Source organism: Oryctolagus cuniculus, chromosome 12 (assembly GCF_051225735.1).
Source record: "Oryctolagus cuniculus isolate XC-2025 breed Fujian yellow rabbit chromosome 12, ASM5122573v1, whole genome shotgun sequence".
In the NCBI taxonomy this organism is placed as follows: domain Eukaryota; kingdom Metazoa; phylum Chordata; class Mammalia; order Lagomorpha; family Leporidae; genus Oryctolagus; species Oryctolagus cuniculus.
The window spans coordinates 54,711,686-54,783,370 of NC_142878.1; the positions used below are offsets into that span (position 1 = coordinate 54,711,686).

General features: G+C 41.2%; 5 protein-coding genes and 2 pseudogenes across 5 annotated transcripts; 3 read left to right on the forward strand and 4 right to left on the reverse strand.

The window, feature by feature from the left end:
- Positions 1 to 11,689: 11,689 nt before the first annotated feature.
- On the forward strand, positions 11,690 to 12,622 carry LOC100350189 (olfactory receptor 11H4-like). Its single transcript, XM_008269604.3, has one exon. It carries the CDS (start codon positions 11,696 to 11,698, stop codon positions 12,620 to 12,622), a length of 927 nt encoding a protein of 308 aa, XP_008267826.2. The 5' UTR covers positions 11,690 to 11,695.
- A 6,851-nt stretch (positions 12,623 to 19,473) lies between these two features.
- LOC127483848 (small ribosomal subunit protein eS17 pseudogene) lies at positions 19,474 to 24,826 on the reverse strand (annotated as a pseudogene).
- A 1,548-nt stretch (positions 24,827 to 26,374) lies between these two features.
- On the forward strand, positions 26,375 to 27,355 carry LOC108178337 (olfactory receptor 11H6). The gene has a single exon (XM_070053448.2). It carries the CDS (start codon positions 26,432 to 26,434, stop codon positions 27,353 to 27,355), a length of 924 nt encoding a protein of 307 aa, XP_069909549.2. The 5' UTR covers positions 26,375 to 26,431.
- A 6,104-nt stretch (positions 27,356 to 33,459) lies between these two features.
- On the forward strand, positions 33,460 to 34,117 carry LOC149123058 (olfactory receptor 11H7-like; annotated as a pseudogene).
- A 15,021-nt stretch (positions 34,118 to 49,138) lies between these two features.
- On the reverse strand, positions 49,139 to 50,095 carry LOC100349430 (olfactory receptor 11G2-like). Its single transcript, XM_017348383.4, has one exon. It carries the CDS (start codon positions 50,093 to 50,095, stop codon positions 49,139 to 49,141), a length of 957 nt encoding a protein of 318 aa, XP_017203872.4.
- Positions 50,096 to 60,299: 10,204 nt separating this feature from the next.
- Positions 60,300 to 61,292, reverse strand: LOC100349174 (olfactory receptor 11G2). Its single transcript, XM_089310017.1, has one exon. The coding sequence runs from the start codon at positions 61,290 to 61,292 to the stop codon at positions 60,339 to 60,341; it is 954 nt and encodes a 317-aa protein (XP_089166143.1). The 3' UTR covers positions 60,300 to 60,338.
- An 8,057-nt stretch (positions 61,293 to 69,349) lies between these two features.
- LOC108178369 (olfactory receptor 11H6) lies at positions 69,350 to 70,291 on the reverse strand. The gene has a single exon (XM_017348403.4). The coding sequence runs from the start codon at positions 70,289 to 70,291 to the stop codon at positions 69,350 to 69,352; it is 942 nt and encodes a 313-aa protein (XP_017203892.3).
- Positions 70,292 to 71,685: the final 1,394 nt, after the last annotated feature.

Genomic DNA, 71,685 nt, shown 5'->3' on the forward strand with positions numbered 1-71,685 from the left:
AATAAAAGTTTAAAAAAAGAAATCATAAGGAGGAATCAAAATGAAATGAAGCAACTTGTAGAACATGAAGCTGTGGTAGTGAAGAGAAATCATAATGACATGAAGAATTCAATAGATCAAATGACAAACCCATTAGAGAGCCTTAAAAACAGAGTCAGTGAAACAGAAGGGAGAATATTGGACTTAGAAGAAAGAGAACAGGAAAGTATAGAGTCAAACCAAAGAAAAGAAGAGGAAATTAGAAATCCAAAAAATATTGTTGGGAATCTACAGGATACTATTAAAAAATCCAACATTCGGATTCTAGGAGTTCCTGAAGGCATGGAGAGAGAGAAAGGATTAGAAGACCTTTTTAGCGAGATACTAGCAGAAAATTTCTCGGGTTTGGAGAAGGACAGAGACATCCTAGTATAGGAAGCTCATAGAACCCCTAATAAACATGACCAAAAGAGATCTTCACCACGACATGTCATAATCAAACTCACCACAGTGAAACATAAAGAAAAGATCCTAAAATGTGCAAGAGAGAAGCGTCAGATTACTCTCAGAGGATCTCTAAATAGACTTACAGCAGACTTCTTATCAGAAACTCTACAGGCTAGAGGGAATGGCGAGATATAGCCCAGGTACTAAGAGAGAACAACTGCCAGCCCAGAATATTATATCCTGCAAAGCTATCATTTGTGAATGAAGGTGAAATAAAGACTTTTCATAACAAACAGAAATTGAAAGAATTTGTTGCCACTTGTCCAGCCCTGCAAAACATGCTTAAAGATGTGCTACACACAGAAACATAGCCATCAATATGAAAGACAGTAAAGGAAGGAAACCTCACAGCAAAAGAGCACAGCAAGTTCAAAGCATATACTAGAAAATATCTTTGAGAAAATGGCAGGGTATAGTTACTACTTATCAATAGTCACATTGAATGTTAATGGCCTCAACTCTCCAGTTAAAAGACACAGACTGGCTGAATAGATTAAGGAACAAAACCCATCTATTTGCTGCTTACATGAAACATATCTTTCCAACAAATATGCATGTAGACTGAAAGTGAAAGGTTGGAAAAAGATATTACATGCCAACAGAAACCAAAAAAGAGCAGGTGTAGCCATATTAACATCAGACAAAATAAACTTTAACACAAAAACTGTTAAGAGAGACAAAGAAGGGCACTATATAATGATTAAGGGAGCAATTAAACAGGAAGATGTAACTATTATCAATGTATATGCACCTAATTACAGGGCACCTGTTTATTTAAAAGATATGCTAAGGGACTTAAAAGGAGATGTAGACGCCATTACAATAGTATTGGGGGACTTCAATACTCCACTCTCAGAAATAGACAGATCAACCAGACAGAAGATCAACAACCAAACAGATTTAAATGACACTATAGCCCAAATGGATCTAATAGATATCTACAGAACTTTCAATCCTACACTTAAAGAATTTACATTCTTCTCAGCAGTGCATGGAACCTAATCTAGGATTGACCACATTTAGGCCTTAAAGCAAGTCTCAGCAAATTAAAAAGAATTAGATCATACAAAGCAGCTTCTCAGACCACAGTGGAATGAAGTTGGAAATTAGCAACTCAGGAAACCCTAGAGTGTATGCAAACACATGGAGACCGAACAACATGCTCCTGAATGAACACTAGGTCATAGAAGAAATCAAAAGAGAAATCAAAAACTTTCTGGAAGTAAATGAGGATAATAGCACAACATATCAAAACTTTGGGAGTTGGCGCCACGAATCAATAGGCTAATCCTCCACCTGTGGCGCCGGCACACAGGGTTCTAGTCCCAGTCGGGGTGCCGGATTCTGTCCTGGTTGCCCCTCTTCCAGGCCAGCTCTCTGCTATGGCCTAGGAGTGCAGTGGAGGATGGCCCAAGTGCTTGGGCCCTGCACCCACATGGGACACCAGGAGAAGCACCTGGCTCCTGGCTTCGGATCAGTGTAATGTGCTGGCCACAGCGCGCCGGCTGTGGCGGCCATTGAAGGGTGAACCAATGGCAAAGGAAGAGCTTTCTCTCTGTCTCTCTGTCTCTCTCTCTCTCACTGTCCACTCTGCCTGTGGAAAAAAAAAGGAAAAAAACCTTATGGGATACAGGAAAGGCAGTGTTAAGAAGAAAGTTTATAGCAATAGGTGCCTACATCAAGAAATTGGAAAGACACCAAAAAAATGAGCTTTCAATTCATCTGAAGGATCTAGAAAAACTGCAGCAGACCAGACCCAAATCTAGTAGGAGAAGAGAAATAATTAAAATCAGAGAAGAAATCAACAGGATTGAATAAAAAAAATTACAAAAAATCAGCGAAATGAAGAGCTGGTTTTTTGATAAAATAAACAAAATTGACACAACATTGGCCCATCAACTAAAAAAAGAAAAGACACAAATCAATAAAATCAAAGATGAAAAAGGAAACGTAACAACAGACACCACAGAAATAAAATGAATCATCAGAAATTACTACAAGGACTTGTATGCCAACAAACAGGGAAACCTATCAGATATGGATAGATTCCTGGACACATGCAACCTACCTAAATTGAACCAGGAAGACATAGAAAACCTAAACAGACCCATAACTGAGAAAGAAATTGAAACATAATAAAGGCCCTCCCAACAAAGAAAAGCTCAGGACTGGATATTCACTGAGGAACTCTACCAGACATTTAAAGAAGAACTAACTCCAATTCTTCTCAAACTATTCTGAACAATTGAAAAAGAGGGAATCCTCCCAAATTCTTTCTGTGAAGCCAGCATCACCTTAATCCCCAAGTCAGAAAAAGATGCAGCATTGAAAGAAAATTACAGGCCGGCGCCACAGATCAATAGGCTAATCCTCCGCCTGCAGAGCCGGCACACCAGTTTCTAGTCTCAGTTGGGGCACCGGATTCTGTCCTGGTTGCCCCTCTTCCAGGCCAGCTCTTTGTTGTGGCCCGGGAGTGCAGTGGAGGATGGCCCAAGTGCTTGGGCCCTGCACCCCATGGGAGACCAGGAGAAGCACCTGGTTTCTGCCTTCGAATCTGCGTGGGGCGCTGGCTGCAGCATGCCAGCTGTGGTGGCCATTAGAGGGTTAACCCATGGCAAAGGAAGACCTTTCTCTCTGTCTCTCTCTCTCTCACTGTCTGCTCTGCCTGTCAAAAAAAAAAAAAAAAGAAAGAAAGAAAGAAAGAAAGAAAGAAAGAAAGAAAGAAAATTACAGACCAATAGCCCTAATGAACATAGATGCAAAAATCTTCAGTAAAATTCTGGCCAATAGAATGCAACAACACATCAGAAAGATCATCCACCCAGACCAAGTGGGATTTACCCCTGGTATGCAGGGATGGTTCAATGTGCGCAAAACAATCAATGTGATACACCACATTAACAAACTGCAAAAGAAAAACCATATGATTATCTCAATAGATGCAGAGAAAGCATTTGATAAAATACAACACACTTTCATGATGAAAATTCTAAGAAAATTGGGTATAGAAGGAACATTCCTCAATACAATTAAAGCAATTTATGAAAAACCCATGCCCGGCATCCTATTGAATGAGGAAAAGTTGGAAGCATTTCCACTGAGATCTGGTTCCAGACAGGGATGCCCACTCTCACCACTGCTATTCAATATAGTTCTGGAAGTTTTAGCCAGAGCTATTAGGCAAGAAAAGAAATTAAAGGGATACAAATGGGGAAGGAAGAAGTCAAACTATCCCTCTTTGCAGATGATATGATTCTTTATTTAGGGGATCCAAAGAACTCTACTAAGAGACTATTGGAACTCATAGAAGAATTTGGCCAAGTAGCAGGATATAAAATCAATGCACAAAAAATCAACAGCCTTTGTATACACAGGCAATGCCATGGCTGAGGAAGAACTTCTAAGATCAATCCCATTCACAATAGCTACAAAAACAATCAAATACCTTGGAATAAACTTAACCAAGGATGTTAAAGATCTCTACAATGAGAATTACAAAACCTTCAAGAAAGAAATAGAAGAGGATACCAAAAAATGGAAAAATCTTCCATGCTCATGGATTGGAAGAATCAATATCATCAAAATGTCCATTCTCCCAAAAGCAATTTACAGATTCAATGCAATACCGATCAAGATACTGAAGACCTTCTTCTCAGATCTGGAAAAAATGATGCTGAAATTTGTATGGAGGCACAGAAGACCTCGAATAGCTAAAGCAATCTTGTACACCAAAAACAAAGCCGGAGGCATGTCAATACCAGATTTCAAGACAACTACAGGGCCATTATAATCAAAACAGCATGGTATTGGTACAGAAACAGATGGATAGACCAATGGAACAGGATAGAAACACCAGAAATCAACCCAAACATCTACAGCCAACTTAAATTTGATCAAGGATCTAAACCAATTCCTGGAGCAAGGATAGTCTATTCAATAAATGGTGCTGGGAAAACTGGATTTCCACATGCAGAAGCATGAAGCAAGACCCCTACCTTACACCTTACACAAAAATCCACTCAACATGGATTAAAGACCTAAATCTACGACCTGACACCATCAAGTTATTAGAGAACATTGGAGAAACCCTTCAAGATATTGGCACAGGCAAAGAGTTTCTGGAAAAGACCTGGGAGGCACAGGCAGTCAAAGCCAAAATCAACTATTGGGATTGCATCAAATTGAGAAGTTTCTGCACTGCAAAAGAAACAGTCAGGAGAGTGAGGAGACAACCGACAGAATGGGAAAAAATATTTGCAAACTATGCAACAGATAAAGGGTTAATAACCAGAATCTACAAAGAGATCAAGAAACTCCACAACAACAAAACAAACAACCCACTTAACAGATGGGCCAAGGACCTTAATAGACATTTTTCAAGAGGAAATCCAAATGGCCAACAGGCACATGAAAAAATGTTCAAGATCACTAGCAATCAGGGAAATTAAAATGAAAACCACAATGAGGTTTCACCTCACCCCGGTTAGAATGGCTCACATACAGAAATCTACCAACAACAGATGCTGGTGAGGATGTGGGGAAAAAGGGACACTAACCCACTGTTGGTGGGAATGCAAATTGGTTAAGCCACTATGGAAGTCAGTCTGGAGATTCCTCAGAAATCTGAATATAACCCTAACATACCACCCAGCCATCCCACTCCTTGGAATTTATCGAAAGGAAATTAAATTGACAAATGAAAAAACGGTCTGGACCTTAATGTTTATTGCAGCTCAATTCACAATAGCTAAGACCTGGAATCAACCTAAATGCACAACAGTAGACTGGTGAAAGAAGTTATGGGACATGTACTCTATAGAATAGTATACGGCAGTAAAAAACAACGAAATCCAGTCATTTGCAACAAAATGGAGGAATCTGGAAAACACCAAGCTGAGTGAAATAAGCCAGTCTCAAATGTACATATATCATATGTTCTCCCTGATTGGTAACAATTAACTGAGCACCAAAAAGGAAACCTTTTGAAGTGAAATGGATACTATGAAAAACAATGACTTGATCAGCCCTTGTCCTGACTGTTGATGAAAAACTTAATACTTTACCCCTTTTAGTATTTTTTTTGTTCTACTTAATACTATTAGTTGAGCTCTGTGATTAACACACAATTATTCTTAGGTGTTTAAATTTTAACTGAAAAGTGATCCTGTTAAATATAAGAGTGGGAATAAGAGAGGGAGGAGATGTACAATTTGGGACATGCTCAATCAGACTTTCCCCAAATGGTGGAGTTAGAAATGTCCCAGGGAATTCCAATTCAATCCCATCAAGGTGGCATGTACCAATGCCATCTCACTAGTCAAAGTGGTCAATTTCAGTTCACAATTGATCACACTGATAGGTCTAAGAGTCAAAGGGATCACACAAACAAGGGTAGTGTCTGACAATACTAACTGATAGAATAAAAAAGGGAGAGAACGATCCAACATGGGAAACGGGATACACATCAGACTCATAGAATGGCAGATGTTCTAAACAGCACTCTGGCCTCAGAATCAGCCCTTAAGGCATTCGGATCTGGCCGAAGAACCCATGAGAGTATTTTAGGCATGGAAAGCCAAGACACTCTGGGGAAAAAAAAAAGAGGACCTAAATGAAAGATCTCTGTGAGTCAGATCTCAGTAGAAAGAATGGGGCCATCAAAGAAGGAGGTACCTTTCTCTGAAGGGAGGAGAGAACTTCCACTTTGACTACGGCGTTGTCTAAATAAGATCGGAGTCAGTGAACTCAAAAGGCTTCCATAGCCTTGGCAACTCATGATAAGAGCCTAAGGAGATTACTGACTCCATAAACAAGAGTGCCCAATTGTTAAATCAACAACAGGAGTCACTGTGTACTTACTCCTCATGTGGGATCTCTGTCCTTAATGTGTTGTTCAATGTGAATTAATGTTATAACTAGTACTGAAACAGTATTTTTACACTTTGTGTTTCTGTGTGGGTGCAAACTGTTGAAATCTCTACTTAATATATACTAAATTGATCTTCTGTATATAAAGAAAATTGAAAATGAATCTTGATGTGAATGGAATGGGAGAGGGAGCGGGAGTTGGGAGGGTTGCGGGTGAGAGGGAAGTTGTGGGGGCGAGAAAGCCGTTGTAATTCATAAGCTATACTTTGGAAATTCATATTTATTAAATAAAAGTGAAAAAAATTAAAAAAAGAAAGATCATCCACCTGGACCATGTAGGATTTATCAAATTTGTGTAGGAATATATCAATAAATGTGGTACTGTAAAATCAGAATCAAAATGGAGTGAGTGTGGCTAAAAACTAATTGCAGATCTCTTGCTTCTGTACATATTAGCTTTGCTTGCTAATGGCTAAGGGTGTATCTTGTGAAACTATACGGGCCCAAATTCCCAGGAACTAGGTTGACCGAAATATGTCCTTCACTGTTATCCTACAACCATATTTTGGATCTATTATGGCATTTGTTGTTGTTAACTGTTATCTTACAACCATATTCTGGTTTTCCTCTTTATTGTTACTGCATACCAGGGGTCCAGTTCAAAATTGTGAGCCCTAGTGGACTGAACACTATAAAAAGCTTTGTAACCCGCTGTTGGGGGCCACACTCTGGTAAGGAGTGTTGGTCCTGATCGGTGGCCAGTCCCAGTTAGCTTGCCTCTCATTTGTGTCTCATTTGCTTCTCATTTTCAATGAAATTCATGTGTGACTTCACTAGTTTTTGTAATATTTTGTTTTAGCTGACGAGTGGATGCAACAATACATCACATTAATAAATTGAAGAATAAGCTGGCGCCACTGCTCACTGGGCTAATCCTCCACCTAGCGGCGCCGGCACACCGGGTTCTAGTCCCGGTTGGGGCACCAGATTCTGTCCCGGTTGCCCCTCTTCCAGGCCAGCTCTCTGCTGTGGCCAGCGAGTGCAGTGGAGGATGGCCCAAGTGTTTGGGCCCTGCACCCCATGGGAGACCAGGATAAGTACCTGGCTCCTGCCATTGGATCAGTGCGGTGCGTTGGCCGCAGCGCACAGGCCGCGGGAGCCATTGGAGGGTGAACCAACGGCAAAGGAAGACCTTTCTCTCTCTCTCTCTCACTGTCCACTCTGCCTGTCAAAAAAAAAAAAAAGATTTATTAAAAAAAACAAATTGAAGAATAAAAACCATGATTATCTCAATGGATTCAGAGAAAGCATTTGATAAAATATAACACCATTTCATGATAAAATCCTTAAACAAACTGAGTGGAGAAGGAACAATCCTCAACATAATCAAGGCAATAGAAATAGAAAAAAATCCGTCCTAAAATTGTCATGAAACTTCAAGGGATCCCAAATATCCAAAACAACATTTAAAACTGAATAAAGTTGGCTGTCCAGTATTTCCTGAGTTTAAAACTTATGACAAAGCTACAGTAATCAAAACTGTGTGGTACTGGCATAAAGACAGACACATAAACAAATGGAAAATTACAGAAATACCAAATAAACACTCCCATGGTTGGTCAAATGATTTTGAGCAAGAGTGGCAATACTATTTATTATAGGAAAGGATAGTCTTTTCACTTGATGGTGATGGAAAAACTGGATACCCATATGTAAAATGCTGAAGTTGAACCTCAAGCTTATGCTGTATACTTAGGCTTTAATTCCAAATGAATCAAAACCGAAACATAAGACCTAAAAATATAAACCTTTTAGAAAAAAACATAGGAGACAGGGTTTTAAAATATTTAATTTGGCAATAATTTCTTGGATATGGATATGACACCAAAATCCTGGTAACCACAACAAAACAGCAGACAAATAGAACCACATCACAATTAGAAACTTTTGTTCCTCAAAGGACGCTATCAACAGAATAAGAAGACAATCCATGGAATAAGAGAAAATATTTTCAAATTATAGATCAGAATATCCAGAATATATGAACTCTTATGGCTCAACAAAAATAGCAAAACCTAATTTGAAAGTAGGCAAAAGTTTTGAACAGGCATTTCTCCAAAGAAGATGTACAATAAGCACATGAAGAAATGCTCAACGTTACTAATCATTAATGAAATACAAATCAAAACCACAATGAGAGACCAACTCACACCCATTAGGATGGTTATTACTAGAAGAAGGGGGAGTGTGGTAGAAGAAGAAGGAAGAAGAAAAGGAAGGAGAAAGACAAGAAGAAATAAGGTTATATATGCTACAACATGGATAAACCTTGAACACATTATGCCAAGTGAAATAAGCCAGTCACAAAAGGACAAATGTGTGATTTTGTTTATATGAGATACCTAGAGTAGTCAAGTTTGTAGACAGAAAAGTTGAAAGGTGGTTTCCAGGCAATGGAACTGGCCTGGAAATTGTTTAAAGGGTAGAGCATTTCAGTTTGAGACGGCGAAAAAATTCTGCAGATAGATAGTAGTTGTGATTGTTTGACAATGTGAATGTGCTTGATGTCACAGAAAAATATAGCTAATTAAAATTGTAATTTTTATAATTATCACACATTTATATATGGTTATATTTTACCGCAATGAAAGACATTTAAACCATCATGAAAAGCTTAAGAAGAAAATAAAGTAATAAAAGTACTTGAATAATCCAAAAGAAAAAAGAAGGAATAAAGGAACAAAGAACAGGTAGGGCAAACAGAAAACAAATGAGGTATCAGTACAGACTGGAAGTAAAAATTTACAGATGCCAAGTATGTAAACAGCATACAAACAATGTACACTGTGAACACAAAGTTTTCTGGAAATCAACAGACATCTCACCTTTGCCGTTTAAGGCATTCTCCCTGCCTGTGCTCTGGGGTCCAATTTACCCTAAACTGTGTTGAAACAGGGGATGGGAGGAAGGATGCTCTAGCAAGGGTCCTGAGGGAGTCCTAAGCCGCCCAAGGGGAGACAGAAGCCATGGCAGTCATCTCCAGGAGAAAACTGTAATTGCAGCCCTGGCGGGCGTCAATGACACGCCCTTCCTCGGTCACCTGTTCCTTCTTTCTGAGATCTCTCCTGAGATTCGTAGTCCCCTGCTTCCAGCTACTCTGCAGAAAAGCAAGTAATATATAAAACTGCTCAACTCTCTCTGATGGGCAAATCAGCTGAAAGAACTGGGTGTCGGAGGTAAGAAGTTCTTTTACTCAGAAGTTCCTTAACTTGCCACTGAGACACGGACTGACAAATTCATCAAATGCTGAAAATGCATTCTAAATTCTTAAGCTAACACTCATCATAACTTAGCAACACAGCGCACTGTGGGGGATCAGCTGTTTACCCTCGTGAATGCCTGGCTGACTGGGAGCTGTGACCCGCTGCTGCCACCCAGCATCCTGAGGGTGTATCACGTCCCACCACCCTTGGAGAGGAAAAAGTTCAAAATTTGAAGCCCAGATTCTACTGAATGCATACTGCTCCCATGCCATTTTGAAGTCAAAAATCATTAAGTTGAAGTGTCCTGGATCAGGGACCGTCTGTACAGCCCTTGATGAACATATCAACCTGTTTGTTGAAGCCAACTTCAAGGGCTGACTGTAGACAGTGCTGCTTGCCACTGGCTACGCTGTTGCCCCAAACAAGGGCGCTGATGCTGTAACTGTTTCTCTGGAGCACTTGGGGAAGGAGAGAAAGAAGTTCCCTCAGTTACCTTGGCTCATCGGGGTCAGCCCCGGGTTCTGATTCCATGTAAAGAGAGGAGAGGCAGCAGGAAGACACAGTGTTTGTGCCCAGGTCTGTCTGCACTTAGCCCTGTCAGGAAGGCTAAGTGACTGTTCTCTGACTGAGCTTCCCCGAACTTTTTCCTTAGGTATCTAAGGGTGCTAGTTCTGGTGGAGTCCCTTGATAATACTGGCATGTTTTTGCAAACTTGTGTGGGGTTCTGGATGCATGACTTCGTTCACAATATCTCCAGTACATAACAATATGTTGTGTCTTAATGAACTGTTGATTCCAGTGCCCAGCTACTCAGATCCCCCTCAGTTTAACATTTCCTTTAAACTTCTTTGCCTGACGATTCACCTGAGGAACACCTCATTATTCAGAAATTTGATGCATAAATGACTTTAGGAAACTGATGCTGTGCTTGATTGTCACCTTCTACAATGTGCCTTTACCTTATTCCCGTTACTTAGATGCACACCACAGGTGAGACAATGCCTTTCCTTTAATCGTTTACTTTCTTTTTTAAATCATTTACTTTCTATATTTATATTTCATATAAAAGTATGAAACAAACTCTGTTCAAAGACTTTTGTGAAGGAATTTTAAATTCCTTACTCTCCAGAGGAAAAAAAATCATTATGACCTTCCCTCTTGGTTTCTCTGTTGAGATTTATAAATCATTATTATGGTATGAAAGAAAATTATTATGATGTAAAGAACTCAGAATGCCTAGCAGATATGCACAGTTCTAGAGCACCTGAGAAGTATGTCAAGTACTTTTCACTTGGGCAGAGATGTCCCACAAAAGTAGTTATTCTACTCCTAATTCTGGGTTTAAAAATTAACTCGAAGTAAAAACTTCATTAGAAATAATTAAGCATAAGTGGGGGGAAAATCCAAACTGGCAGTCACTGTGCTTACCTTTTTTTTTTTTAATTTATTTGAGATGTAGAGTTACAGACAGTGAGAAACAGAGACAGAGAGAAAGGTCTTCCCTCCATTGGTTCACTCCCCAAATGGCCGCCACGGCCGGCGTTGTGCCGATCCGAAGCCAGGAGCCAGGTGCTTCCTCCTGGTCTCCTACGTGGGGGCAAGGGCCCAAGGACTTGGGCCATCCTCCACTGCTTCCCCAGGCCACACAGCAGAGAGCTGGACTGGAAGAGGAGCAACCGGGACAGAACCGGCACCCATATGGGATGCTGGCATCGCAGGTGGAGGATTAACCTATTGTGCCACGGTGCCAACCCCCTGTTCTTACCTTTCAAAGAGGCTAATGCACCCAAACTTTCAAAACTTCAAAAGGAAAAGAGGATTTTTTAAAAAAATCTAATACACTGATAAAGAAACCCCAGATTCTGTTGTTATGACTCTAGTTTTGTTAAAATTTGAGATCATTATGACCGGTGATTTAGTGGTTTTAAAATAAAGGGCCAGAAGTCAATGGATTGCTTATTGCAAATTAATTGCTAAATCAGCGAAGTATGCACCTCATGTAGCTTTGCTCCGAGTCTCTCGGGAAATAAAACAACTTGCATAATGATGTTCTCTATGTTCCCTGCAGTTCTGGATTCATGAACAAATCAGAGACAGGAACTGTGACACAATTTGTCCTCCTTGGATTCCCAGGCTGTAAAGAGATGCAAATATTTCTCTTCTCATTGTTCTTTGGCGTCTATATTTTCACCACAATGGGGAACGGGGCCATTGTCTGTGCTGTGATGTTGGACAAACGGCTCCATACCCCAATGTATGTTCTCCTGGGGAATTTTGCTTTCCTTGAAATCTGGTATGTCACTTCTACCGTACCCAGAATGCTAGTCAATTTCCTCTCAGAAGCAAAAACCATCTCTTTCGTTGGCTGTTTCCTCCAGTTCTATTTTTTCACTTCCCTGGGTACAACTGAGACGTATTTCCTCTGCATCATGGCATATGACAGGTACCTCGCCATCTGCCGACCATTGCATTACCCAGTCATCATGACCCCCCGACTCTGCTGTATCTTAATGTCTACTTGCTGGGTGTTTGGGTTTCTTAGTTACTTGGGCTCTACTGTGCAACTCTCTCAGTTGCCTTTTTGTGGACCCAACATCGTCGATCACTTTTTGTGTGACTTGGACCCCCTGATGGCTCTGTCCTGTGCCCCAGCTCCCGCTACAGAGATGGTCTTCTATACCCTGAGCAGCCTCATTATCATTCTCACTCTTCTGTACATCCTTGGCTCTTATTCCCTTTTACTGAGAGCTGTGCTAAAAGTTCCATCAGCAGCTGGCCGGCAGAAGGCTTTTTCAACCTGCGGATCACATCTGACACTGGTCTGTTTGTTCTTTGGGGCCCTCTTGGTGATGTATGTGAGCCCCACAGCTGAAAACCCAGCTGAAATTCAGAAGATTACAACTTTGTTCTATTCTGTGGTGACTCCCTTCTTAAACCCCCTGATTTACAGCTTACGAAACAAGGACATGAAGGTTGCACTGAAGAAAGTTCTGTGGATAGAATGAGCAAAACGGAATCCATGTGAGACCAAGCAAACCATTGTTCAGACAGAAAGATCAATTAAGAAAGGCTTGATGTCCTGCCACCACACCTCCAAAACACTTTAAAGAAGATATATTCTTCGGGAGACCACTCATTATTTTGATCTTCAACTAACAGGGCAAAGCTAAACCTAATTGAATCATGTTACAGTCCAATTGTAACAGCCATATTTTTGATGTGAGTGATTTCATCAGATGCAGATGCTGTATGAGAGTATTTTTTTCTGTGATATTTCAGGCTGTGGTGGTTCTGATTTTTGGAGGCTTGAAGTAGAAGGTAGAGGTAGAGCACTTATCCTAAGCGAATCATCATTGGTACACTTAAGAAAAAATAGTATTTTTGAAAGTCAATAAAGATTCAAATGTAAATGGCTACCGGATACAGAACTAAAGGATTGAATACAGAATGATTTTCTTATCAGCTTGGTTTCTTGATGACTGAAATCTTTCAGGAGACAGAGATTGAAAATGCCAGGCTTACATAAGTGGCATTTATTTTACCCATAAACCTTTAATTTAAGTATTACAAGCTTCATGCCTTTCATAAACCAATGTTAGGAACATAGTGATTTTCCCACCCTACCTGCCCTCACACCCACACTCCAGCCCTTCTTCCTTCTCCCTCTTCTATTCCCATTCTTATTTTTTATGAAAATCTATTTTCAATTAAATTTATATACCATAAGATTTATACACCATAAGATTTATAAACTCTATACTAAGTAAAAAGTTCAACAAATAGTATAAAAAAATTGTTCCTCAACAGTGAAGACAAAGTCATCACATCTCAAAGTGTCAATTTCACTTCTATAGATTACATTTTAGGTGCTCTATTAGTTACCACAGATGAAGGAGAACATATGGTATTTGTGCTTTGGGGACTGGCTTATTTCACTAAGCATGATGTTTTCCAGTTTCATCCATTTTGTTATAAACAACAGGATTTCTTTTTTTTTAACTGCTGTGTAGTATTCTATGGTGTACATAACCCATAATTTATTTATTTATTTGAGAAGTAGGGTTATAGATAGTGAGAGGGAGAGAGAGAGAGAGAGAGAGAGAGAGAGAGAGAGAGGTCTTCCTTCCATTGGTTCACTCTCCAGATAGCTACAACAGCCAGAACTGTGCCAATCTGAAGCCAGGAGCCAGGAGCTTCTTCCCAATCTCTCATGTGGGTGCAGGGGCCCAAGGACTTGGGCCATCCTCCACTGTTTTCCCAGGCCATAGCAGAGAGCTGGATTGGAAGAGGGGCAGCTGGGACTAGAACCAGACCCATATGGAATGCCGGTGCCACAGGCGGAGGATTAACCTACTGCGCCACAGAGCCGGTCCCCCATAATTTCTTTATCCAGTCTTCAGTTGATGGATACCTGTGTTGATGCCATAACTTAGCTATTGTTAACTGAACTGCAATGAATATTGGGGTACAGATAACTATTTCACATATGTTTTAACATCACATAAAATTAGTTAACACTTTTATTCAATAAATATTTTTTAAAGATTTATTTACTTGAAAGTCAGAGTTACACAGAGAAAGAAGGAGAGGCAGAGAGAGAGAGGTCTTCCATCTGCCAGTTCACTCCCCAGATGGCTGCAATGGCCGGAGCTGCGCTGATCTGAAGCCAGGAGCTTCTTTCGGGTCTCACACATGGGTGCAGGGGCCAATCTCTTGGGCCATCTTCTACTGCCTTCCCAGGCCATTAACAGAGAGCTGGATTGGAAGTGGAGCAGCTGGGATTCGAACCGGTGCCCATATGGGATGCTGTTACTGCAGGCGGCAGCTTTACCTGCTATATCACAGTGTCGGCCCCTTCAATAAATATTAATAACACTGTGTTTCTTCTAAGTACTGAAGATATGCTGTGACCAAAATAGAGTGCCTAGGTTTGAGTCCCATCTCCACCCCCAACTCCAATTTCCTGCTAATAGGCACTCTAGGAAACATCAGCTCATGGAGTAGGGTCCCTGCCAGTCATGTGGGAGGCCCAGGCTAAGCTCCTGTCCTGGCTTTCAGTGTCATCCTAACTCAGCTCCAGTCATTGAGGCATTTGGGAATTGGCCAGGAAAATGGAAGTGATTCTCTCTCTCTCTCTCTCTCTCTCTCTCTCTCACTCCCTCCCTAACTCCCTCCCTCTATCTTGCTTTCTCTGTCTCTGATAAATGAATGAGGGGCTGGCGCTGTGGCATTGTGTGTAAAGCCCCACAGGCATATAGCTGGCCTGTGGCACCAGCATCCCATAGAAGCACCAATTCAGGTCCTGGCTGTTCCATTTCTGATCCAGCTCTCTGTTAATATGCCTGGGAAAGCAGCAAAGGCTGGCCAAAGTGCATGGGCCCCTGTCGGACTGGCCCATATCCTGCTCTGTTTGGCCATTTGTGGAGTGAACCAATGGATGGAAGACCTCTTTCTCTCTATCTCTCTGTAATTCTGCCTTTCAAGTAAAATAAATAAATGAAAAATTAAAAAATAAACCTCTAGCCACAGGAAGGTTACATTCTAGTAGGAGACAGTTTTGGAATGGGAAGCCCTCCTAGACTCTAGAAGGAAATTCTGATTCTGGAATAGATCTATGAACATCTTAAGTCAAATGGGAAAGTGCAGAATCCACCCCCGAGGCTCTGTATAGTCATAGACATTTACAAAATATTTTCACATCCATTATCTCATTTCATCCACGTATCAGCTCTATGGAGTACTCAGGGAAGAAGAACACATATCAAGTGTTTGAACAAGCAAGATCTCACCAAGCTTTTAACCTATCAGTTGAAAACACTAAGCAAGGACACAGGTTTTCTGTGTCATGGTTTGATTTCCATTACCCTACCAGTTTCTCTCTCTTTTTTTTGACAGGCAGAGTTAGACAGTGAGAGAAAGAGACAGAGAGAAAGATCTTCCTTCCGTTGGTTCACCCCCAAAATGGCCGCCATGGCTGCTGTGCCGATCCAAAGCCAAGAGCCAGGTGCTTCCTCATGGTCTCCCATGCAGGTGCAGGGCCCAGGCACTTGGGCCATCCTCCACTGCCTTCCCGGGCCACAGCAGAGAGCTGGACTGGAAGAGGAGCAACCGGGACAGAATCCAGCACCCCAACTGGGACTAGAACCCAGGGTGCCGGCGCCACAGGCGTAGGATTAGCCTAGTGAGCCACAGTGCTCACTAGGCTAACCTACCAGTTTCTCATAAAGTTCAGTTTCGCTTACATTCACTTCCCATTTTTTTAAAATCTAGATCTCCCCATTTCATATGGTGCCTGAATAATCTTCTCCACCATTCCCTACCTAGGCCAGGCTTTTTTTTTCTTTTTCTTTTTCTTTAGTAAATATAAATTTCCAAAGTACAGTTTATGGATTACAATGGCTTCCCCCCCAATAATTTCCCTCCCACTCGCACCCCTCCCATCTCCTGCTCCCTCTCCCATTCCATTCACATCAAGATTCATTTTTTTTTTGACAGGCAGAGTGGACAGTGAGAGAGAGAGACAGAGAGAAAGGTCTTCCTTTGCCGTTGGTTCACCCCCAAAATGGTCGCCGCAGCCGGCGTGCTGCTGCCGGCGCACCGCGCTGATCCAATGGCAGGAACCAGGTACTTCTCCTGGTCTCCATGGGGTGCAGGGCCCAAGCACTTGGGCCATCCTCCACTGCCTTCCCATGCCACAGCAGAGAGATGGCCTGGAAGAGGGGCAACCGGGAAAGAATCCGGTGCCCTGACCGGGACTAGAACCCGGTGTGCCAGCGGAGGATTAGCCTGGTGAGCCGCGGCGGCAGCCAAGATTCATTTTTCAATTCTCTTTATATACAGAAGATCGATTTAGTATATATTAAGTAAAGATTTCATCAGTTTGCACCCACACAGAGACACAAAGTGTAAAAATACTGTTTCAGTACTAGTTATAGCATTACTTCACATTGGACAACACATTAAGGACAGATCCCACATGAGAAGTAAGTACACAGTGACTCCTGTTGTTGACTTAACAAATTGGCACTCTTATTTATGGCCTCAGTAATCTCCCTAGGCTCTAGTCATGAGTTGCCAAGGCTATGGAAGCATTTTCAGTTCACCGACTTCAATCTTATTCCGACAGGGTCATAGTCAAAGTGGAAGTTCTCTCCTCCCTTCAGAGAAAGGTACCTCCTTCTTTGATGCCCGTTCTTTCCACTGGGATCTCACTCACAGAGATCTTTCATTTAGATCCTCATTTTTTTCCCCCCAGAGTGTCTTGGCTTTCCATGCCTAAAATACTCTCATAGGCTTTTCGGCCAGATCCAAATGCCTTAAGGGCTGATTCTGAGGCCAGAGTGCTGTTTAGGACATCTGCCATTCTATGAGTCTGATGTGTATCCCGTTTCCCATGTTGGATCGTTCTCTTCCTTTTTTATTCTATCAGTTAGTATTCGCAGACACTAGTCTTGTTTGTGTGATCCCTTTGACTCTTAGACCTATCAGTGTGATCAATTGTGAACTGAAGTTGATCATTTTCACTAGTGAGATGGCATTGGTACATGCCACCTTGATGGGATTGAATTGGAATTCCCTGGGACATTTCTAACTCCACCATTTGGGGAAAGTCTGATTGAGCATGTCCCAAATTGTACATGTCCTCCCTCTCTTATTCCCACTCTTATATTTAACAGGATCACTTTTCAGTTAAAATTTAAACACCTAAGAATAATTGTGTGTTAATTACAGAGTTCAACCAATAGTACTAGAACAAAAAAAAATACTAAAGTGGATAAAGTATTACATTGTACATCAACAGTAAGGACAAGAGCTGATCCAGTCATTGTTTCTCATAGTGTACATTTCGCTTCAACAGGTTTCCTTTTTGGTGCTTGGTGAGTTGTTACCAATCAGGGAGAACATATGATATTTGTCCCTTTGGGACTGGCTTAATTCACTCAGCTTGATGTTTTCCAGATTCCTCCATCTTGTTGCATATGACCGGATTTCATTGTTTTTGACTGCTGTACACTGTTCTATAGAGTGCATGTCCCATAATTTCTTTATCCAGTCTACTGTTGATGGGCATTTGGGTTGGTTCCAGGTCTTAGCTATTGTGAATTGAGCTGCAATAAACATTAATGTGCAGACAGCTTGTTTGTTTGTCAATTTAATTTCCTTTGGGTAAATTCCAAGGAGTAGTATGGCTAGGTTGAATGGTAGAGTTATATTCAGGTTTCTGAGGAATCTCTAGACTGACTTCCATAGTGGCTTTACCAGTTTGCATTCCACCAACAGTGGGTTAGTGTCCCTTTTTCCCCACATCCTCACCAGCATCTGTTGTTGGTAGATTTCTGTATATGAGCCATTCTAACCGGGGTGAGGTGAAACCTCATTGTGGTTTTGATTTGCATTTCCCTGATTGCTTATGATCCTGAATATTTTTCATGTGTCTGTTGGCCCTATGGGTTTCCTCTTTTGAAAAATGTCTATTGAGATCCTTGGCTCATCTCTTAAGTGGGTTGTTTGTTTTGATGTTGTGGAGTTTCTTGATTTCTTTGTAGATTCTGGTTGTCAACCCTTTATCTGTTGCATAGTTTGCAAATATTTTTTCCCATTCTGTCAGTTGTCTCTTCACTTTCCTGACTGTATCTTTTGAAGTACAGAAACTTCTCAATTTGATGCAATCCCAAATGTTAATTTTGGCTTTGACTGCCTGTGCTTCTGGGGTCTTTTCCAAGAAGTCTTTTAGGCCAGGCTTTTTTAAAAAGCCCCTCCAGGCAGGCAGTTAAGATAAGAATTAAGGTGTCCGCATACCTGAGTTTGAGATCCAGTTCCAGCTCTAAACCGCAACTTCATGCTAGTGCAGAATCTGGGAGGCAAAGGGGAGATGTAGATGGAGTTCTTGACTCCTGACTGTACGGGCTCAATCTTGGCCATATAAGCATCTAGGGAGTAAACCAGTGGATTAGAGTGCACACACACACACACCCTCTCTTAAATAAATAAACAAATATGTAAATAAATAAATAAAAGGTGGTGGAATTGTGGCATTAGTGGGTAAAGCCACCACCTGCAATGCCCACATACCATATGGGTACTGGTTCAAGACCTGGTTGCTCCATTTCCAAACCAGCTCCCTTCTAATGCACCTGGGAAAACAGCAGAAGATGGTCCAAGTGCAGTGGCCCCTTGCACCTGTGTGGGAGATCTGGAAGAAGCTCCTAACATCAGACTGAGCCGAGCCTGAGTGACTTAATACTTGCAACTCGGAACCATTTATAGTGCCAAACTGTCACTTACGCTAATGTTGTATCATGTTAGACAATAACCTTAAAGATGGGGTTTTGTTGTTGTTTTGGCTGTTATCCCATTTACTAAAAATATTATTTTAATTAATATTTATTAAATTATTAAATTTATTTTTTATAATAATATGTATTCAATTATTAAATGATATTTATTAAAAATATTAAAAATAGGATAGCAGGGGCCGGCACTGTGGCATAGCAGGTAAAGCTGCCCCCTGCAGTGCCAGCATCCCATAGGTGCACCAGTTTGAGACCCAGCTGCTCCATTTCTGATTCAGCTCTCTGCTATGAACTGGAAAAGCAGCAGAAGATGGCCCAAGTCCTTGGGCCCCTGTGCCCTCGTGGGAAGACCCGGAGGAAGCCCCTGGCTCCTGGCTTCAGATTGGTGCAGCTTTGGCCATTGTGGCCAATTGGGGAGTGAACCAGTGTGTGGAAGACCTCTCTCTCTCTCTCTCTCTCTCTGCTTCTCTGCCTCTCTGCCTCTCTTTCTCTCTGTGTGTAACTCTGACTTTCAGATAAATACAGAAATCTTTAAAAAAAATAGGACGGCATAGCATAAAGATTCAAATGGCTCCATGTGGCATTTTTAAATTTATCCCAACTGTAGACTGAGTGATTTGCAGCTTGGACAGACTGCCAACGTCCAAAAGCTGCAGCATTGCATTGTTGTCAGGATCTACTTCAATGGTCTCCGTATCCAGAACTGAGACCTCAGGAACAAAATTCTCTCTCCTTTCTCTCTCCTCCTCCTGAATCCACCCCATCAGGGCTGTGACAGACCCTGCTATCTTGCAGTAGAGCTTCTTGGTGAGGATGAGCGTGATCTCCCCACACACCCACTTGTTGATGTGGAAGTCGTTGCCCAGGCAGGTGCGGTACTTCTCGGTGAAGACCCAGGCTGCTTTGTTCACAGTTGAGGTGTTGGCTGTCCTGAGTAAAAGAGCCTGATAGGCTTTTATGGAACTCTAAGCTCTTTCAAACAGATATGTTCAAGTTATACTTAACGTTGAAAGAGGGGGAGCTAGCACTGTGGTGCAGCAGGTTAAGCTGCTGCCTGCAATGACAAAATCCCATACTGGAGTGTTGGTTTGAATCCGGCTGCTCCACTTCCAGTCCAGCTCCCTGCTCATGTGCCAAGGAAGGCAGTGGAAGATGGCCCAAGTGCTTGGGTCCCTGCCACCTACATGGAGGCACAGATGGAGTTCCTGGCTTCTGGCTTCAACTTTATCCAGCTCTGGCCATTGTGGCCATTTGGGGAGTAAACCAGTTGACAGAAGGGGTCTCTCTTTCTCTCTCTCTCTCTCTCTCTTTCAAATAAATAAATAAATCTTTGTAAAAAGATAACTGTGTTTGGGGCTGGTGCTGTGGCGTAGTGGGTGGGGCTGCCACCTGCAGTGCCCACATCCCATACGGGCACCAGTTCAAGTCCTGGCAGCTCTACTTTTGATCCAGCTCTCTGCTGTGTCCTGAGAAAGATGTCCTGGAAGATGGCCCAAATCCTCAGGCCCCTTCACCCATGTGGGAGACCCAGAGGAAGCTCCTGGCTCCTGGCTTTAGATCAGCGCAGCTCTGGCTACTGTGGCCAGTTGGGGAGTGAACCAGCACATGGAGGACTTCTCTCTCTATGTAACTCTTTCAAGTAAAATAAATAAATCTTTTTTTTAAAAAAGATAACTGTGTTTTAAAAATTGATTATAAAAACTATTTATACACAAAGAATTTTCTTAATTTAAGTGCCTATGGGTTATGCACCAAGAATGAAACAAGACTAGTTCATCTTATACAAAAGAGATTTGCTTCATTTCTTTATTTTTTAACCCAAAACAAACATGTGATCTTCATGAAATTTTGACCTTTATTGGTTCCAAACACCTGTGTGTACTCAGAATTTAACAAGTCTGACACATAGTAAGCCCATAATAAATGTTTGTTAATTACATGGATTTAAGAAAAAGAATAAAGCAATTCTATTTTGGAGAGACCACAGATACACACTGATATGCACATTTTCTTTCTCTCTCACTTCTCCTGTATTAACCACCCTTTTCCCTGAAGTTCAGTTCCTGGGAAGGAAGAGATCAGATATCTCCACAAAGAGGAAGCTTTCTTGGGCTCTCTTAAATATTTATCTAACTTCTGTGTCTCATTACTCAAATCACAGGAGAAAACAGAAACAGATACAGGTAGAATTAGATGTAGCAAAATAGGTGCCTCCCAAGTAACACACTGGGGAACTATGAATTCTATTCAGGAGAGACTTGTAAACGCTTAATGATCATTGATATAAATAGCACATTTCATTTGGAAGGAAGTTTCTGGAGCTACATAGAATCCTATCTCTGAGTGACTGAGTTTTTGGATTGCGTTAGTGAGGTTGTTGAGTCTGGAGTTTCTCTCACATACTCCTCCAGGAGCCCGATCCCAGCAAGAAGGTGAGGAAAGACAAGTCTGCCGGCCACGGCGTATCGCCACCCCTGTGCATTCCCACTGGCGGATGCTAAGAGCGTGGGGTCCTCCTGCAAATCCTCGAATCCTTTGTTCTGGTGTTCTTGGCAGGAAACACGTGTTGGACCCTTTACATCTCTTTCCCCAGCACATTCTCAAAGAGTGCCCATGTGACACAGTCACATTCAGGAATCACCCAAGAATCACAGAAGCCTGACTGTACAGTTCACTTTGGGAGAATGGTGTTCAGATGTCTTGGATATTGGGGGGAAGACATTAAATGTTCTCCACTTAGAATACATTGAGAGCCTCACACCACTTTGTAAATTTAGTCAGTGAAGTTTTGACAGATTAATTTCTAACAAGAGCAATTAAAGCAGACAGTCATATTTTCAGAGTTGTTGAGAAGTAAAAATAACAAGTGAAAACTGAGAAAGAAATGCATAGGAGTCTTTTCCTTTGGGTTTACATACATGTTAACTTTAAAACTTAAAAATATAAAGAAGAAGAAGTCCTGTATTCATGATGTTAAAATAGTCTTCCCTGGGCGAGTGGTTCAAATTTCTGCAGGTGGTTGGGGTTGTGGAGAGGGGTCTGGCTCCCTCCTCATTCACACAGGATTTCCCAGCTCTTTGTTTCTCCTCTTTGCCAGCTGCCCATATCTCTTGAGGTGGATAGCAAGAAGAAGGAAGGGACTTTACATCTGCATTTGAGCAACCAATGAATGTACTTCAGCGCCAGAGGCAATGGCAATGGATGCAGCGAGTTTTCAGATTATCAGTGAAGTCTGGCATCCGCCTTGCTCTAACCCAGGTAATGAATGTTTCAGTGCAACACAAATAATGTCAACAAGGTCTTGGACATGATGAAGTCAAATGCTGATCAGATGGAATTAAAGACTCAGGAAGTCTGCTTCCAGGCCATGCACCATGGATTAGACTTGTATTTCTCTTCTGAGTGCCACAACTTCCTGGTCTGTGAGGAGGGTACGCTCATTCTTCTCAAGTCTGCCTACTGCCTTCAAATATCCCAAAATAATTTTTACCAAGTAGTATTTATCATGCCGTCTGTACTACATAGATTTAAGTTATTCCTAACTGCAGTAAAGATCTTTTGTGTCCCATGCATAGAGCTAACATGCTGCAAAACGCATAGCTCATGGGGCCCCAGTCTATGCACATGACTATAAAGATGTAGGTCACGGTCTTGATTGCTTTTGTAAGTTCCTAGGGATGGCGTTGTGGCACAGTGGGTTAAGCCACCACTTGAAATCCAGCATCCCACATTTGAAATCAGCACAGCAATCTCTCTGCCTTTTACTTGTTTAGAGAAGCATCGAGCCTGTGACTATAAAGTGAATTGAAAGGATGTTATCACAAAAAATTAAAAGAAAAAAAGGAAGGGGGGAGGGTGGGCTGAGGAAAGTATCATTGGATTCTTGGAACAATATCTATGAAATTTGTTCTCTATATAACAATACATTTAAAAATGTAACAGTCATAAAAAAAGAATAAAGGTAAGTACCTTTAAAAAAAAAAAGAAAAAGCCTGGTTTACACACCAGCTATTCCACTTCCAATTCAGTTTCTTGCTAATGTATCCTGGAGACATCAGACAATGGCTCAAGTGCTTGGGCCTCTGACACCCACAAGGGAGACCCAGTTGGAGTTCCAGGCTCTGGGCTTCAGTCTGGCATAGCCTTGATTATTGCAGGCATAAGTAGAAGATCTCTCTCCCTCTCTGTTGCTGTACACTTACATTTTTTATAAAAAATCTTGATTGTTAAATAATTTTTCATTATTCAAAATATTTTAATACAAGTATACAAAGTTTTGCTGCCAATAAAACATTTATTATTCTGGATTTGCTACAGGTGTAATCAAATATTGAGAAGCAGGCCTCTTGAACTCTGTAGATTGTATAAATGGCATAAGGATGGAATTTTGTAAGTATCTTAATGGTGACATAAATAAATAATATGGTATCCTATTCTGCTTTTAAAGTCAATAATTGCTAAGTATGTAATATTGACATTGGCTTACCCAATGAGACATCTGAAATTTAACCAGAAAAATTTAGTATATACAAACCACCCTGGACCAATGGTTTAAGAAGATTGCTGGGAAAATATCCAAGTTTTTGGTCTTGTCTCAACTCCTGATTCAGCCAATATCAGAAAGGCAGCCATTCTAGTCATTATTTAATTTAGGTAACAACAATATGACAAAGGAACAAATTATAGAGCTCAGGGATTAATTCTAACAAAAATGAAGGCATATAGTTTTATATGCTCCAGAAATTGATTACCAAGGAGTATTATGTCTCAAGAACCAAGCTATGATGTAGGACACTACAGTTTGGCCAAGATGGGGTGGCAGTGGGAAATGGGGAAAATAGGGCTAATGGACTACACAAGAAATGGGCAGAAGACTCCAACCTCAGAATCAGCCCTTAAGGCTTCCTGTTCTGGCTGAAAAGTCCATGAGAGCATTTCAGGCATGGGAAACCAGGACTCTGTGGCAAAATATGTCCTCCACAAAGGATGTCTGTGAATGAGACCCCAGTGGAAAGAGGTGGTCATCAAAGGAGGATGTACTTTTCCCTGAAGGGAGGAGAGAATGTCCACTTTGCTTATGGCCTTGTCTAAATACTGAAGGAGTTTGTGGATTCAAAAAGGCTTCCATAGCCTAGGCAGCTCATGAAAAGAGCCTTGGGTGATCACTGACACCATACATAAGAGTGTTACTTGTTAAATTAACAACAGGAGTCACTGTGCACTTACTTCCCATGCAGGACCCCTGTCCTCAATGAGTTGTATTGTGAGAATTAACTATAAAACTTGTTCTCAGTTTTGTGTGTGTGTGCGTGTGTGTGCAAATTGTTGAAATCTTTAGTCTAGAGTTGATCTTCTGTGTGCAAAGTTAATTGAAAATTAATCTTACTGGAGAATGGGACTGGGAATGGGAGTGGGAGGAGTTGGTGCAGTGGGAGTGGGGGTTGGGGACAGGTTGGTGGGAAGAATAGCTATATTCCTAAAGTTGTTTATGAAATTTGTACTCCTTAAATAAAAGATTTCTTTGGGAGAAAAAAAAGAAATGAGCAAAAGACGTAAGAGCTGCCTTGAGTTATTTGAGACCTGCCACCACCATCAGGAAAGAAAAATTAGATTTAAAATTATCTTGTTCAGCTTCAAGAAAGTTGAAGTTTACCCATGGACCTGGAAAGTCCCAGGAACTATGGGTAGAAGTACTAAAGGAGGCAAATGTTGCTCCAAGTAAGAACCTGAGCTCCTCAGGAAGAAATGAGCTGAGTGGTTCAGTAAATAAGATTCCACCTGGGACATGCGACCCACCGTAAACTAAAGTGGTTTTCAAACCATTTCACAGATTCCTACCTGTGCTACAGCTAAGAGAGGCAAAACAAGAGTGCTCAGGATTCCTACCCCACAAGCCCATTCTTCTCTGGCTACCATTGGACTTTTATCTCTAAGAATGCAATGTAGGAGTGTGGGGAGCAACTCTGACTAGACTGTTACTGGAATTAAGACTTATTCTATGCATCTGCTCTCCCACAATATGGTGCTGGGAGAGGAGAAAACAGCTTCTACACAGCTGCCTCCAGTTCAACCAATAAGTAGCAGGACCTGCTCCTGATTGGAGGAGAGCAGCGTACTCGGCGTGTGGGTAGCAGAGTTGGGATTGGTGGAAGAGGACTATAAAGGAGGAGAGAGACAACATGCACTGGGAACATCTATGAGGAACATCTGAGCAGCCCCCGAGAGAGCCGGCCGGTGGTGTGCTGCTCCCCTGCGGAAGTGGGGAAAGTGGCAGGGGGAACCGCCCTTCCACGGAGGTGGAAGGGTCGGTAGCCAACCCGGGAAGAACCAGCAGCAAACCCGGGGAGGGCCGAGCAGACAAAAGAACAACGCAGGGTCCTGTGTCGTTCCTCCACGAAGACGGGGAGCGACATAGGAGCTGTTTTTGACTAGATTTATATTCCATTTTGCTTCAAAGTCAAAGTACGTGTTCAAAGTTGACACTTCTATGTAGGCTATCACAGGGGAAATGCTACCAAAAGATGAAACATTTCTAAGGCACAGGGTTACAGGAACACTTGAAATGAAGTGAAGCTTGTTCCAAACCAATCTCCAGATGCGCCAGTGTATCAAGGAGTTACTGGCCTTGCAAATACAATTACGTGAACCCCTTAAATCTCTCTGAACTTCAATTTCCTTGTCTGTAGGAGAGGAAATACCACAATTTACCTATTGTTCAAAAGCAATTACATGGGTAGGTGTTGTGGCCCAGTGAGTTAAGCTGTACCTTAGGATACCCACATCGCATGTCTCTCTGCCTTCGAATTCAGCTTCTCGCTAATGTACTTGTAAGGCAGCAGATTAAAGCCCAAATGCTTCTGTTCCTGACACCCCTGTGGGAGACCTAGATGGAGTTCCTGGCTCCTGGCTTTAGAGTGGGCCAGCCCTGGGTATTGCAGGTATTGAGGGGTGAACCAGCAAATGGAAAATCTCTGTTTCTCTCTGTCACTCTGCCTTTCAAATAAATAAATGAGACCACTAGGAAGACCACAAGAGGGCTGGTGCTGTGGCATAGTAAACTAAGCTTCTGCCTGTAGCCCTAGCCACCCGTATGGGTGAGGGTTCGTTTCCCGGCTGCTCCTCTTCCAATCTAGCTCTCTGCCTACTGCCTGGGGAAGCAGCGGAAGATAGCCCAAGTGCTTGGTACCCTTCATGGTACCCTGGTACCCTTCATGGGAGTCCTAGAAAAAACTCCTGTGTCTTGGCTTTGGATCAGCCTGGCTCTAGCCATTGCGGCCATTTGGGGAGTGAACCAGCAAATAGAAGCCCTTCCTGTCCGCCTCCACCTCTCTCTGTATCTCTACATCTCAAATAAGTAAATAAATAATCTTTAAGAAAAAAAGGAAAACCATATGAGATAATGTATATTAAAAAGTCCTTACTGCAATTTTTAGCGAATCATTAGCAAAACCTACAAATGTCCATTATTTGTCATGGGTTCCTCCTGTTTTTCCAACAGCTTTGGGTTCCCAGAACAGAACAATGTATTCCGTGACTGAGTTTGTCCTCCTGGGTTTCCCTGGTTCGAGAGATCTGCAGAGTTGCTTCTTCTCGTTGTTCCTGCTTCTCTACCTCCTGACTCTGCTGGGAAATGGGGCTATTGCATGTGCAGTGAAGTGGGACAGTCGGCTCCACACACCCATGTACATCCTCCTGGGAAACTTTGCCTTCCTGGAGATCTGGTACGTTTCCTCCACCGTCCCTAACATGCTGGCCAACATCCTCTCTGAAACAAAGACCATCTCCTTCTCTGGCTGCTTCCTCCAATTCTATTTGTTCTTTTCACTGGGCACAACAGAATGTTTCTTCTTATCTGTTATGGCTTATGACCGGTACCTGGCCATCTGTCGCCCACTGCATTACCCCTCCATCATGACTGGAAAGTTCTGTAAAACCCTGGTCTGTGTGTGCTGGGTGAGTGGATTTCTCTGCTATCCAGTTCCCATTGCGCTTATCTCCCATCTTCCCTTCTGTGGACCGAACATCATTGACCACTTTGTGTGTGACCCAGGACCATTGTTGGCGCTCGCCTGCATCCGTTCCCCTTCTGCTGAGCTTGTCTGTTACACCTTCAACTCAGTGATCATCTTCGGGCCCTTCCTCTCCATCTTGGGATCTTACACTCTTGTACTCAGAGCTGTACTTCGTGTTCCCTCTGCTGCTGGTCGAATGAAAGCTTTCTCCACATGTGGGTCCCATCTGATGGTGGTGTCTCTATTCTACGGAACCCTGATGGTGATGTATGTGAGCCCGACCTCGGGAAATCCAGCAGGAATGCACAAGATCGTCACTTTGGTATACTCAGCAGTGACTCCGCTCTTAAATCCCCTGATCTATAGTCTCCGAAACAAAGACATGAAAGACGCCCTAAAGAGAGTCTTGAAGTTACCAGTTAGTCACAGCTGAGACATCTTTGAGAGAGATGCAGAAGTAGTCCCTTCTCATCTTAGTTATTTATAACAAAATCAGAGAATAGCTTGAGTGTGTTCTGTTCACAATTAAGTAGAGAAAAAAATTTATTGTTCACAGTTCCTTAGCAGTCCCAATTCAGGTCATCATTGATAGCTGCTCGATAAGACATTTTAAACACTCAGGACCTCACTAATTACATACTTAAAAAAATACACGTAAATGTGTTATTTTCTATAGTTTGCCTTGATTTGTGTTAACCTTAAAATCAATTTCATGTTACCTGAGAGCATTTCATGCATAGAAAGCCAAGACACTGTGACAAAAAATGGCCTACATGAACGATCTCTGTAAATGAGATACCAGTGGAAAGAAGGGACCATCAAAGAAGGAGGTACCTTTCTCTGAAGGGAGGAGAGAACGTCCACTTAAAATATGGCCCTGTCTAAATAATGCAGAGTTTGTGGACTTAAAAGTCTTCCATAGCCTTGGAAGCTCATAACAAGACCCTCAGGTGATCACTGATGTCATGAATAAGTGTCAATTGTTAAATCAACAACAGGAGTCACTGTGCACTTGCTCCCCATGTAGGACCTCTGTCCTTAATGAGTTTTACTATGAGAAATAAAACTAGTCTTCAAACAGTACTTTATACTTTGTGTGTCTGTGTGGGTGTAAAGTGTTGAAATTTTTTACTTAGTATAGAGTTGATCTTCTATATATAAAGATAATTAAAAATGAATCTTGGGGCCAGCACTGTGGCATAGGGGGTAGGACTGCTGCCTGCAGTGCTGGCATCCCATATGGGCGCCTGTTCAAATCCCGCAGCTCCACTTCTGATCCAGCTCTCTGCTGTGGCCTGGGAAAGCGGTAGAAGAGGCCCAAGTCCTTGGGCCTCTGCGACCACAAGGGAGACCCAGAAGAAGCTCCTGGCTCTTGGCTCTTGGCTCCAGCCTTTGCAGTCATCTGGGGAGTGAATCAGCAGATGGAAGACCTCTCTCTCTCTCTCTCTGTCTCTCTCTGTCTCTCCTTCTCTCCTTCTTTGCCTAACTCTTTCGAGTAAATAAACACAATCTTTAAAAAAGTTTCTTAAAAATGGATCTTAATGAAGAATGGGATAGGAGAGGGAGTAGGAGGTGGGATGGGAGTGGGGGTGGAAGAGCAGGTATGGGGGGAAGAACCACTATATTCCATAAAGCTCTACCTATGACATTTATATTTATTAAATAATAGCTTTCAAAAAATTTCACATTATTTGAAGCCTTTCAAGAGAGCATTATCTTTGAAATTCAGAGTTAATGGGTCAAGGGGCCACCAAAAAAAAAAGACCCTAATAATGGGCATCTTCCATCATTTGAGGCTGTCTTTGACACCAAAACCACAGTAGGCTTCATACCTCTGTGATTCTACCTCTATCATGCAGAAACAAAGTACAAACCTTGCCTTTTCCCATCTGAAATCCTCACTCAAACTGTTCCCTTGGGTCTTCTTCCCACTGATCCTCTGTGCAAACCCTGTACTTCAGATGATCAATCTCCTTGTTTACCTCAAACACATTTACTCCCAATTGAGTATCTCCACTGCTAGTGCTTACTCCCCAAATCTGTGTAACAACTCTAATATCATGTGTAACATGTAATAACTGTGTCTTAAACATACTTATTTATATACTGCAGTTTACATGATGTGGCTCTCAAAGGTTATTTTGGACAGAGTCTCTGTTAGAAAAATATTCAGAGAAAATTATGCCAAGGACAAATTCCACTTTTTGTCAGGCCGGCGCCGCGGCTCACTAGGCTAATCCTCCGCCTAGCGGCGCCGGCACACCGGGTTCTAGTCCCGGTCGGGGCGCCGGATTCTGTCCCGGTTGCCCCTCTTCCAGGCCAGCCCTCTGCTGTGGCCAGGGAGTGCAGTGGAGGATGGCCCAGGTGCTTGGGCCCTGCACCCCATGGGAGACCAGGAAAAGCACCTGGCTCCTGGCTCCTGCCATCGGATCAGCGCGGTGCGCCGGCCGCAGCGCGCCGGCCGCGGCGGCCATTGGAGGGTGAACCAACGGCAAAGGAAGACCTTTCTCTCTGTCTCTCTCTTTCACTGTCCACTCTGCCTGTCAAAAAAAAAAAAAAAAAAAAAATTCCACTTTTTGTACCCAAATCCTATGCTGAAGCAGAGACCATCAACTGAGAGACCAATCTGGCTCAAAGGAGAGAATGCCCTTCAGTGATGCGCACTTCAGGACAGTTAGGAGTGGGGTGGGGGAGCCGCTCAGAGCCGGGGATGAAGTGTTCTAGTGCCCTGTTTCCCAAATCCTCCTGCCACAGCATGTTTGGCAACTGTGCTCAAGACAACAGTGGCATTTGTGACACCATTTCTTTGACATTCAACGTTTTATCTTAAAAATTGTCACAACTTGTACTTCCCAATCCATGCGCATATGTATTTGTTACAATCCAAAATGAACTAAGCAAAACATCCCTTCAAGAAGACATTTAATCAGATGCTATATGCCATGGCACAAAATCACATACCCCGCTTGGAAAATAAACTTAAAGAGACCACAGGGTCTCGCCAGACTTAGTGTAGCACATTATATTTGATCATCCCTATAGATCAATTTGTCAAAAACATCAATAAAATCCCCAGGCAAGAAACGGTCCCCCAGCCGGCCCAGCAGCTCACTAGGCTAATCCTCCGCCTTGTGGCACCGGCACACAGGGTTCTAGTCCCATTCGGGGCGCCGGATTCTGTCCCGGTTGCCCCTCTTCCAGGCCAGCTCTCTGCTGTGGCCAGGGAGTGCAGTGGAGGATGGCCCAAGTATTCGGGCCTTGCATCCTATGGGAGACAAGGATAAGCACCTGGCTCCTGCCATCGTATCAGCGCATTGGCTGCGGCGGCCATTGGAGGGTGAACCAACGGCAAAGGAAGACCTTTCTCTCTGTCTCTCTCTCTCACTGTCCACTCTGCCTGTGAAAAAAAAAAAAAAAAAAAAAAAAAAAAAAAAAAAAAAAAGGAATGGCTAAAATGAGGCATTAATCAGGACCAATACAAGGTTTTTACACATTCCGTGAGAAATGGGTCATTGGAACCATGAGGTGCAACAGAAGTGAAAAATGCCAGGAATGAAGTTCTCACACAAGACTCCATGTTAGAGCCACTGAAGAAGAGAATCTTTGTGTAGGAGACACCTCCTAGGACAGACACTGCTGCTGTAAGTCATAAGTGGGTCTGCTCACCTATATGTTTGTTCATCCAATATACCCTAAGAGGCTAAGTCTCAAAGAGTATTGGTTTCCACTTAAGCACAAGAACTAAAAGAAAAAATTCCATCAGAGTGTTTAGATCACAGTGGAATTGACATGTTCCAAAATAAATGCTATAAAAGTCATCCACAGGTTCTTCCCTTCTCAGAAATGTTTAAAGGACCAGGAATGCTGTGATTTTGTGGAAATTTGGGTCAAAATAGTAGGGAACCAGCTTTATTCAGCTGAGCTGAAACCAAAATAAATTGGGATTTATTTTTTTGGTCTCTTCCCTGACTTCTTTTTTGTCCAGTCTGTTGCTCATCTGCACATGCAGGAGAAGGAGCGTTTTAAAAAGAAGGAAGATGGAATGCGTGTCTAATGCAGTAGTTAGGATGCTGTGTGGGATGCCCTCATGCCATACCGGAGTACCTGGTTTGAGTCCCAGCTCCTCTGTTTCTGATTCTAGCTTCCTGCTAATGCACACCCTGGGGTGCAGCAGGTGATGGCGCATCTCCTTGGGCCCCCGTTACCCAGGTAGGAAATCTGGATCAAGTCCTGGGCTCCCCGGTTTGGCATGCTCCAGCTCTATCAGTAGCAGGTTCTGAGGAATGAACCAGAGGATGGAAGATCTGTCTCACTCTCTGTCTCCCTCTTCCTTTCAAATCATTAATGTTCTAAAGGTTCTACAGAAGAAAGGATAAAATCAAATCATTATTTATAAAGACTAATATCTCACATAGAACTTAGCAGGGAAGCTGTTAGCAATCTTTATCTTCATGAAACCACAGCAAATTATCTGTAAAATCCATTTACCATGATTTCTCTGCAGTTAAAGTTTCTCTGCAAGAATTTTTGTTGGCTTGCTTGTTTTTAATGCCAGCAAGGGTGTTCTCAAATGCAAAAATGAATCTTGGCCTTGTGCTGTTGATTCAGAGTCAAAGTCTGTGAATCTGACTTCCCACTCATCGTTGCTGCTGCTGTACTCCAAGGGTAAGTGGCTGCTCTCTGAGCTCCACTTTATTGTGCTGGTGAGGAGAGAGGTTTCTTGTTTGGAAAGACAGAGAATGTGTAGCATTCCCACAGTGAGGAAACATCCTTTTAGAACGTCTCACCAAAATGACCATCAATGCAAGTTAGTTTGGCTCTTCATAATCATCCTAGTTTAAAAATGAAAATCACTGGGGCCGGTGCTGTGGCACAGCAGGTTAAGCATCCACCTGTGGCACTGGCATCCCATATGAGCACCAGTTTGAGTCCCTGCTGCTCCATTTCCAATCCAGTCCCCTGCTGATGGCCTGGGAAGGTAGTGGAAGATGGTTTAGGTACTTGGGCCCCTGCACTCATGTGGGAGACCTAGAGGAAGCTCTTAGCTCCTGACTTCAGATCGGCCCAGTTCTGACTATAGCAGCCAGTTGGGGAATGAACCAGCAGATGGAAGACCTCTCTCTCTCTCTCTCTCTCTCTCTCTCTCTCTCACTATGCCTCTGAAGTAAATAAATAAATCTTTAAAAAATAAAATAAAATCATTAACCTTCATTATTCCACTTCTTTCTCTTCTTGATTTTTTCCCCATCAAATTACAATCTGCTTTGACATAAGCAGATCAGTAGGAAGATTCTGTTGCATCTAGATAGGTAGAACCATAGTTCACTTTGTGCCTTACTAATTATTTGAACCTTCAGCAGCTGCCAAATCATAATTTATCTACCAATTTAATGTAACTCACTAAACAGAGGGATTTTTCTATTTCATTCTGTTCAATGAATGCTATAAAGATACCACTTCTATCAGAAAAACTAAGACTAATTCACCTCTTAATCAAAAAGTTTAAAGGTATCTTAAAAAGAATTTTCTGCATACTCCAATATGTTACAGCTGTCACTGCACTCTTTTCACTGAGGGGGTCTGGGTGGATGTGTCTGTGCATGTTTGTGTGTGTGCACATGTGTATACATTTACATCTTCTTTGGTAACAGTGTTCTACCAGGAAAAAGGAGGGATTGAGTCTCTTGTATCTCATCATCTTGAATATTGAGTGAAATTTTTTAAATGGACCAAAGTAAAATCTTTCAAACTATGAATTTAAGAAAAAGTTCTGGGTCCAGTAATAAGAGCTTTAAGAGAGAATCTCTACAATTTTAATTTTAATCTTCTGTATACAGTGTATGTTATATTCATCTTTCATGAAATATCACCTTTAAAATATATACAAAGTGTGATAATTGACATACAAAAGTAATCATGAAAGAATGAGTAACAGTGGCTTTTATTGTCATAAATATATTTAGTTATACATGAGCAGTGATACCAAATAAATGTCTTTAAATACCAAAATGCACAAATGTAAACAATTTCATAATCTGAATATCCTTGTCTCATAAAAAATTAATAGAAAATAAATTTTTCTAATTGAAACTACTCCAGAAAGAATCCAAAATACTGGCAAGGCATCAACCATTAAAATTTGAAAAAAGTCTGAGATCCAAATCTATTAATAATAATGGCACGTATGTCTGCATTTTGAGGTGAATAGCACTAACTAATTGCTATTTATGAACAGTTTTCACAAAAACAAATTAGATATAAAGCAGACCATTTTGTCCTATTTCAAGATTTCTTGATCCCAAAAGAAGATAAAATCTGACTAACTTTTGCTCATGGCCACAGAAAGCTCAACCCAGAATGTACAGCTATAGATCAATGACTCATTCAGAATAGTGCAGGATTTGGCCAAAACTTGTTTTAGAGCATTCATTCATTTGCTTCCATGAGTCAAACTGTCCCCCAAGAAAAGATTCAAGAAGCTTCAGCAGCCAAGCGTATTGTTACTATCTCCTGTCTTCTCTCCACAGTGTGGGTATCATGAATAAATCAGGGATGTCTACTGTGACATACTTTGTCATGCTGGGCTTTCCTGGTCCCTGGGAAACGCAGATCATCTTTTTCTCAGTGATTTTGTTGATCTACATCCTAACTCTGACTGGGAACACGGCCATCATTTGTGCTGTGAGGTGGGACCACCAACTCCATACCCCTATGTACATGCTCCTGGCTAACTTCTCCTTCCTAGAGATCTGGTATGTGACCTGCACAGTTCCCACCATGCTGGTCAATTTTGTCTCCAACACTAAGACCATCTCCTTCTCTGGATGCTTCACCCAGTTTTACTTCTTTTTTTCCTTGGGCACAACTGAATGCTTCTTCCTCTGCGTCATGGCTTATGATCGGTACCTGGCCATCTGCCGCCCCCTGCACTACCCCACCATCATGACCGGCCAGCGCTGCGGCCTTTTGATAGCTCTTTGTTGGTTCATGGGTTTCGTTGCACATTCAGTTCCTATTTTCTAAACTACCCTTCTGTGGTCCTAATGTCATTGATTACTCTCTCTGTCTCCACTTCAAACAAATAAAAAAAATTAAGACTAAATTGATCCTTAAATTTGAACTGGTTCCAAATTTGCCATTTTTAGAAAGTAAAATCAGAGTAGAAACAGACCATTTGATTTATTTGATAAAATGACTTCTTTTTTTTAAGATTTAAGATTTATTCATTTATGTGAAAGGGAGCATTACAGAAAGGCAGAGAGAGAGAGAGAGAGAGAGAGGTCTTCCATTGCTGGTTCACTCCCCCAGATGACCATAATGATAGGAGCTCTACCAATACGAAGCCAGGAACCAGGAACTTCTTCAGGATTTCCCACATCAGTGCAGGGCCTCAAGGACTTGGGCCATCCTCCACTGCTTTCCCAGGCTGTAGCAGAGAGCTGGATCAGAAGTGGAGCAGCCAGGACTCAAACTGATGCCCATATGAGATGCTGGCACTGCAGGCTGTGGCTTTTCCTACTTCGCCACAGTGCCAGCCCTGATAAAATGACTTCTGTATATAGACAGTCTTGAAATTCCTCCCACAGAAGTTGATTATTGATTATCAGCTCACTCAAGGCAACTCTTAGCCAGAAACAACCACCTGGTCATTACAGTGAAAGACTCCAAGAAAGTGTAGTTGATTTGATTTTTAAATGAAAAATACACGTTGCTGTTTCTCCCTATTGGCGTATTTCATTTAAGCTAAAGAAGAAAGCTTTGTTCATAAATATTTCTCCACTTCGGAATTAAAGTCCTAGGTAAAAATATAATTCATTTCACCCATACCCACAGAGAGTAATTTCTTGATAGAGGGCAATCTCTTTGCAATGGGAAACTTGAAATTTGTATGGTATTTGCCCTTAATTCCTCTGTTTCCTTAACAATGGCCAGTATACTAGAGTGAATATATTTAATGCTAACACACTAAACTCTGGTAGAGTCTCAAGGGCAGGAAAGAAAATGCACTCCAGGGCAAACTCAAGGAAGCCACTAATTTTACTTGGAGAGAGAGAGAGGGTTTTACAGTAATCCCCATGTGGAAACAGATTCATATCCATTCGCATGTTCAAGGTCTCAGCAAACACCTAGGAAACAAGTCCCTGGGGTCTTTGGAAATGAAAAAGTGCAAGAGCCCACATATAACGCCCTTGCCTGGAATCCTCTTCCGGCCAGTGAGGAGGAGCTGCTCGGTGCTAAGGATATGTTCAACTCCACTGTGCCCATCACCCTCTCCAAGCTGAGCTAGGAAACCATCAACATAAGAGAAAAGGACTGGCGGTCCACGTGACAGCCACTTCTGTGTTATATTAAGAGAGTGTCTTTTAGAAATTGATTAGTCACTGTATCTCTGGGAAGACTCAAATAGCCAGTATAGCACAAAGATAATTGAAAAAGTACAAATATAATGGAATTAAGTTTATTTTGGTGTGAAAAAATGTTTTTAAATCTATGTACATAAAAGATCTTCAAAAACTTCATGGAAATGCATATTATGACAGAGCTTTGTGTGAATTTCAAAATGTTTCCATGACAATGAACATCTTTTTTAAAGATTTTGAAGGTCAGAGTTACAGAGAGACAGAGGGAATCTTGCATTCACTTGTTCACTCTCCAAATGGCCACAATGGCCATGCTTGGGGAAGGCGAAAGCCAGGAGCCAGGAACTTCACCCAGATCTCCCACTTGGGTGGCAGGAGCTCAAACACTTGGGCCACCTCCCACTGCTTTTCCCAAGCCATCAGCAAGGAGCTGGATTGGAAATGGAGAACCAGGACACGAACCAGCACCCACATAGGATGCTGGTGTCACAGGAGTGCCAAAACTACAACCCCTGAACTTCTCTTTTAATTCCATTAAAAAGTACCTTTGAAGTTTGGTGTGAAAGTCCCACATGTGAATACAGGACATATAGCCAATGGATGAAAAGTCATGCCCCCCTCTCTAAGCCACTTGTAAAATACCAGTTATTATAGATTATCTGTACTACTGCTTCCAACTTTATGATCTTATGATTATCACAGATGATTTCTTTTAAAAACAGTCGATTTCTTTTAAAAACAGTCTCACTTTCCAGGAGTAGTAGGGTGAGAGGGTCCACGTCTCAGGTTACCTGAAAAGATAATATACTGAGGGAGGGACATTTGTTGAAGGCCATTTAATCGAGCTGTCACACCTTGGCTGATGGATAGGTGGGCTTATTGGTTGACTGGTTGGTTAGTTGGCCATTTGGTTGGTCGATTTTGCACTGAAAATGCATTTGTGAAAAGAAGTGATTCCCTAGAACTGTGATTCAAATGATTTGTGAATCTCAAAAGCATGAGAAACAGTGGAATGAACACATCAGATAGTGAATATTCCCCACTGATAACCTAATTATACCCAGAAAGTTAATTTTAGAAGCTGTGGATGATGTGGTTATGCAGAATTAAGTGAACTCAATTCATTTAATCAATGCGGAAACCCTGAGAAGTGATTACTTGGACTTGCCTTACAAGATTTCCATTTTGGTCACTCAAGTTTCTCCAAAGACATCAGAAAAAAAAAATAATGTTACTGCTAATAAATCTGATACAGGTTATGGTGGTAGAAAAGATGAAATGTGATATGAAATTGTCAGTGTTTAACAGAGTGTCCTGGACTGCTATTCAGAACGAAGGCCCGGTCCATTTCTTAGAATAGGGACAGAAAGCTGGACCTCCTGATTCTGCTGCCTGGTTTAAATCTGTCAGCCTGGACTTAGCTCCTCACCTGAAGCAGAGAAAGTGGTTTATAAACACTTCATAAATAACACTCTGAGAATCACCTATTGAGTAAAGGAAGTTGGTCAATAAGTGTCTTCTGAATTCACCGCAGCTTTAGAATTTGGATATTCAAAATCATCTTTTTTATGATTCCTTTGTTAAAAAGCGCTAACAAGGACGAGTACTATTGAAGTTCAAATGCTTATTCCTTAGTATCATCAATGATCCTTCCTCCAAATCAAGACTCTTTGTTGCCTTTCAAATTTCTCCTCCAATCTTGACAAAGAATACAGAAGCCAAGAGGTCTAAAATTAACCAAAAAACAAATGTCAAAACTACCATTTTTTGTTAACACCTAAAGAGTGAATTTTAAATACTAATCAACTACATGATTACTCTGTCATTTAAACACATACATTTGCACATTTTATTTTCTTGCCGTTGTTAAATATGCAGATTTATTGCTAATAAAAAGTGCATGTCCCAATATTTGAAAGTGCCCAGTCTTTCTTTTCAATTATTAAAATTAATTCTAACAGACAAAATTGCAATTTCAACCCATTTGATTCCAGATCCCTTTAGGAAATCATTTCACTTGTTTTATTTTTCAATGTCCTTTAGTTTCTAGTTTTCTTTTATTTTCTTCCATTTTTCAATTTATTTATTTGAAAGTCAGAGCTACAGAGAGAGATCTTCCATCTGCTGGTTCACTCCCCAGATGGCCACAATGGCGGCTCTGGGCTACACCAAAAACAAGAGCCAAGAGCTTCTTCCAGGTCTCTACATAGGTGGCAGGTGCCCAAACACTTGGGCCATCCTCCACTGTTTTTCCCAGACCATTGGCAGGGAGCTGGATCAGAAGTGGGGCAGCCAGGATATGAACCAGTGCCCATATGGGATACAGGCAATTCAGGAGGCAACTTGACCTGCTACGCCACAACACCAGGCACCTCCACTTGTTTCATCACTAATTAGACAAACCCTTTGTTCTGGGGCTGACATTGACCCATATGGGGCTATGCCTCCACCTGCGGTGCCAGCATTCCCTATGAGCTCTGGTTCGAGTCCCAGCTGCTCCACTTCTGATCCAGCTCTCTGCTATGGCCTGAGAAAGCAGGGGAAGATGGTCCAAGTACTTGAACCTCTGCACCCACAAGCAAGACCAGAAGAAACTCCTGCGTCCTGGCTTTGAATCAACCCAGCTCTGGCTGTTGTGGCCATCAGGGGAGTGAACCAGAGGATGGAAGACCTCTCTCCCTCTGTCTCTCCCTCTCTCTCTCTGTAACTCTACCTCTCGAATAAATAAATAAAATCTTTTAAAAGTTAAAAAGCATGATGTTTTATTTCCTTTAGATGAAATTTGAATTTAAAAGATTTTACTAGAACAGAGAAGAAATTGACAATTAGCTTAATTTTAGCTACTTTAGTGCGTTTTGGGTGGAATAAGTGTTAGAGAACAATGTTTAAAGTCATATTTGTTTCTGGAATTAAATAATGTGAGGATTGTGTGATGTACAAACAAGATACTAAATACTACTAAATTGTGCATTCTTTAAAGGGTGAATTCTATTATATGTGAATTATATCTCAATAAGGCTATTACTTTAAAAGTAAAAGTTCTTCTGTACAGCATGTGTAAAAATAGGAAAATAAACATGAATAGAGAATTTTTACAATATTATTCTCACTCTTTAAAGACACTTGGTATCGTGAGGGTTTTTTAGGTAGCACTCAAATGCTTAGAGTGAGATTATAAAGAAAATCCTGAAAGGGAGCACTCAGCGTGAGCAGCAGTCCTGTGTTTTGGACGGATTTATGGCTGTAACAATTAGTTCAGTTAGTTGGACTTTTTCCGAAATGCCAGCTTCCTGATATCAGGTTTCATCATGTGGCAATGCAACTGATTTTGGGAGGTTGTCAAAGTTTTAATCAAATCTCAATTCAGTTATCTTTAAGACACAAGGCTATTACAAAACATTTATGTAAAACTGGAAGTCAAAAGTTAAATTATATTAAAAATGGAAGCAAAATTTTAATTCTGCTTTGTGCAAAATAAATTGAAATCCATCCATAGTTGTTTCATAGTATGTATTTTTCATTTACTTTTTTAAAGATTTATTTATTTGAAAGGCAGAATCACAAAGGTGAGTAAGATAAAGAGCAGGCACCATTTTGGACATATATATAAGCAGCGCCTGCCATCATCCATGCAGAAAAACCTGACTCTGGTGGGGAGAAATAGCAGGAGGAGAGTAACTCACGGAGACGTGAGTACTCTCTGGAGAGTACACAAACTCGGTAACCTTGGCAACCCAGTGGGACAGTGCAGAGATACCCACAGAGGCCAGATTTCAGACATTGACTACCTTCAGTTCTGCTCAGCTGTGAGGAATTACTTCCCTTCTGAATTAAAAAAAAGAAACAGAGTGAGAGCGAAAGTGAGAGCGAGAGATTTACCGCTTCTAACCTGAGTGTGTCACCTTTGGCACACCCTTAACCCTGAAGAACCAAACAGAGCACTCTGGCCACACACATCACAAGCTTCTAAGGATCCATCAAAAGCAGACAGTCCACTTAATCTAGAGTCATAGTGTAAAGGAAAAACTACTACAGCGAAGAAACCCAAGAATATCTCCAGAATGCCAAGCAACAAATGCAGAAACTGAGGAAACAAGAAGAAGGAAGACATTATGACGTCCCAAACAAAAAAGATACCCCAATTCAAGATTATGAAGATGATGAGATAGAAGAAATGCAAGAAATGGATCTCAAAAAATTTATGAGAACATTAAGAAGTTCTTAAATAGAAATTCTTGAACTATAGAAATCCTTACTGGACAGGATAGAAAATCCCTCTCATGAAAATGAAATATTAAGGAGGAATAAAAATGAAACGCAGAAACTAGTAGAACATGAAACTGTGATAGTGACGAGAAATCATAATGAAATGAAGAATTCAATAGATCAAATGACAAACCCATTAGAGAGCCTTAAAAACAGAATCAGTGAAACAGAAGGGAGAATATTGGACTTAGAAGAGAGAGAACAGGAAAGTACAGAGTCAAACAAAAGAAAAGAAGGGGAAATTAGAAATCTAAAAAATATTGTTGGGAATCTACAGGATACTATTAAAAACCCAACATTCAGATTCTAGGAGTTCCTGAAGGCATGGAGAGAGAGAAAGGATTAGAAGACCTTTTTAGCGAGATACTAGCAGAAAATTTCTCTGGTTTGGAGAAGGACAGAGACATCCTATTACAGGAAGCTCATAGAACCCCTAATAAACATGACCAAAAGAGATTTTCACCACGACACGTTATAATCAAACTCACCACAGTGAAACATAAAGAAAAGATCCTAAAATGTGCAAGAGAGAAGCGTCAGATTACTCTCAGAGGATCTCCAACTAGACTCACAGCAGACTTCTCATCAGAAACCCTACAGGCTAGAGGGAATAGTGAGATATAGCCCAGGTACTAAGAGAGAAAAACTGCCAGCCCAGAATATTATATCCTGCAAAGTTCTCATTTGTGAATGAAGGTGAAATAAAGACCTTTCATAGCAAACAGAAATTGAAAGAATTTGTTGCCACTCTTCCAGACCTGCAAAAGATGCTTAAAGATGTGTTACACACAGAAACACTGAAACACGGCCATCAATATGAAAGACAGTAAAGGAAGAAAACCTCCCAGTAAAAGATCACAGGAAGTTCAAAGCAAATACTAGAAAATATCTTTGGGAAAATGGCAGGGCAATGTTACTACTTATCAATAGTCACATTGAATGTTAATGGCCTCAACTCTCCAGTTACAGACACAGATTGACTGAATAGATTAAGGAACAAAACCCATCTATTTGCTGCTTACAAGAAACACATCTTTCCAACAAAGATGCATGCAGATTGAAAGTGAAAGGTTGGAAAAAGATATACCATGCCAACAGAAATGAAAAAAGAGCGAGTGTAGCCATCTGGATATCAGACAAAATAAAATTTAACACAAAAACTCTTAAGAGAGACAAAGAGGGGCACTATATAATGATTAAGGGATCAACTCAACAGGAAGATGTAACTATTATCAATGTATATGCACCTAATTACAGGTGGATTATCTTTCTAATATGTTGTTGGATTTGTTCAGCTAGTATTTGTTGAGCACTTTTGCATCTAGGTTCACCAGTGATATTTGTCTATAGTTTACTTTCTTTGTTGTATCTTTTACTCATTTTGGAATTAAGGGAATAGTGGCTTTATGGAAAGAGTTTGGGAGGATTCCCTTCATTTCAAAAATTAGTTTTTTTTTTAACGTTTGGTAGAATTTAGCAGTGAAACCATCTGATTCTGTTTTTTTTTTGTTGGGGGAGTCTTTATTACTGATTTGATCTCTTTCTTGGTTATTGGTCTGCTCAGAGTTTTTATTGCTTTGTGCCTCAATTTTGGTAAATTTTATGAGTCCAGGAATCTATAGATTTCTTCTAGATCTTCCAATTTGTTGACATAACTCTTTATAGTAATCCTGACTTTTTATTTTTGTGGTATCAGTTGTAATATCTCTTTTTTCATTTCTGATTTTATGGATTTGGGTCTTCTCCCTTTTTTGTTTTTGGCTAGGTGAGTAAATTGTGTGGAAATTTTGTTTATTTTTTCAAAAAACCGGCTCTTCATTTCATTGCTCTTTTGTATCATTTTTAAAGTTTAGTATTTATTTTTCTCTATTTTGTGTTTGGTGTTTTTTTTTCTAGGTCCTTGGAATGCATTGCTAGGTCATTTATTTATTTATTGTATTATTTATTTGATACTATTCCAATTTCTTGATGCAGGCACTAACTGCTATACACTTTCCTCTTAACAGTGCTTTTGCTGTTTCCTATAAGTTTTAATATATTGTGTTGTCATTTTAATTCTTTACAAGGCATTTTCTGATCTCCCCTTTGATTTCTTCTATGACTCACTATTCATTCAGGAGCATGTTGCTTAGTTTCCATGTGTTTATATATTTCTGGAGTTCCTTATGTTGTTAATTTCCAGAATCATTCCATTGTGGTCAAAAAAGATACATAGCTTGATTTCCATTTTTTTGAGTTTGTTGAGAATTACTTTATGGCCTGGCATATGGTCTACCCTGGAGAATGTTCCAGGCACTGATGAGAAGAATTTCTCGGCTGTAGAATGAAAAGTTCTGTAGATGTCAGTTGGGTTCATTTGACTGATAGTGTAGACTAGTTTTGTTGTATCTTTTTTATTTTTTGCCTAGTTGATCTGTCCCTTGATGGAAGTGGGGTGTTGACGTCCTCCATTATTATTGTATTGGACCATATGTTTTCCTTTAGAGTCATTAACACTTGTTTTAAATAGCTAGGTGCCCTAGCATTTGCTGCATATACATTTATTATAATCACATCTTCCTGTTGAATTGACCTCTTAATCATTACATAGTGAACTTCTTTGTCTCTTTTATCAGTTTTTGTATTAAAGTCTATTTTTTTCTGATATTGAGACGGCTACTCCTGTTAGTTTTTTATTTCTATTTGCATAGAATGACTTTTTCTCTTCTTTCACTTTCAGTCTGTGTATATCTTTGTTGGTAAGATGTGTTTCTTATAAGCAGCATACAAATAGGTCTTATTTTTCAATCTGTTCAGCCAGTCTATATCTTTTAATTGGGTAATTTAGTTCATTTACATTCAAGATTATTATTATTGGTGAGTAGTAACATGGTCCTGCCATTTTTATGTAAATATTCCTATTATCTTTTTTGGATTTCCTTTGTACTTGTACTAGGAGGTTTTTTGCCTTCACATTGTTTTATGCTGCTAATTATCTTTCTCTGTTTCGATATAGCACCTCCTTAAGTGCCATTTGCAAAGATGGCCAGGTGGCAACAAATTCTTTCAATTTCTGTTTGTTTGGGAATGTCTTTATCTCACCTTCATTTATAATGCTTTTCTCAAAAGATTTATTTATTTATTTGAAATGCAGAGAGAGAGAGAGAGAGAGACAGAGAGAGAGAGAGAGAGGGACAGCGAGAGAGAGAGAGAGAGAGAGAGACCTCTATCTGCTGGCTCACTCCCCAAATGGCCACAAGGGCCAGAGCTGAGCTGGAGCTAGGAGCCAGGAGCTTCTTCTAGGTATCCCAGACGGGTGCAGGGACCCAAGCACTTGGGCCATCTACTGCTTTCCTAAGTTACAGCAGAAAGCAGAATCAAGTGGAGCAGCTCAGAATTGAACTGGCACTTATATGGGATGTGGGCACTTTAGGCGGTGGCTTTACCCACTACGCCACAGTGCTGGCTCCTCACTTTCATGTATAAATGAGAGCTTCACTGGGTTCAGTATCTGGGTTGACAGTTTATTTTTATCTTTTCAGACTTGCATTATATTTATCCGTTCTCTCCTAGCCTGTAGGGTTCCTGATGATAAATCTGCTATCCATCTAATTGGAGATACTCTGAAGGTGATTGTGTGTGTGTATGAAATTTAGGGTTTTCTATATATAAGGTGATGGCATCTGTGAAAAGATATAATTTTGCTTCTTCTTTTCCAATTTGTATACTTTTCCCTGTCTCTTCTTGTTTATTGACTCTGGCTAGAATTCCAATGTTATATCAAATAGAACTGGCAAAATGGACATCTGTCTTTTTCCTAATCTGAGAGAAAAAGCCTTCAATTAATTTTTAACATCAACCCTGATATTCACTGTGTATCACAAATACAGGCCATTGCTACACCCATATTTGCAAGCATTATTCTTTGGAATTTTATTGGACACATATATTAATTATTTATTTTACAATTTCATTTTATATATCTTTCAGATTTGTGAATGGAATTTTTTCCTGAAAATCATTTTAAATTTTAATATGTTTTCAATTTCCCCTATTTTTATTTTATATGAAGTTTATTGATATATATTTATTTTTATACGAAGTTTATTTATAAGATTATCATGGAAAATATTTTGTTATTCTCATATCTTTTAATTCTATGTCCTTCATTTTAGTAGTAGAATTTAGAACTTGTTTTTTAAAAGATTTGCTTAATTATTTGAAAGGAAGATTGTCAAAAGCAGAATGGGAGAGAATCAGAGAAAGACACAGAGAGAAAGCAATTTCCCATGCATTGGGTCACTCTCCAAATGGCTGCAATAGCTGAGACTTGGCCAGGCTGAAGGCAAGGGCCAAGAATTCCATGCAAGTCTGTCATTTGGGTGACAGGGACAAAAGTACTTGGGCCATCATACATCACATATGTACATCTCAAGTGTATTAGCAGGGAGCTGGATTGGAAGTAGAACAGTCAGGACTCAGTTGGCTCTCTGATATGATATTCTGGTGTCACAAGAAATGTCTTAACCTGCTGTACTAAAATGCTGGCTCCTAATTCTCCCCATTTAATTAATGGACTACAGGCACATGTATGGTGATGTACTTCATAATGTATTTGTGTACTTATGAGAATTTCACATCGGAACACATAGTGGTAAAATCTACATATACCTGCCAATATAAAACACACATGGGAGACTTGGATGAAGCTCCTGGCTCCTAGTTTTGGCCAGGTCCAGTGCTGGCTGTTGTGGAGTGTGAACCAGCAGTTGGAAAATCTCTGTCTTTGTTTCTCTCTTTAACTCTGCCTTTCAAATAAACAAACAAACAAATAAATAAATAAATAAATTCTTTTTGAAAAAAGAGAATATATTTGAGTTTTAATTACTTCCTGCAGATTTACCTAAGTCCATATATTTCCAAGAAGAGTATATTGACATGGATTATGTGGTTTTTTGCTTCAGTTTTTAGATCATAAGTGTGTAAAAATATTGACACAATCTCTCTTTTTTAAAATTTATTTTTCCCCCAAAGAAACCTTTTATTTAGGGAATACAGACTTCATGCATTTCATAAGTACAACTTTAGGAATATAGTGATTCTTCCCACCATACCCACCCTCTACCTCTCCTCCACTTCCCTCTAACTTTCCCAGTCCCATTCTCCACTAAGATCCATTTTCGATTAACTTTATACACAGATCAACTCTATGCTAAGTAAAGAGTTCAACAATTTGCATGAAAAAAAACCAGAAATAAAAAAAACAAAACAAAAAACTGTCCCTCAACAGTTGAGATCCGAAGCCAGGAGCTTCCTCCTGGTCTCCCATGCGAGTGCAGGAACCCAAGCACTTGGGCCATCCTCCACCGCCCTCCTGGGCCACAGCAGAGAGCTGGACTGGAAGAGGAGCAGCTGGAACTCGAACCCGGTGTCCCAACCGGGACTAGAACCTGGGGTGCCGGTGCCACACTCAGAGGATTAGCCATGTGAGCCACAGCGCCAGCCAGCAATTAACACTCTTAGTATGATGCCAGTGATCACCCGAGGCCCTTGACATGAGCTGCCTAGGCTAAGGAAGCCTTTTGAATCCACAAACTCTGTCAGTTTTTAGACAACGCCATAAGCAAAGCGAAAGTTCTCTCTTCCCTTCAGAGGAAAGTACCTCCTTCTTTGATGACTGCTTCTTTCTACTGGGGTCTCGCCCACCGAAGTCTTTCATGTAGGACATTTTTTGCTACAGTGTCTTGGCTTTCCATGCCTAAAATGCTCTCACAGTCAGACCAGAATGCCTTAGGGCTGATTCTAAGATCAGAGAAGACACTATCTATTTTGCTACAATTTGTTGGGCAAATGTTAGATGAAATGCCCTGCACTGTGATCTCTGATGAATGTCACATATGCAAGTGCACTTTATTTTGATTTGTAGAACAGCATTAAAGTAGAAATACTCATGATCAACTTTTATACTATTTTATTTATTTATTTGAGAGGTAGAGTTACAGAGAGGGAGAGACAAAGAGCAAGGTCTTCTATCTGCTGGTTCACTCCCGAAATTGCTGCAACAGCTGGAGCTGGGCTGATCTGAAACCAGGAGCGAAGAGCTTCCTCCAGGTCTCCCATGTGGGTGTAGGGGCCCAAGCATTTAGGCCATCTTTGACTGCTTTTCCAGGTCATAAGCAGAGAGCTGGATCAGAAGAGAAGCAGCCAGGACATGAACCAGCACTCATATGGGATACCAGTGCTACAGGTGGCAGCTTAACTGGCTACGTCACAGGGCTGGCCCCAACATATTTTACACTATTAAAAAATTCTTTAGATTTTTGTTAGAGACCATGTATGGGATTGTGAGGTCTGTGTGTGTGTGTGTGTGTGTGCACATGCGTGTATGTGGGAGACAAAGTGAAGAGGATGGCAGGTCTAGCAGAAGCCTAAAGCAAGACTGTATTACAAGCATTATTTTGGAGAAATTGGAGACAAAGGCAATACAAACCCAAGTAACAGCTGAATGGTGGCCAGAAACTTCCAGGTTTGGTTTATTTCTGTTTTCACTCTGAGTGATGTCTGGTGTAGTTCTGGTTCATCTTCACTGAGGATGATGGCCACAAGGACACCAGCTTCATGTAAGCCCTATGATCTTGTCTGCTTCTTGTTGGAGGGCGTTTGTCACAAAGCAAAAGATCCAAACTGGAGCCGAATCTCTGTGAACATGATTGGCTTAAATGATCACCATTCTTCTTACCACTCAGACTTTCATCAGGTAATTTTTTTTAAAAGATTTTATTTATTTATTTATTTGAGAGGTGGAGTTACAGACAGTGAGAGGGAGAGACAGAGAGAGAGAGAGGTCTTCTTTCCGTTGGTTCACTTCCCAGATGGCTGTAACAGCCGGAGCTGCACTGATCCGAAGTAGGAGCCAGGAACTTCTTCAGGGTCTCCTGTGCAGGTGCAGGGTCCCAAGGCCTTGGGCCATCTTCTATTGCTCTCCCAGGCCATAGCAGAGAGCTGTATCAGAAGAGGAGCAGCTGGAACTACTACTGGCGCCCATATGGGATGCTGGTGCCGCAGGCGGAGGATGAACCTACCGCGCCACAGCGCCGGCCCCTTTCATCAAGTAATTATCTTGGTTTTCCAGTCTTTCTTCAAATTGCCAATGTCTTTAAGTTTTATTTGTAAAAACATCAATGTTTTTCTTTGTTCTCAGCCAGATGGTGAGAATAAAACCTATATTTATTGGGAGATTTCAGGAAGGCAGAATAGGGATGGATCTTACTGCTCTAGTTTGAGAGAAGATAGTTAGAAAAAAAAAAGTGGAGGGGCCGGCACTGTGGCGCAGTGGGTTAATGCCCTGGCCTGAAGTGCTGGCATCCCATATGGGTGCTGGTTCAAGACCCGGCTGCTCCTCTTCTGATTCCGCTCTCTGCTATGGCCTGGGAAAGCAGTAGAAGATGGCCCAAGTCCTTGGGTCCTTGCACCCATGTGGGAGACCCAGAAGAAGCTCTTGGCTTTGGATCGGCACAGCTCTGCTGCTGCGGCCATCTGGGGAGTGAACCAGTGGATGGAAGACCTCTCTCTCTGTCTCTACCTCTCTGTGTAACTCTGTCTTTCAAATAAATAAAATAAATCTTAAATATAAAAGTGGAGAGTGTGCAATCTCTGGAAGAGTTAGGGAGAAAACTGCAGTGGAAATTCCTCAGAAGCTGGAGGGAGACTGGATCCACATGGAGGGTGTGGATGTGCAGCATGAGCATGGACCTAACACAGGACCCCAGAAGCCAAGAGCCTCAGACCCAGCTTTGGAGAGTAGGGTGAGACCAGACTGTAGCATCCCAAGCCACTGGCGATAAAGCTGTGGGAAGATCCTGGTGTGAATCTGGCTTGGGCACAGTGTACCTGACAATCTAGAGGGGAAAAAAGAGGGGGACAAATTTCTCTCCTCCTGACCACCCGGAACCGGTGTCCTGTAAGTAGCTGAAAGAGGGCAGACACCAATCTGGACATACATAGCAGCTGTGCCAGCTTTTGTCTGCACGTCCAGCAATCGGCTGAGAAGAGATGCCTGAGTCTGGCTGGGAGAATTGAAGGGGGCTGGGCATTTGTATCTGTGGGAGTCTTGTGTGCTGGGACGGGCTGTGAAAGCACTGTGGTTGTGTGGGAGGGTCCCTGAGCAGTCACTGTGGACAGCTCTACATGCCCAGGACTCCCTGCTTGCCTGGTGAGGGTCATGCCTGCCAGTTCCATGCTCACATGAGGACTGCATGGATCTTTGTGTGGTTTTTGTGGCAGCGTGGATGAATACTGCACCCACTGGGGCTAGCACCTGGGAACTGGTCTCCTTGGAGGGTAGGAGGTGAGCATGACACTACACAAACAGAGTTGATGAAATGCTCCCCAATGATAAAAAAAGAGATTTACCACACCAACTTGAGTGTCACCTTGAGTACTCCCCACATCCTGGAGCACTGAACAGAGCTCCTGGACCACATCCCTCTGGGTATTCCCTGAAAGAGCAGACACTCCACTAAGCCACAGAGGAATATTCCAAAGATAAATCCATCACAGGGAAAAAAAAAGCAACACGTATCTCCACAAATGCTTAAAATAAATGCAGCAATTCAAGAAACAAAAATAAGGAAGACAACATGATATGCTCCCAAAAGAACACAACAGCACTTTTTAAAAATTTAATAAATATAAATTTTGAAAGCAAAACTTTTGGATATTAGTGATTTTTCCCTCCATAACCACCCTCCCACCCACAAACCATCCATCTCCTACTTCCTCTCCCATCCCATTCTTCATTAAGATTCATTTTCAATTATCTTTATATACAGAAGATCAACTTAGTATATACTAAATAAACATTTCAACAGTTTGCACCCACACAGACACACAAAGTATAAAGTACTGTTTGAGTACTAGTTATACCATTAATTCACCTAGTACAACACATTAAGGACAGAGATCCTACATGGGGAGTAAGTGCATAGTGAATCCTGTTGTTGATTTAACAATTGACACTCTTATTTATGATGTCAGTAATCACCGAGGCTCTTGTCATGAGCTGCCAAGGACAACAGTACTTCAGTACTCAAATGTGAAGATGAAGAGATTGAAGAAATGCCAGAAATGAAATTCAAAACATTAATATTAGGATTACTTAGAAGTAATCAGAAGCAAACCCACAAATTGAAGAAATCCCTACATGACATGAATGAAAATTTTTCCCATGTAATTGAGATTTTAATGAGAAAAAAATGAAATATTGGAAATGAGGAATTCAATAGAGCAAATTAAAAAGCAGTGGAAAGCCTTAACAACAGACTTGGCATATTTTCTTTCTTTCTTTCTTTTTTTTTTTTTTGACAGGCAGAGTGGACAGTGAGAGAGAGAGACAGAGAGAAAGGTCTTCCTTAGCACTGCGCTGATCCGATGGCAGGAGCCAGGTACTTCCTCCTGGTCTCCCATGGGGTGCAGGGCCCAAGCACTTGGGCCATCCTCCACTGCACTCCCAGGCCACAGCAGAGAGATGGCCTGGAAGAGGGGCAACCGGGACAGAATCTGGCACCCCGACCGGGACTAGAACCCAGTGTGCCGGCACTGCAGGCAGAGGATTAGCCTATTGAGCAGCGGCGCCGGCCTTGGCATATTTTCTTCATCGCTTGTTTCATGTCTTTGTTCCTCAGACTATATATTACAGGGTTAATGAGTGGAGTCACCACAGAATAAAACAGAGTCACAATCTTTTGCACTCCAGCTTCATGCTCCGATGTTGGGCTCACATACATGACCATCACTGAGCCATAGAAAAGAGACACCACAGCAAGGTGGGAGCCACAAGTGGAGAAAGCCTTTTTTCGTCCAGCTGCCGAAGGAACCCTCAGTACAGCTTTGAGGACCAGAGCATATGACACCATGATGAAGAGAAAAGGAATAAATAAAAGTAGAGAACTTAAAGTGGAGCTAGTCAATTCTATTACAGGGTCCCTGGTACAGGTGAGGGTTAACAGAGGACCTGGGTCACACAGGAAGTGGTCAATAATCCTAGGTTGACAGAAGGACATCTGGGAAATGACAGTTATAGGAATCAGGAACCAGAGGAAACCAAGTGTCCAGCAGCTGCCCACAAGAACATTGCAAAGATGCCTGGTCATAAGTATTGGGTAGTGAAGGGGCCGGCAGATGGCAAGGCACCGATCAAATGCCATAATTGCCAGGAAAAAGCATTCTGTAGAACCCAAGGAGAAGAAAAAATAGAACTGGAGGAAGCAGCCAGAGAAGGAGATGGTCTTGGTGTCAGAGAGGAAGTTGGCCAACATGTTGGGAACCGTGGAGGTGACATAGCAGATCTCCAGGAAGGAGAAGTTGGCGAGCAGGATGTACATGGGAGTGTGGAGTCTCTGGTCACAGCACACAGCGCAGATGATAGAACCGTTGCCCATGAGGGTCAGGAGGTAGACAGCAGAGAAGAGCACAAAGAGGAGGATCTGTTCCTCCCAGGGGCCAGGGAAGCCCAGGAGGATGAAGCCAGTAGTGGTGCTGGAGTTCCTGAGGGTGCTGAGGATTTTCATCTGTCTGTAGCTGTGAAATCATCAGCAATTATGTGATGGCAGTGCAAAGACACACTGAAACCCAAATATGTATTTTACATGTCCCAGAGAATGAAATAAACACTTAAACATCAAGTTTTTTTTTTGTTGTATCCTATAAGTTTTTTTTAACTTTTATTTAGGAAATATAAATGTCCAAAGTACAACTTATGGATTACAATGGCTTTTTTCCCCCCATAACTTCCCTCCCACCTGCAACCCTGCCAATTCCTGCTCCCTCTCCCATTCCATTCACATCAAGATTCATTTTCAATTCTCTTTATATACAAAAGATCAATTTAGTATATATTAAGTAAAGATTTCAACAGTCTGCACCCACACAGAACATAAAATGCAAAATACTGTTTGAGTACTAGTTATAGCATTAATTCACATTGAACAACACATTAAGGACAGAGATTCTACATGAGGAGTAAATGCACAGTGACTCCTGTTGTTGACTTAACAGATTGACACTCTTGTTTATGGCATAAGTAATCACCCGAGGCTCTTGTCATGAGTTGCCAAGGCTATGGAAGCCCCCTGAGTTCACCGACTCTGATCTTATTTAGACAAGGTCATAGTCAAAGTGGAAGTTCACTCCTCCCTTTAGAGAAAGGTACCTCCTTCTTTGATGGCCCGTTCTTTCTACTGGGATCTCACTTGCGGAGATCTTTCATTTAGGTCTTCTTTTTTTTTTTGCCAGAGTGTCTTGGCTTTCCATGCCTGAAATACTTTCATGGGCTCTTCAGCCAGCTCTGAATGCCTTAAGGGCTGATTATGAGGCCAGAGTGCTGTTTAGGACATCTGCCATTCTATGAGTCTGCTGTGTATCTCACTTCCCATGTTGGATCATTCTCTCCCTTTTTTATTCTATCAGTTAGTATTAGCAGACACTAGTCTTATATGTGATCCCTTTGACTCTTGGACCTATCAATATGATCAATTATGCACTGAAATTGATCACTTTGACTAGTGAGATGGCATTGATACATTCCACCTTGATGGGATTGAATTGGAATCCCCTGGCAAATTTCTAACTCTACCATTTGGGGCAAGTCAGCTTGAGCATGTCCCAAATTGTACATCTCCTCCCTCTCTTATTCCCACTCTTATATTTAACGGAGATCACTTTTCAGTTAAATTTAAACACCTAAGAATAATTGTGTGTTCCTGAAATATGATCATAGTCTTACCTAGTTTTTGGTCTATAAAAACACTAGAAATCAATGAGTATCAGAGAATGGACATAGAAATATCCTATTTGTGAAATGTACAGAAGCATGCATAATATATATATATAAATTTATATACCATTATGAAGAAAACACCATTGTAAATATCACTGAAGAAATAGAATTTCATTCACACCCTAGAATTTCCCTCATGCTCCATCCTGATTACCATCACTGCCTCCCTTCCTTGTTTTTCTTTACAACTGGTAAGTAAGTATAGACTTCTAAACAAAAGGAGTTTTGCTTGTTTTGTATGTCACATAAACGAAATCATACTGTTGTACTTTTGGATGTTTCCTTATCATTCAAAAGCTAGTTTGTGAAATTCATGTTATTGTATGTGCCTGTGGTTTGTTCAGTTTTACTGCTCTGTACTGTCATTGTATGAATAAGCCACCGCCTATTTAATTATTCTACTGTAGTGAATATTTTGATTTATTTCCAGTTTGGACCTTTCTGAAATTTCACTTCTATGACTATAGCATTTATTTTTCCTGGTTACATGTGTAGCTGTATCATAGGGTGTGCGTATCTTCAACCTGAGTGCATTAGACTAAATCTGTTTTCCCTTATTATTGCATTATTTCTCACTCTCACTGGTAATGTATGGAGTTCTGATTGTCAATATCTTCCTCCTTCTCCAAGGTTAAGGTCTTTCTTTATTTACGAGAGCACTGGGAATGATTCATAGAGTGCACTTCAACAGTATCTCTGTTCTTTTTTCTAATAATACTGTACTGGGCACTATCTTTTTTTCAGAGTTGATGGTTACATCGAAATTATTCTGCTCTTAAAAGATCATTTCAGAAGTGATAAAGAAAATTGTCCTAAACCTGCTTCAGGAGAACCTTTTCATGTAGGATGTAATTTACAACACTCTGGGAATCTCATTATCTATCTTGATGAGACTTGTAATTAGCCTTATGATTTATTTAATAAATTTCTTAACTTTATTTTTTCATGTTTATGTAATATTAATACAAAGAGAACAGATTCAATGTAGTTCCTAGATAACAATTCTAAGAATAAAATCTTTCCTTTTTCCCTGCCTCCCTCTTCCTCCCCCCATTTCTTGCCTAGTTTCTGAGATAACATATTTTAATTTGCATTAAAGTGAAAGGCTTAATACTAGATATAGTAGTCAACAAGTGTAAATTAAAAAGACCCTAATTCAGAGGGACTATTTCATCCACTTGGAAAACACAAGGGAAAAAGGAGAAAGAGAAGGAGAGTGGGAGAGGAAGAAAGAGAGAGATCTTTCATCTGCTGGCTTACTCCCATGCCCAGTTCACTCCCCAAATGCCTGCAATAACTAGGACTGGGCCAGGCTGCAGTCAGGAGCTTGGAATTCCATCCAGGTTTCCTACATGGGTGATAGGGGCCCAACACTTAAGCCATCATTTAATGCCTTCTACAATCCATTAGCAGTAAGCTGGACTGGAAGTAGAGCAGTAGGGACTTGCACAGCGTGCTGATCTGGGATTGGTGTGAAAATTACTCTGAATGGGCTGTTATTTTACTCTCAACCTAGCATATTTAATTAGATTGATTTGTTACTCACCTTTTATTACTATTTCTTCCATGCAGAAGAAACTATGATGCTTACTTGGCAGAATTTGTGCTGGAATTGTTTAGTTACCAAAAATCAAAACCAAAAGGAAAACCAAGACTGGCCAATTCACCTGCATCAGCTACAGAAGGCACTGAGAGTATGGATACAACATTGTTTTTGGCGATTTGTATCAAGTTAACTAACAGCAAGCTTTTTGGTGTGTGTGTGTGTGCATGTATGTGTGTGCATGTGTGTATGTGTGTGTGTGTGTGTGTGTGTGTTTTGTTTCTTAAATTATTCAGCTTCAGAAAGGTTGGGATAGCCATGCTATGCCTTGTATGAAGTGAGAGGAAGACATTTCCATCATACTGTAAATTTTCCTCAAAATTCCTACTGTAGCAGCCTTAGAACTTCCCTTTCCTGGCTTGTTTATAAAGTTTTGGGAAGGGGTTGTCATGACTGCAACACTGAATAATCCACTTCCAGAAAATACTTTATTATAAATGAAAGACAATTTTCTAGATTGAAGTGAGTGGTAGGCAACCTTGCATAATATAAAAACCCTGAATAGGCAAGAGAGGAAGAAGAAGGGTGGTAGGATGGGTGGGAGGAAGGTAAGGGTGGGAAAATCTCTAAGTTCCTATATCTGTATATAAGGAATGCATGAAATTTATATACCTTAAATAAATTAAGAAAAAACCCATGGATGTACAGTTAGAGCTTTCTTTACCGGTCATGGGAAATTATAATCTTAGTTTCCTTAGCTATAAAATTGGCATAATTATACCCTTCTTGAAGAAGGCTGTTATAAAGATTACTAAATGACGTAATATCTGTGGAACTACCTTCATCAGTAAGAACGTAAGAAATATTGGTGTTACATATATGGCCATAACAAACTCATAGAAAGTTGTAGGTGGGAGATATAGGAATCTAAAACTCTGCCATAAATTTTTTTTTACTCTTATAAACATGATATCATCTTTTTACCTGTATTAGAAGTTGGAATCCGATCTGAAACTCCTCAGGAATTTCCTTGCTATTTTCTTAGTCTTTTTTGGCAATGACCAGAGAGGACACAAAGGGCAGAGATGGCTATGACAAAGAATTTGTGCTGAAGGATAGAAGGAACATACGCAGATCCTGCCACAAGTAGGCAACTCTGTCCTTCCTGGTCCACAGAGATCCATTAACTGCTTCTAAAAGGAGAGCAGTGTCAGGAGAGGGCTCTGTGTTTGGTGCTCACTTCCCGTGGGGCGTGCCTTAATTTGTTTGTTTTCTTCCTATGCAAGCTGAAACAATATCTTTTGCTTCCATCCAACTTCTCATAGGTGTAGTGAGATATAAATGTTAGCTCTAACCCCTTGAAGTATGCTTTCCATGTGGACAGTGAAAACGTCTTGCAAACCTGAGGGAGGAGAAGCAGTCCCAGACGTGGATAACTGAGCCGACACCTACAGCTAGACCTCAGAGTTATTCAAGCTGGCCTGGCATAGCTAGGTCATGCCGTTCTCTGAAAATTTAACCTCGGTTAGGGTCACTGTGAGACTGTACGATGAAACAAAACAAAGCGACTCCATAATTTTGCCTAAGCACAGACAAAATGAGGTCATGGTGTCCCTTGTAAAGTGTCAAAGATTTTCCTTTCTTGGCTATAAGGAGTGGCTGCTTTGTTTTTTAAAAAAACAATGACAGCTTCACTCTCTTTCTCATATGCTCTCTCTATAGGTGTGATTTATTAAGATTCCTGGCCATAAAATTGTCCTGGTTTTGACAACATCCAGTTGGAGCCAGCTGCCACTTTCTTAGATCCTGCTCCCAATCACCCTAACAAAGCACAAATACTAAAATAGGTTCTTTCTCACATTGTCTTCCCGGACTCCCCACGGAATACATTATCCCTTGCTATAGTGAGTGATACACACAGCTTGTTCCTCTACAGGTGGTCCTCTGGTCTTTGACTAAAGGCTATCAAAGAACCTAATGTGCTTACAGAGTGTGGTGGCTGTGGAGCAGAAACTTTTTCTGCAAGCCTTCATTTAGGCATCTCTAAGAGGAAAAGCTGCGGGCCCCTGGATTGCTCCAGGTGAAGACAGCCATTGCAGGGCCATTCTCAGCTGTGAGGGAGAGGCAGGTACTGCAGCTCATGGAGGGGCAGGGGTTTGAACACAGCCAATGCTCTATCTCCTCATCCTCCCCACTGTGGCAGAAGTTTTCCTCTGAAACACTGATTTGTTCAGCTCCTCTAGGGACCACTTCTGTTTCTTTCCTTTTTTTTTTAATAGAAAGCTTTTATTTAATAAACATAAATTTCATAAGTACAGCTTTTAGATTAAAGTAGTTCTTCCCCCCATACCCACTTCCCACCCCCAAACTGTCTCATCTCCTACTCCCTCTCCCATCACATTCTTCATTAAGATTCATTTTTAATTATTTTTATTTTTTAAATATTTATTTTATTTATTTGAAAGGCAGAGTTACACAGAGAGAGGAGAGGCAGAGAGAGGGAGAGAGAGAGAGAGAGACAGAGAGAGAGGTCTTCCATCCGCTGGTTCACTCCCCAGATGGCCGCAATGGCTGGAGCTGTGCTGATCAGAAGCCAGGAGCCAAGAGCTTCTTCCGGGTCTACCACGTGGTTGCAGGGGCCCAAGGACTTGGGCCATCTTCTACTGATTTCCCAGGTCATAGAAGAGAGTTGGATTGGAAGAGGAGCAGCCGGGACTAGAACCAGTGCCCTTATGGGATGCCGGAGCTTCAGGCCAGGGCTTTAACCCACTGCGCCAGAGTGCTGGCCTCTAATTATCTTTATATACAGAAGACCAAGTCTATACTAAGTAAAGATTCCAACAGTTTGCACCTACACAGACACACAAAGTATAGAGTACTGTTTGAGTAGTAGTTTTACCATTAATTCTCGTAGTACAACACATTAAGGACAGAGTTCCTACATGGGATCAAGTGCACAGTGACTCCTGTTGTTGATTTAACAATTGACACTCCTATTTATTTATTTATTTATTTTCATTTTTATGAAACTTCTTTATTGAAACTTGTTGTTCATAATGACATGATTTCAAGGAGGCCTGTTATGTATTTCTGTTAGGCCGTCACAAAACACACCAAATACCGGAGTAAGGGAGAAGGTTTATTGGGGAAACCCAGCAGGCTGGAGGGAAAGGGCGAGAAGGAAAAGAGAGAAGGAGAGTATAAGAGAGAAACAGAGAGGAGAGGAGCTATCAAGGAGAGAAGAGAGAAGAGAGATGAGAGGGGGAGAGGAGAGCAGACTAGAGGAGCCAAGAGAGGCACGTGTGCAGGAACAGGTCCTTTTAAAACTTTGCCGGAGGGCGGGCAGGGAAGCAGGAGCAGCAAATCCCATTAGGATGGGGGTGGAGCCTGGCACAGGCAAGCCATGGGCACAGCTTGGGCTATGTGGCTACCTGGCTTTTAGCAATGGCAGCGGGAACTGGGGCATAGGATGTAAATTAGGGTGTAGATTGCGCCATGGATAAAACTGTGCCAGTTTCCTAACATTCCCTCCTTTTGTTTTTTATAAAGCAGGATTTGTACGGGATTACATTAGTCCCAAAAGTCCAGGAGGGGTAGAGGGACGATGATCTGTCTTTAGAGCTACTTCCTGCTGACGTGGGGTGATGAGGTACTCTTCGCTGGCATGGGGCAATGTCTCAAGCCGCTGTCTCCTGAGTGGGGAGCCGAGTATATCCCTGTAGCAGCATTTGGTTGACCGCCTTGTTGCTGAAGGCCTTCGTTTGTTCCATTATAACCTGCTGTTTACACTTAGACACTGTAGTATAAAAGACAGGGTGAGAATAGTAACCAATGATCCTAAGAGTAGCATTAACCAGGTAATGAGAGGATTTCATAGAGGAGAGGAAATGGGAGGTCTCTGGACCCTTGTGGGGACAGTTTGATGGATGTGGCTTAAAGTTGATTCCAGCCAAGACTGGGAGAAAAGCCACTCATCTTTTGCAGGTAGAGGGGTTTGTCTGTAGAGAAATTCTGAATAATCATACAACATTAAGTGGGGGAGAGGACCATCAGTACACACAGGTTGAGAGCAGAGCCATTGATGTTAGAGTAGAGGTTATGATTACAAAGGAATGAGGCCCAGGAGTGGGCTAAACAGGGTCTAGAACAAAGGACAGGGTCATTATTAGAGGAGCTAAGAAAGGTGCAGTCTAAGCTACAAATAAGTTTTCTGATTGAGAGGCAAATAGAACCTGACAGAAGGGGCTTGATAATAATCTGGTGGGCTTTGAGCCCTTGTAAATTATGAGGCTCAGACCTATCTATCTCTTCATATAGCTTACATCCTAAGGGAGGTGTGAACCTCCTTGGGGAAGGCACCCTGTTGACTTCCATCAGCTGGCCTGGGAGGAGAGCTGGCCAGGTAAAGGCAGGTGGCATCTCTAACAGGAAATTTACAGTCCTGCCTACAATGTTACTGACCCTATTTGGCTGTCTCCTCTCAGCAGCGGTGGTCACCTTGGAAGCTGGGCTGGACACTCTTATTTATGATGTCAGCGATGATCCCAGGCTCTTGTCATGAGCTGCCAAGGCCATGGAAGCCTTTTGTGACCATGAACTCCAGATGATCTTATGTTGTCTACTTCTCTTTTGTGCTGGAGTCCAGCTTCAGCAGGTCCAGGGGTTCCTGAAGGTGTGGGAGGTGTTGGCGCAGGAAGAAATGAGAGACACACTCACAGCAAAGCTGTGATGAGAGAGCACCAGACTTTATTTTTTACCCTAAATTACATCTGCTGTTCATTTTACACATTCTTTACTGTTCTCATAAATTTTGCATATGTCCACTCACTAGTGATCCTTACAGATCTTCCTTACAATAACAAAGTCTGATTTTCCATCCATTTTAAACCATTGACCTTGTACTATGTGTAACCCCTCTTTAATCCCAATTTCCATAGCTGTGTAACAGTTTCTTTGATTTTAAAGACTTAATTGATATTTGAGATACGATAGAACAGAGACTCAAAGTGACACTAGATTAATAACTGTAATAACTGATTACAAAAAAACATAGTGGTTATTTTACAAAGAATCGGAACATCTACTTCTAGTTTTATAGCAATTGATTATGAAGATTGGGACATTTACCTTTTATTTTAACTCTACTAGTAATAACATCCTTCTCAAAAAAACCCATTCATTACACATGTCCTTCCCATAACCTTTGCTATTATTTAGTTTTAGTAATTCATTTAAGACTTGCTCATTGATTTTGTGACTACTTTATATTCTTTCCACCAGGCCACACATACTAAGGTATTTACCACTGTTTGTGTTTTTCTCAGCCACTTAAGTTATTAACCCTTATTTAGAAATCCTTAATCCATGTCAAGACACGCTCTCAAGTGCATTATAGCAGGATTCTGAAAACCTCTCCGAAAGACCCTCTTATCCCTAACCTAAGTCAGGTCTAGCTACATACCAGATACCTGACAGCTTAGAATTCCCTCTAGGCTTTATTACAGATAACTGAAGCATCAGAAGGAGTTGGGTTGGATTACTCTAGGAGGATCCAGTCCATCCAACAGCTCAACCGGCAGTGAGGTCATTTTGAGCAGAGGTTGTTTCTCACAGATTTCCAAGAATATAGCGATCATTAATGAGACCACCAGGAAACTCTGGCTTTCTTGTATAGAATATAATTATCAATAAATTAAAACCACCAAGAGGACCGCAGCTTGTTCTCATGCCCTGTGGAGACCTGGTCAGACAGCCGAAGTCGTCTTGGCCTCTTCACTTTTGTATACATTTTCTTTGTGGGTTGCCAAAATTAACCTTTTTTTCTATTCTTTGAAAATCTAAACTTATACCTGTGCTTCCTCAGAACTGTATTCCCTAGATCTCTGCATGGTTTATTCCCTTACTTTGAAATTACCTCCTCACCAATGTATTCTGTGAACATTCTGTCAAAATAATCTTCTATACTACCCCAACAGTTTTTATATTAAAATTCTACTTTATTTTTAATATTACTTTTGACTATTAGAATTATAGATTCTATGTTTACCTGCTTATAATCTATCTTCCTCACTAGAATTCAAGTTTCATAAATGCAGGGACTTTAATTTCTACATCATTTTAATTCACAATGGTACATGTTTTTGAATGAAATACATCAACCCCAGATGCCATCTGACCATGTGAAAAAAAACAATTGGGTGAGTCATGTGGAAGTGTTACTCAAGTCCTCTGCATCTGTCTTGGTCTTGGAATCCTAGACGCATTGGCTTTTTCTCTCTGTGTGCTTTTACCTCTTCTGGGCTGTGTAGGCACACAATCTTTCTGCTCTTGAAACTAACCTAAAGTGTAATGTCAGTCTTCTTTTAAAGTGTTTTGTAAACATTAAAAAGACAAAAAAGAAAAAAAAAAGATGGGAGGTTGAGGGAAGGAGAGAAGGATGCAGGGAAACATGGATATCGTCTTAGAGTTGTATTTATGAAATACATGAAACTTTCTCTTTTATATACTACTAAAAATTAACAAAAAGAAAACTCTGAACCTCAAAAGAAGAAAACCTATAACAAAGTGTCTTAATTTCCTAGGTTAGCAGAATGACAGGATGAATATACCATACTCTCAGAACTTGAATCAAGTTAGAAAAACAAATTGCTACTGGTACTATCATGAGTGTTTGAGTTAACTGTAGTCACTGAAACTTCTTTCACTTCCTGCTAATACAAGATTTCTCTTTCCTTCTGTTTGTCATATTAGAAATGGTGGCTCTATAAGTTCAGTTTCTGAGCTGATATGGGTCCAGTGAACCAGAATCACTTAGGTCACATTAAAATAAAGTTTTCCAGGCTTCACTTCAAAGATTACAATTTAGGATATTTGGAAAAAGACTCAGCAGCCTGTTCTTTTAAAAAGTTCCCAAAAGAATCATGAAGTGGATATATTTGAGAGACAATGCTTTAGATAGTTATTAGTCACTATTAGTCAAATAAAATTTTTTACCCAGGTATGATTTGTTGATTGCATGAATTTCCTTTTACTTGAGATAAAAGTGTGTGAACACTCTACTCTTTTGCTAGGAGTATAGCTGATATCATTAGATCAAAAAAACCAATGTAAGAACGCACTATGAACTTAAGACGTTAAAAAATATAAAAAACCAAGAGTCAGCAAGTGATCATATACAATAAATGGACAAGCAGTTATTGAGTGTCAGAGCAGAAGATCCTAAATCAAGACATCCTGGTTATTTAATTCAAATTCCTGTCTATCAAGTCTTGCTTTGAAGGCTATGACAGGTTTAGTTGGGATTTTCTTAACCATTACTTGACTGGGCAGAGATTTGTGAATTTTTGTCCGTGTCTCTAAGTGCAAGTGAATAAAGTACTACTTCACAACTAGGAAAGCAAGTGGTGAAGCACAGATTCTGTCCATGGGCCACTCATAAGCTGTCATTAATTTTGCTAATTTTTGTGCACATCTGAATTTTCCTCAAGGCAGCCTTCATGTCCTTGTTCCGGAGACTGTAGATGAGTGGGTTTATAAGAGGAGTGACTGAGGAGTAGAACAAAGTCACAATCTTCTGTATCCCAGCCTGATTCCCAGAGGTTGGGCTGATGTACATCACCATGATGCTCCCATAGAACAGAGACACCACAGCTAGATGGGAACCACAGGTGGAGAAGGCCTTCCGTCTACCCTCTGCGGAGGGGACACGCAACACTGCCCTGAGAACCAGGGTGTAGGATGCAAGGATGAAGAAGAACGTGATGAAGATAATAACAGAGCTTAAAATAGAACAGGAAAGCTCAATTCCAGGTGCAGCAATGCAGGACAAGGCCAGCAGTGGACCAGGGTCGCAGACGAAGTGGTCAATAACATTGGGGCCACAAAAGGGGAGTTGCGTGGTAAAGTAGATGGGGATTGGATAGCAGAGGAAGGCAGCTACCCAGCAGAGAACCACCAAGTTCTTGCAGAGAGGCATGCTCATGATGGTCGGGTAGCGGAGAGGCCAGCAGATGGCCAAGTACCGGTCAAAAGCCATGAGGGGCAGCAGGAAGGTCTCAGTGATACCGAATGAGAAGAAGAAGTAGAACTGGAGGAAACAACCTGTGAAAGAGATGGCTTTGGTCTCTGAAAGGAAGTTTCCTAACATATTGGGAACAGTGGTGTTGATGTAGCAGATCTCCAGGAATGAGAAGTTGGCCAGCAGGATGTACATCGGGGTATGAAGCCTGCAATCCAGCATCACTGCAGAGACAATGGCTCCATTTCCCATCAGTGTTAGGATGTAGGACACGAAAAACAGAGCAAAGAGGAGGACCTGAACCCCTCTGGAGCAGGGGAAACTCAGGAGTATAAATTCAGTCACTGTGCTGACTGCTGACAGATTCATGGTTTCCTGTGTGCAGAGAAGAATAAAATGACAATGACATGGTTGACCTTGTTCCCTAAAACTCAAGCATATTTTCCTTTTAGAGATCTGTAAATTCCTCATATTTTGCTATTCTATTAGGTAAATACAATATATCTATACTTCTGAAGACTCAGAGTTTGAAAATGCTTGAGGCCAGCGCCGCGGCTCACTAGGCTAATCCTCCGCCTTGCGGCGCCGGCACACTGGGTTCTAGTCCCCGGTTGGGGCGCTGGATTCTGTCCCGATTCCCCTCTTCCAGGCCAGCTCTCTGCTATGGCCCAGGAGTGCAGTGGAGGATGGCCCAAGTACTTGGGCCCTGCACCCCATGGGAGACCAGGAGAAGCACCTGGCTCCTGCCTTCGGATCAGCGCGATGTGTCGGCCGCAGCACGCCGGCCGCGGCGGCCATTGGAGGGTGAACCAACGGCAAAGGAAGACCTTTCTCTCTGTCTCTCTCTCTCACTGTCCACTCTGCCTGTCAAAAAAAAAAAAAAAAATGCTTGATATGCTCACACATTGAATTTTTAGACTCTCATTCATCTTTCAGAATTTTCTCCCAATAAAAGAATGTTACTCTATAAGCAGTTTGGAGAAGTTTAGTGATTGCACTCACAAATGTGTAAAGAGACATGAAATTCATGTTTTTAGTGCTTGTGCTGTGGGTTAAGCCACTGTCCGCAGTGCTGGCATCTCATTTGGGTTCTAGTTCAAGTCCTGGTTGCTCCACTTAGGATCCAGCTCCCTGCTACTGTGTCTGGGAAAGCAGTGGAGGATGGCCCAAGTGCTTGGGGCCTGCCACCCATTTGGGAGACCCAGAAAACTCCTGGCTCCTAGCTTTGTCCTGGCCCAGTCCTGGCTGTTATTGGCCATTTGGGGAGTGACCCAAGGCATGGAAGATCTTTCTTTCTCCCTCTGTCTCTCTCTCTCTAACTCTGACTTTCAAATAATAAATAACGCTTAAAAAATTCATGTTTTTGTGTCCATAGAATCAGATACAAAATATGCTTAATTACCTTAAATCAAAAAAGAAATTACATAACAAAAACCCCCAAAGTACCTTTATTATTGGACAAGAAATTTCAATTTTATAGTTCTTTGGAACCAGAGACACAAATGTTTGACATCACAGGAATAGGAAAGGTAGCAAGTGACACAATTAAATTTGTGTGCTTTTCACTTATACTCTGGATCAGTTCTGGAATTGATCAAACTTATCAAAGTTTCTTAATTCAGGAAAGCTTTGAATGTCCCTAGATCTATAGAATGGCTTTTGATTTGGTTTCATCTTTTCAGCTGGGTTGTAAAACTTCTGTAATACTTTGTTCTAGGCAAAACTCTATGTACTGGTAGAAAAACATGAATAATGGATCTGTTTTATTATTTTAAGATTTTAAGGTATGTATCTTTTCTATTTGAAAGATAGAGTCTGTGGATCAGAGGGGATTTCAAAGAGTTCTTGAGAGTTACACATTTGGGACGGTGGCTAAGATGCTGTCTGGGATGACTGCATCTGTACATCTGCATCAGTGCCTGGGTTTGAGTCCTGGCTCCACTGCTAACTCCAGCTTCCTCTTAACTCACATTCTGGTAGGCAGCAGGTGACGGCTGGTCTTCATGACTGAGGTTCTAGTTTCTGGCTTTGGCCTGGGCCAGCTCTGGCTGTTTTAGGCATTAAACTAGTAGATGAGAGGTAAATAAATAAAATAAATAAATAAATTATTACTAAGAAGGAAAAAGGAATTAAAGCAAATTTATCTGAGCAAAATAATTTTTGGATTATACACCATTTCTCATAGCATGCATTTTTTCCATGAACTTTTTGAACAACCTGCTTAAATCACCTTTGACATAGAGAAGCTGTGAGTAATTCTTCTGTAGCTGTACTTCAGAGTACACCAAGTTACAAAGAAATGGTGAGGAAAGTGTGAACAAAAGCAAGAAATACTTGGTTTTAATGTGCAGGAAGATTCGATTCCATTCGAGCTTTTTTTTTTTTTTTTAATTTTTTTGACAGGCAGAGTGGACAGTGACAGAGAGAGAGAGACAGGGAGAAAGGTCTTCCTTTGCCATTGGTTCACCCTCCAATGCTGTTGCGGCCAGCACGCTGCGGCCAGCGCACCGTGCTGATCCGAAGGCAGGAGTCAGGTGCTTCTCCTGGTGTCCCATGGGGTGCAGGGCCCAAGTACTTGGGCCATCCTCCACTGCACTCCCGGGCCACAGCAGAGAGCTGGCCTGGAAGAGGGGCAACCGGGACAGAATCCAGCACTCCGACCGGGACTAGGACCCAGTGTGCCAGAGCCGCAGGCGGAGGATTAGCCTACTGAGCCGCAGCGCTGGCCCCATTCGCTTTGTAAAAGTGATGGGACTGAACTCACCAGTGTGATGTGCTCAGTCATCTTCCCAGTCTCTGTTCTCTCGTGGTCGGCCATCTGCTCCTTTGAAGAACAAAGCAGCACTGCAATCAGGGAGTGCTGAGGTTGCTTTCAGCACTGCTCCTCATAGTTGCTTTGTCAGTTCTTCCAGAAGTCAGTTTGCTAATACTTCTTGATACCCTATGTTTCCTTCTGAGTACTACTTCTGGTTAATAAAGATAGAATTCAGATTCTACTGAGGCCCCTCCCTTAGCATCATGTTCTTTAGTTTCCAGACTTTCCTAGCCTCTTATAAAGATGAGTCTCCTTCCATCCGTTCATATAACTGGAAGAGTTGTTTTTATAGCCACATAAAAGAAAGCAGAGGTAAAAGGCACACTTAAGCACTGGTCCAGACTTGTATGTCTTCTGAATCCATATCCATAGAACCGGCAGGTCTGACTGGTAATATTTGTTTTTATTGCAGCAAAAGGCAGACAGGATGGAGGGCATGGCACAAAGCAGGTCTGATTGGAGAGAATCTGGTAGATTTGCTCCACCACAGAGCCTTTTCTATGTTACTCTGAAAACTATGACTTGTCTTAAGGGATAATATCTCCTGTGGATTTCAAGAGTTGGAATTTATGAGGGAAGATTGTCAATTGTATCCCATATTCCCTTCCTGCAGGAGCCCACTAATTAGCCCTTGGGATCCAGTGTCTCCAGAAGTAATCACATCTTCTATGCTATTTTTAAAACAGATGCTTAGTTTTTTCAATTTACAGGCTCCTGTTATAATGGTGGAAGGGTAAATATTATAACAATACAAGTCTTGCTGGAAGAAATTTCTGTTTATCTTTGTATTTCTATCATTATATTAGAATTGTATCTATGAGCTACATTAGATCTGCTGTTTGTATTAATATCGCACTAACATGAAAAATAGAGTAAAATAAATGAATAAATAAAATGTTGGCAAAGTTGCAGGTTATAAAATCAACACATACAGATCAATAGCTTTTGTATGTACAAACAAAGCTATGGCTGAGAAAGAACTTATAAGATCACTACCACTCACAATAGCTACAAAAAATTTAAATACCTCGGAAGAAATTTAACCAAGGAAGTTAAAGATCTCCACAATGAAAATTACGAAACATTAAAGAAAGAAAACATGAAAAGGGGAAAAGATGAGAATGCTATCTCACTGAATAGAAAGTATCAAGAAGATATATATTATAAACCAGATGAAACCCTGGAGTTTAAAACTATTGTAAATGAAATGAGAAAAAAATCAATAAGAAGGCTCAATAACATATTTGATTTGGTAGAAGAAAACATCAACAGATTTTCAAATACATTAACTGAGAAGATCCAGTCTGAGATACAAAGGCAAATAAATGAAGAATAATAGATAAAGTTTCAGAGACCTATAGGATATCATCAAGTGTACCAATGTATAGTGGGGCTCCAAGGAGAAGAAAAGGTGATGGATAAAGTGCTTGGGCCCCTGAAACCCACATGAGATACACAGACACAGTTCCAAGCTCTTTATGTCAGCCTGGCTAAGTCCTGGCTGCTGCAGGACATTTGGAGAGTGAGCCAGCAGATGATGGCGTTCTTCCTGTCTCTTTCTTTCTTTCTTTCTTTCTTTCTTTCCTTCTTTCTTTCTTTCCTTCTTTCTTTCTTTCCTTCTTTCTTTCTTCCTTCCTTCCTTCCTTCCTTCCTTTCTTTCTTTCTTTCTTTCTTTCTTTCTTTCTTTCTTTCTTTCTTTCTTTCTTTCTTTCTTTCTTTCTTTCTTTCTTTCTTTCTTTCTTTCTTTCTTTCTCTTTCTTTCCTTCTTTCCTTCTTTCTTTCCTTCTTTCTCTCTCTTTCTTTCTTTTCTTTCTTTCTTTCTTTCTTTCTTTCTTTCTTTCTCTTTCTTTCCTTCTTTCCTTCTTTCTTTCCTTCTTTCTCTCTCTCTCTTTCTTTTCTTTCTTTCTTTCTTTCTTTCTTTCTTTCTTTCTTTCTTTCTTTCTTTCTTTCTTTCTTTCTTTCTTTCTTTCTTTCCTTCCTTCCTTCCTTCCTTCCTTCCTTCCTTCCTTCCTTCCTTTCTCTCTTTCTCTCTTTCTCTCTCTCTCTCTCTCTTTCTCTTTTTATTTTGGTCATTTGCCTTTGAAGTACCAAAAAAAAATGCTTAAAATAGATTTATCTTGGGGCCAGCACTGTGGCTTAGTAGGTTAAGCCTCTGCCTATGGCACTGGCATGCCATATGGGGACCAGTTTGTGTCCTGGCTGCTCTATTTCCCATCCAGCTCTCTACTATGGCCTAGAAAAGCAGCAGAAGATGGCCCAAGTACTTAAGACCCTGCACCTACATGGGAAACCTGGTGGAAGCCCCTGGCTCCTAGCTTTGGATTGGCCCATCTCTGGCTGTTGCAGACATTTGGGGAGTGAACCAGTGGTTGCAAGACTTCTCTCTGTCTTTCCCTTTCCCTGCTGTAACTCTGCCTCCCAAATAAATAAATAATTCTTTAAAACATTTATCTTGTTTTTTTTTTCATATTTACCTTTGTTTACTTATGCCTTTACTTTTTTGTGTAACTTAAAGTTACTATCTACTATTCTTTCATTTTCATCTGCTTATAAGAAAAATTGAATACCAACACATTTTTGATTTTCATTGATCTGGGAATGCTCTTCTCTCCCTATTTTTTGGAAGGATAGTCTTATTGTATATAAAATACTTGGATGAGAATAATTTTTCTCTCCATCCATTTGAATATGCTGGCCCATTGTCTTCTGGCTTCCATGGCATTTGATGAGAAGTCAGCTGTTAGTCTCATTTGGAAACACTTGACCACTTGTATGGGCTGAGTTGCTTTTCTCTTGCTGTTTTCAAGATTCTCTCTGGTTTTGTCTTTCAACAGTTTGACCCTTGGGTGTGCAGATGTGAATCTCTGTGTTTATCCTACTCAGTGTTTCTTAAACTTCTTGAAAATGTTGGCTAAAATTTTCATCAAACCAGGAATGTATTCAAACATTATTTCTTCAAATAGTATTTCTGATCAGAAGCAGAGTAGTTGAGACTTGAACCAGGCACTCTGATACGGGATGTGGGCCTAAGTGGAAGCTTAATCTTCTGTGCCACCACACTCCCTCTCAATCTATTGTTAAATGTAATTCTAGGCCGGCGCTGCGGCTCACTAGGCTAATCTTATGCCTGTGGCACTGGCACCCGGGGTTTTAGTCCTGGTTGGGGTGCTGGATCCTGTCCCAGTTGCTCCTCTTCCAGTCCAGCTCTCTGTTGTGGCCTGGGAAGGCAGTGGAGGATGGCCCAAGTGCTTGGGCCCTGCACCCACATAGGAGACCAGGAGGAAGCACATGGCTCCTGGCTTTGGATCGGTGTGGCATGCTGGCCATAGCAGCCATTTGGGGGGTGAACCAATGGAAGGAAGACCTTTCTCTCTGTCTCTCACTGTCTAACTCTGCCTGTCAAAAAAAAAATGTAATTCTATCTGACCCAAAGCACAACTGTAAAATACAATTATAAAGTAGTGCTAGTGGGTTTTTGATATAGAAATGTAGCATCCAGATGACAATAAAAGTAGAAAAAAGGAGGGAATAAAATGAGCTGTACTGGAGCAAAGTTTTTTATATTGAGTAACTCCAAAGGCTGGTACATTGCCAGAGCATTTTTTCATGGAAGGATTTTAAGTGAATGATTGTATAACTTTCCAATACACTCTTTTCTTCATATTATTAGTTCTTACCCTGTATAATGTCCCAAATACAAGCATGGAAAAAGTATTCAAGGGGCCAGCATTGTGGCATAGTGGGCTAAGCCTCTGCCTGCAGTACCAGTGTTGGCTATGGGCACTAGTTTGTGTCCCGCTGCTTCTCTTCCAATCCAGCTCTCTGTTTATGGCCTGGAAAAGCAGTGGAGGATAGTCTAAGCACTATGGGCCCCTGCACCCATGTGGGAGACCCGGAAGACGCTCCTTTTGCTTCAGATAGGCTCAGCCCCAGCCTTCGTGGCCATTATTATAGTGAACCAGTAGATGGCAAACCTTTCTCTCTGTCTCTCCCTAACTTTATCTCTCAAATAAATAAATAGTCTTTTTTTTTTAAAAAAAAAAAACACTCAAAAGAGACTTGTCTGTTTTGGATATAAAACTTTTTGGCAAAACAATGATGACTACAGTTGAGTTGTGGCTTTTTGCAATCTAATATTTCTTTGGTTTTATTGATTTGACCAAGAGAGGAAAAGAAAAGGCACGTGGATGTGGTCTCATTCTGTGTTACTGTAGGGTATGGTAATTAGTAAATTCAGATGCATTGGTACCCCATCCTATTCTTTCGGAGGAACTTTTCAAAATCTCTAGGCTCCATCCCCTGATTCTGAGCTCCTTTGTGAAGAACCACTACTCAGACAAACGCTCATATCAATAGAGTCCTGTATGTGACTATGATTACAGTCACCCCTTCCTAGAATCTGCTGTAGATCATTGCTTTCCAAACTTAAATGTCCATAAATGCTCTGAGGATAATGTTCAAGTACAGCAAGTACAAATTCTAATTCCATAATCCTAGGATGGAGTCCTGAAATTTTGCTTTACGAGGAACTCCCTAGTGGTGCCCTGCCAATGACTCACAGGTGACACCTTCAACAGTAAGAACTGCATAATGTATTTTAAAATGTGCAGGAGTGGGAATGTGGTTAGTCACAAGAAAATGAAATAAAGCGACTTATATTGTTAGACAAAGGGATTGACGAAGGAAGGGAAAGAAGTAATTTATCAGAGATTAACTCATCTGGTGAAACTTTTCTGTTCATTTGATTATCATTTAATTGTTGGTCCAACCAGTTTAGGTTGACCTCACATTCTTCCAGGAAATGTTTTCCTTTTGCCTATTGGACTTATAAAGTATAGATCATTAGAGTTTGTACAGGTTCATTAAATGCTGTCCAGATCATCAAGAACCATAGAATCTAGTGAGGAAATATGAACAAATTACTTTATTTAAGTGGACATCATTTATATCTACATGCTAGGCATTGTGTTGGATTCTGGAATTAACAGATTTTTAAAAAAGATTTTATTTATTTATTTGAGAAGTAGAGTTACAGAGAAAGGGAGAGATAGACAATTGATAAAGAGAGAGAGAAAGAGAGAGAAAGAGATCTTCCATTTGCTGCTTCACTTGCCAAATGGTGGCAACAGCTGGAACTGGGCTGATCTGAAGCCAGGAGCCAGGAGCCAGGAGCTTCTTCTGAGTCTCCCACATGGGTTCAGGGGCCCAAACACTTGGTCCATCTCTACTGCCTTCACAGGCCATAGCAGACAGCAGGATCAGAAGAAGAGCAGCCAGGACACCAGCACGTGACCAAATGGGATGCTGGTGCCTCAGGCAGAGGCTTAGCCTACTAAGCCACACCATTGGTCCTCTGGAATTACAGATATTAATAAAGCCCCATTCCTGTTCTAAGGAAATTTACAATCTAATAAGAAAGGGGAGATATGTAGAGCCAGACTTGTAAACAGATTACTATTATACAAGAAGCAGAAACATTTTAAATTACAGGATAATTAGCATATTTTGAAATGTCCCCTTTGAAAAGTCTGCATTTACTTGACATTTCTCAACTTTTCACTGATGAAGGTTCTCAGTGTGCATTCATTTGGAAATAATTCAGAGAGCAGCTTTATGAGCTTCCCAGAACTTTCTTTAAAGCATCCTTCATTTCTTTATTTCGGAGGCTGTAGATCATGGGGTTGAAAAGAGGGGTCAACACTGAGTAAAACAAAGTCGTGAACTTCTGCATGCCCTCTGCTTGTCCTGATCCTGGGCTCACATAGGTCATCATGACTGAGCCATAGAACAGAAACACGACAGCCAGGTGTGAGGAGCAGGTGGAGAAGGCCTTTCTCCGCCCAGCAGCAGAGGGCACCTGCATCACAGCCCTCAGCACTAGGGTATAGGAGCCAATAATGTAGAAAAAGGTGGCAAAGATGAGGAGGGAGCTCATGGTGCCACATATGAGAACCGTCCCTGGGACTGGGACGCAGGCTGAAGCCAAAGCCAGCAGGGGACCGAGGTCACACAGAAAGTCATCAATCACATTTGGGCCACAAAATGGCAGCTGGGTAACGAGTATTACTGGGATCAGAAACCAGAGAAAACCATAGATCCAACAAAAGAGAACGAGGTTCCTACAGAACTTAATAGTCATGGTAGTCGGGTAGTGTAGGGGGCGACAGATAGCCAGGAAGCGATCATAGGCCATGATGGAGAGAAATAAGCACTCAGTTGTGCCCAGTGAAAAGAAGAAGTATAACTGGAGGAAGCACTGGGCAAAGGAGATGGTTTTGGTCTTGGAGAGGAAGTTGGCCAGCATGTTGGGCACGTCGGAGTTGACATAGCAGATTTCCAGGAAGGAGAAATTGGCCAGCAGGATGTACATGGGGGTGTGGAGCCGGTGGTCCCTGTGCACTGCACACACGATTGCCACATTTCCAAGCAGAGTCAGGATGTAAGTCACAGAGAATATGGAGAACAGCAGGATTTGCATTTCCCAGCGGCAAGGGAAGCCCAAGAGGATGAAGTAACTCACAGTGTGGGAGGTATTTCTGGCTTCTGGGGTCATTTCCTTCCATCCTGTGAGGATTGCAGCAAAAATTACATATCCAAAGGGAGCTAGGCTTCCTTACTCCTCCTTAGGAGATGGAATGAGTACACTTTCCTGGTCATATGAGTGGCCATTTAGACCAATGGTTCCTAACTTGTTTGAATGCACACCCCAACAATACAGTTGTTGAGGATACTTTGTATGATTGACTATTCACTTATTAACTGTATATAAGCTATTGTTCATCAAAATTGTAAATATTGGTAAAGCTTTTTGGAAAGTTTTCCTGGAATTGAAATAAAAACAGAAGTTCAAATATTTTCTTCTGCATTCTTCAGTAGGTCACCTGGTGTACCTAATTTTCGAGAACACTGGGTAGACATGGCAAGTAGGTTGCAGGCTAAAGCTAAATTGATATGCTAACTTTGATTTAGGTAGTTCACTTACAAAAAATAAAGAACTTATAGGTCTACTGCACAAAACACCTAATATAACCTAAGCAACATATAGGGAGAGAACATGAAGCTTAAGAAGCCAGGTATGAAAATACCTACATAGAGGTGGAGCAATTTAAAGAAAGTTATAACTTAGCTACATCAGATAGCAATTTCTAGACCACTATCAGGATCTATTCTCTATCTGTAGGCTGGTGTAGTACATGGGCTTGGGGCGTTGGTGTTATCAGTATTATATGGGGAATCCTTTGAGAGGTATAGATTTCTGGGCTCTGGCCTGGGATTGGGATCCACTGGTTTGAAAGAGCATGGGATTTGGACTCAAAGATCTGGGATTGAATCTGGACTGTTATTTTTAAGCAGTGTTTCCTTAAGAAAAGAACTTCTGTTACTAATGGTGGGGCAGCATGTCTGTGAATTATGCTGTCTTGTGACCCCATCATCATGTTGACATCAATGTAATTCCTATAAAAAGATGCGCTACCAGGCTCCTAGCCCTATGAGCTATTCATTAACTATGTGGCTGATTATAATGGAAATATTTTATGCTTGCATTTTTAGTTTTTATTAGACTAAATTACAATGGAAAGATTTTTACCTGCTTATAACTTGGAAGTTTAGCATGCAATGTAAGGAAGATCAAGAAATACTAAGCTGTTAGCATCAGTCCAACTCCAAATATAGGATGTTTTTATTGCCAATATTTTTGTGTGTATGTTCTGGCTCACTTTCATTTTGCGCCAGTGTGGCCCCAAGTTACTGCTGGTTGTAGTTAGTTTGTGAATAGAAGCCCATAAGTGTTAATAGACTGTAACATTCATTGGAAGATGAATTATATAGGACATGGGAAATCTCATTAAGTCTTGAAGTTAATTTAAATTAATTTATCTGTTTTCTCTATGAAATGTTTATCATAAAATATATATGTGTATTTTCCCTTTGGTTATAAAATTTGGG

Coding starts and splice junctions, on each gene's coding strand:
- LOC100349174 (XM_089310017.1), bottom strand. CDS start 61,292: ATGAATCTGTCAGCAGTCAGCACAGTGACTGAATTTATACTCCTGAGT.
- LOC100349430 (XM_017348383.4), bottom strand. CDS start 50,095: ATGAAAATCCTCAGCACCCTCAGGAACTCCAGCACCACTACTGGCTTC.
- LOC108178369 (XM_017348403.4), bottom strand. CDS start 70,291: ATGACCCCAGAAGCCAGAAATACCTCCCACACTGTGAGTTACTTCATC.
- LOC108178337 (XM_070053448.2), top strand. CDS start 26,432: ATGTATTCCGTGACTGAGTTTGTCCTCCTGGGTTTCCCTGGTTCGAGA.
- LOC100350189 (XM_008269604.3), top strand. CDS start 11,696: ATGAACAAATCAGAGACAGGAACTGTGACACAATTTGTCCTCCTTGGA.